Consider the following 70,854-nt stretch of genomic DNA (forward strand, 5'->3'; position numbering starts at 1 on the left):
CTTCCTTTTTTCCCCTTTTTCCTCCAGGCAGCTCTATTTGCCTGTAAGCACTGGCTCTTCCCAAGGACACACATCAACAATGATTCCTAAAACACAATTTAACTTTTTCCTACCTCCTGCTTTCTTCCTGAATTGTCATCTTCCTCAATTTCATACAGTCCACCTTTTTCAACAGCACAACTTTATGTTATCAGGTAGCTATTTTGCCTATCGCATCACTGTTTGCTTACTTACAATTGGAATTCAAGGTATGAATAAGAGCCAACCACACCATGGAAACCAACGTCTCTATGAGCTTTTCTGAATCCATACAGTCTGCACTGGCAGCAGAAGTAACAAGCAGTTGCAAGGAATGCAGCCGATCCCAGCCTCTCTCATTTTGCTGCGCTGATTAAATCTGAACAGCAAGTTCTTTTCCCTACATGCTGTTATCAGCAGCTCCCTTTTTGGCAACAGGCAAAAGAGCTCCCTTTTGGCAAGGGGCACACAAGCCAGAGGTCCATCTGTTTATACACAATTCAGTTGCAGGCCAGCCTCACTGTATCAGATTATCAGATAAAAGCAGTAAAATACTTACATTAATACAGTTTGTTGAAACAATCATTAGATAAATCTTCCATACAGATAAGAACAAACCAGAAGAACCTATCAAATCTTTCACTCTTAGTAACACAGCTAAGAAGTTTTTTCCACCACGATTAAATATTTTCTGTGACTGCAGATCTTGAAGAATCCTTTGTATCTCATAGTATTTGGTCTAACCTTAAGCAGGAAATGCTGTCATTTGGAGTTCAGCACTCCCACAGCAACAGCAGAAATACAATTGGAGTGTGCATGCATACAGGTCTATATAGACATACACAAATTTTTTTGCTTTTGGGTTTGTTTTTTTGTGTGAGTTTTGGTCTCACACAAATTAAACTGATTTAACTCAGTTTTCCTAAGTGTGCATCTATACATATTGTGGAGTCATTTTTGGATAACAGTTGATCTTAATGTGCTACTTTAACAACCTTTGAGTGGGCAGCCATTTGTAACTTGCTTCTTGCTCAATTTCCACAGAAGAGTTTTATTTCCCAAATCTCTTGGGAGTTTTTGTAGTGAGTTTTGGTCTCACGCTGTAATCAAAGGTTGGCAGAAGGTTTCTCATAAAGACCTTTGACAGAGAAGCTGCAATAATTTGCACCCAAGTACACAAAAATAAGTGGAAAAAACCCCTTGAAATTCAAGTAGCATTGGACTTAGAGTATGAGAAATCCACCACTTGCAACAAGCTTAGTAGTTCATTGAAGAGAGTTAAAGCAGTTTTGTATTCTCTCATAACTCCAGGCCAATAAAAATTGAGAGCGAGTGCTGGACTTGCAGCAAGATACCTGGAAGCACACACGTTCCACAAGGCACCACTGGTGCTCTACTTAGAGAAAAGAGCACAAAAAGGCTGGCTCCACTTTTTTTTTTTTCTTTCCCAATCTGTTACAAAGTCAAATGAAATTAAGCACGATGTAACAGCATTCATCTGAAGCGGCTCAGATTCCTTCAGTATTTGTTACCCATCTGCTGGAAATGACCATGGAGCAACATGGAGCTGAAGCTAGCACTCTATTTTAAAAGCAATTTTCACATGCTGTTTCTGCAATACAAGGCTAACGAGCATAACTGAAATAGAAACCAGCATCGTATCAAAAATATTCTACAGAAATTTCAGCTTTTTCCCCAGAGAAAACACATTCTATTCTGTACCAAACTCGTCCACTTAAAAATAGATACTAAGTCAGTTACTTCTGGTTTATGTATTGATTTAACTCAGTTTTCCTAAGTGTGCATCTATACATGTTCTGGAGTCATTTTTGGATAACAGTTGATCTTAACGTGCTACTTTAACAACCTTTGCATGGGCAGCCATTTGTAACTTGCTTCTTGCTCAATTTCCACACAAGAGTTTTATTTCCCAAACTTCTTGGCCCTCACTTTGCCCTGTGCTGCTGACACACCAATGATGAACTGCTGATGTAATGAAGTAGGCAAAGGTAACTAAAGTTATTTTGATAGACACTAATTATATTTGACCAGCTTAAAATCCAGTGATCAAAGAATCCTTTGAGGAGAGGAAAGATGAGAGGAAAAACAAAAAGCTTACCTGTTCTCCAAGTTTATCCAAGTTGTCCAAGAAATATTTTACGGATTCCCCCTAGAAATGAAAGCAAACAATTCCTTAGCAAGTGGCTCACTCCATCTCCATGGCTGATACTCTCAAGTCCAGTTAATCTAAATCTAAACTGAACTGTTGTAAGCTTTCTTTCCTTACTATCTTTTTCCCCCCTAAATCAGCAATCCTAAGAACACAACTGAAGTTTTATTTAGGCCAGTTAATATTTAAGCTTCAAAAGCACAGTCAGCCACATTTAGGGGAAAATCCTTTCCAATTTTAGGATTGCTAGATAAATCCTACAGTGTTATCCACAGGAACAAGCAAGGAAACAACCACGCCTTCAGTATGAAAAGATGCATTCAATTCTCCCAGTCCTTTGAAGGTTCTGGGCACATGCATTCAGATGCAAGGGCTGAGCACTGGAGGCAGATGAATTTATAGCTGTACTGCCATAGGATCCACTCGTGTGCTGCCCCTGAGCACAACAAACAGTGAGCAGAGGGGGAGAAACAGAGGAAGCATTTTACTAGACAGGCTTTCCTGTCAAAGATCAAGTTGGAGAAGAACTCCTTAGTCAGGGATTAATACATTGAGTCTGTGCTGCAATGACGTGCGATGCTGCATCTACTGTATGGGCAACCTTCCAATTCAAGCTATCACTATCACAGTAACAACACTTCTTAACTGCTCCACTAACACAAAATTGAAGATCCTTTCTGTAACTACAGTCAGCATCCCAGGACTCTGGGGGGGCACTAGAACCTAGGAAGGAACCCCTCTCACAAGGACGCTGCTGGACCCAGAATTACTCAGTGTACCAATAGAGCTCACTGAAAAGGAAAGTACCACCATAGGACTCCCAGCATCACAACAGAAACACAACATGCTTCCCTCTGACAGCTCTTGATTACCAAGCTGTAACATAAATTACTTTATTACAAATACACAAAGAAAAGCATCTGTGTTCCCATCTGATGATGGGAGAACAGGAATTCTGACTGCATTTTCTTGAAGAGAAAACCACAAAGCATCCAAGACTGGAACAGCTACATCCAAGCCAGACAAGTGAATCAGGACAGCAGTTACACAGCAGTAGTGATGACTTCTCACTTGAATTGGGCTCGATAAATTTTTCTAGGAATTACATCAAATCTCAGTGTGAAGCTGTGTCCCCAAAGCAGCAGCACCACAGTAGGGTAAAGAAACAGAGCAATAAAGGGTTCCAGCAGATACATGTGCAAGGTTAGTAGATCCTATAAGTCACTTAATAGAAGTAGATGCTGCACCTTTAATTGGGCAATTTGAACATCAACTTCTAATTAGGCAAGAGTGAAACTTCAGTTGAAACATGCTTTGTGCTTGACACACCTGCAGAACAGAGTCCAGCACAGATCTACCACTGTACCTGTTCTGTCAGTGGGGACAAAGTACGGCAGTGACACCACTCTAAAGCCTGCTGGTGCACAGCACCAAGTGCCTGCAGTAACTGCAGGAAGTACTGTATTATATTTTTCAGCATTTCAGAGATCTGTTCTAAACACAGCCCTCCAAGGAACGTGTAGGTGGAAGAGCATTCTTATTTTGCAGGCAGTAAAAACACAACTGCTGTACACAAACCTACCAGGAATACTTCAGCCTCAAACTTCCCAAACAGGAGTAACAGGAACAGAACTCAGCCTTCCAAGAGCTAAACCCACGGCCTTTAGCTGAATGGTATGGCAAAATAAAGTCAGACTCAATTGCTCGTTTAGGTTCTAGCAGGAGCTGAGAGCCTTCCTCCCCCACAGGGTTATTTAAAAAAATAAAAAAAACTGGCTAGACATCAGATTCATTAAGAGGAGATATTTATTCTAGAATACCTGGGCCTCAGGAGCTGTAGGTATATGTGTGTGTGCATATATGTATTTTAATGCCAGCTCTTTTATACACTACTTATGGCAGCGCTTGTTCCCTGAAGCATTAACTCCACAGTTCAGGAATGCATGACTTACTGCCTCTCCTTCAAATCCTGCGGCTTACTGCAGACCCGGCAGCTCACGCACACAAGCAAACCACAGCCTTCAGAGGTCATCAAACAGCACCAGAGGCAGCTTCCCAAGGAGGGGATTTCCAGAAAGCACAAATGCAAAACGCATCGTCCTGCAGCGCTGGTAATGCTCTACAGTCACATGTCCAGGAACAGCAATGTAATGCAGAGAAAGTTGCTTAGGTTTTTAGGCTGCCATGCAACAAAAGTCAGTGGCAGATAAATATCAAGGTGGCCGTACTGAAATTCAAGTAATTAATCTATAGAAGTAATCAGATGTAAGAACAGTGAAAGTTAAAAAGCAGAGATGTACTGAGCTTCCCTCCTCATTGCTGTTGGATCAGTCACCAGGCTCCTTCCTCATGAAAATCTTTTCAGACAACCAATAAGGCACCATTCTGAGCAACTGCCAATGGGACTCACCCCTGTAGTGTCTTTAAGCCATTCACTCATTGGCTTTTATTTGGATGTCACCGAGAATTTCCAATGTCTCCAAATACAACCCGTTTTTTCCTTCATATTCCAGACACCCCTCTAGATCATACAGCTACAAGCCAGAAAACTAACTCATACAAAGCCACTCCGACTTTGACTTTCTCCTAGTAGCAGGAAAAGCACCACTAATTTCAGATACCTCTGAACAGCAAACTATCATGATTACCAGATTGTTATCAGAGTGCAGTACTGCAGAACTGAGGAGTTTTAACACATTTAAAATAAGCTTCAAAAAGCAGCATCGCAAAGCACCCAAGCAAGACTGACGCCTTGGGAAGGTGCCAGTCTCTATTTTTTACAGTAATGGAGAGCAATCCATAGAAAGGAGAAAACAAAACAAACCGATGGAAAGACTTCATCCCATAAATTGCTAAAGCCGAGTAAGAAGATGATCTGTCTGCAGTCTTGTCTGACAACAGGTCCAAAGACGCCTTTCACATCAGGCTGTTTCCTGCTACCAGACACAGAACTAGATCTCGCACTGTAAACTGATGGCAGTGGCTCTATTTAAACAGTCGGACTCAACAAACATCCATCACGTTCTAAAGTTTTCTCTCAGACAAACTGTAAACTACCTGCTTACCTGAGATGACTAGAAAAAAGAAGCTGGGTTTCCCCATGCTGCCCCAGCTGGCCATGCCCCACCTGTCCCACATGGCTGCTGCAGCCGCTCATCCGTGCTAACACTGCCAGCTGTGAAACAGAGGCCATCAATGACCGACCAACAGCAGCTTGGGAAACTGCAGGATTTCTCTGTTAAAAAAGGCAACTTTTCCATTACATTGCTGTTGTCTTCCAGCCCTCATTCTGTGAGCATGTATCACGGAAAGTCCAGCTGAAGATCTAGTTAAAGCACGGTGATGCAGCGAGCTCACATCAGTTGCCTCATGCTCCAACAGAGATCCCTGAACAAGTCACAGAGCCAGGAATAACACATCTCTGATGCTATTTTAATGGTTAAGGAGATGTCACAATGCTCTCATCAGAAAGACCAGAGAGGAGGGGGAAAAAGGAAAAAGAGTACACCACACATACTGGGTTTGATACCAATTACATAAAAATGAGGTTACAATCAATTGCTGTCAGGTAACATCAGCACGTTCACAAGTGAGCTTGTTACATAGTACAGCATGGTTCTGCTTGTACTCTGTGAAGGTCCCAGGTGTTGGTTTTTATGTTTGTTTGTTTTTAAATGCAAGTACAACTTTCAAAGCGATTTCTGCAGCTCAGCAGTTCTGCACAGCAAACCTGTGAAGTGTGTGAAAGGCCCCCAATGACCTCACTTGGTGCTGCTCAGTTCCTTCTGCTCAGCCTGCAGCGCGGCCCTGAAGGCACCAACACAAGCACTGAAGTCAAACACAGGCCTCAGCACATTTCTTGCACTCACATTGACAAGCAGCAGCTTTACCCAACAGCCACTGCAGTCAGCACAGCAAAAATGAATGGCCTACATCAGCTGTAAAGATCCTCCAGCGTTAGATGACTGTGCTCTTACACCTTTCATACAGGACTAAAGCAACATATTCGAATCTCAGATTTGAAGCAATCTCTTTCACTGCTTGTAGAAGATGCCCTTTTGACTTCAAACAAGGCGTATGCGTTTCAGCTGCAGCCCTTCAGCCTCCTTCTGATTCAGAAAAGCATGTAAACCACAGGAAGTTGACTGTTAAATAACTTTACTCATAATTGTCAAGTATTCCATTTTCAGAAAGGTTTGATTCAGAACAGCTTGTGTGCCTCCTGGAGCCTCGTGATCCCTATGCTGAAGTCAAGCCAAGTCATTTTATTATGAACACAGGAGTAATTCACAAAGCACAACTAAATCATATTCTTATCGAGATGTCCGATGTTAGAACAACAGCTTCCCTCACAAAACTGCAATCCTGCTTATGTCAGTACGATAAAGGACCTCAAGCTCTGTGCAATGCACTCTTTCTGCAGCAGTGATTTACCTATAGGACACCAGTGCATTTTATCTTCTGCTCTAATCCAGAAGACCAGAAGATTAAGGATCTTTCATAACAAAACACGGTACAGAGACAGATTACTGTCTAATACATTACCAGTGAGTACCTACAACAAAGCAGCCACAAATATTTTGTGGGAAAGAAAACTACATGAAATGCACAGCAGATGAACATATCTTTTAAACTCAGGAAGTGACATCAACTTACTCGGTTTCCATGAAAACAGTATCAGCCATCACATATGATTTACTGATACCTTAAGATAGCTAAATGAATTGTAGCTTCTTTAGGGGAACACAGATGCTATAATTCTTCTTAAAGCTATAAATTAAAAAAAGGCCTGAGAATCTGAAAGAGTAAATCAGGTATTTAATGAGAACAGGAGATACAGCTTGGTAACTAGAGCAGGATGATAGCAAACACCAATCATTCTCTCTTCCTGACCCAACTTGAATTTCTGGGAAAAGAGAAACCAACATTTCCCCATCTATTAAAAACAAACAAACAGAAACCCAAACAACCAAAAAAACCACGCTTTTTTAAAGCTTAGTGTAAAAGAAGAACAGGTAACTACAATGTTTTTGGGTTGCTATGCGTATGCCTAAGTTGACGTAGAGAGCAAGCTGCCTAAAGCAGGGAAATGCAGCCTGAAGAAGGAAAGATGTAGGAGGAACCAGTGTGTTAAATAAGATTCTGCATCTTACCACACCCATACAATCAAGTAATCAAGTACTTACAGCTTCTGCTATTACAGGCTTAATACAGATAAAATCATATCTGAAGATTTTTACAAATAATCCAGCCAAAAGAACCCCTAACCTTTACTTTTTTGATCTCCCTCTGCCCCAGCCGACCCAAAGGAATTCTGACTACAGCTCAGTGGTGCTGCTGATGACCCACCACAAGTCTTCTGAAATTTCAGTGGTAAGCACAGGAGCAATCCTCAGAGGGGTCTGAGTGAAGCCAATGACATTTCCTAGTGAGACGAGCAGGTGGGAGCAGCACAGCTCACCCTTCACCCCAACCCCCGAGCCTCAAAATGCTGCAATAAAGAGTCAGATGATCAAGATGACATTTATGCCATTAACACACCTACCCCTAATTAAGGTACCCATCTCCAATCTCTAATTATTCTGATAGAACAGTGAAAGCTGAGCCAAGCCCTACATCCAGACATGAAGTCTGCTCCATTTCTTTCACTAGCCTCAGAGTGAGGAACACTCCTGGGCCCTTCTCACCTTTGATGTTTCTACAGATTCACGTCTCTCCTTGTTCACTCCTCTTGGGCCTTTTAAATGGGGGTTCCTCTTCCAAACACATCTCAGTTAAGAGAAAAGGATGGAAATTCTGGACACTTATATGTGTAACTTGATTATTCTGATCAGAAAAAAAACCTCAGACACCCACCTTACTTCACAGTGACTTCAGTTACTTGCTTGGTATCTGCTATGCCTGGGGAAAATTATTTATTTCCCTATTGCCATTCATCTGCTCTAACTATAATAACTTTATGTATTGCCTTCTGTTTAAAGAGAAACGTTACTGGCAGTGTCTCGGGAGTTTACAACAAGAATATCCAATAATTCCTTTTTAATAAAGCACTTTGAGAAAAGTTCAATGTAAGCAACTGTCCATTCACTTACTGAACCGAAAGCCTCGACTAACACAGAAAACAGCTCCCCAGCAGAAATACATTTCCTTTAACTACGGACAGCGTTATGATAAAACCAGCACGAACTGACACCAGAGCAAACCACCCCATTTATGCCCACAGAAGCACTATCACACCTTTGTGGCACAAACAGATCCAACATCTGATCCATTTATACTCATTTGTTCCTAAGAAGTGATGGCAAACTGCTTTAAAGCAGTGTTAAAAGAACAGTCTTGGGAGGGCTGAAGCGCAGCCCTTATGTTATGATCAGACCTTTAAGGATCTATCTTCTTTCTCTCCAGTACAACCATTTGAATAGTCAGCTTAAGTCTGTTCTGCCTGTTTTCACGATAAAATTTAAGTACACTGGAATTAGCGACAGGTTTTTGCAAAAGTGCAGAGCCTCAGATACAGAGCACATCTGCTTTCACAGGGGTACAAAACAATGCCTTCCTCCACCAATGCACGTCACAAATGCGTCACAGCTCGTCCTACCTCTGCTCAGCACCATCCTATTTCCTCTTTTCAGCACTTCCTGCGTGCAGCTCACATTGTATTTGACTTTTCTTCAGAGCAAGGAGAAACGCATCACGCAGCGCACAGGTGAGACCTCATTCGGGCACATAACTGAGGATCTGGCCTCAAACAAGAAAGGTTTAGGTCCTGATTCATACAAAGTAATCCTCTGTAAAACCTTTTGGTAGTAGAGCAGAATTTGGAACAGCTGGGTGCAATTTGGTGGAGGGCGCTCAATAGCACGAAGCTAAAAATGAATCAAGAAAGGGAGGAGTCCCACTGAGTTCATTGCATGCCTGACGTTTTTATCTCATACAACAGCACTAACAGCAAAAGGTGAAGGAGTTTAAGAAGGGTTTTTAACCCAATTATATCCCTTTAATCTATTATTCCCTATTTACCAAGTAATCCAATTAAACCATAATTCTCAAACTGGTTAAGAAATGGAGGTAGACAGAGCACGTCAACCTGAGCACACGCACTGCAGACAATGGCAGCACCTGGGGGTGCTGGAAACCCTGCTGGAAACCCGGGGATGCCTGCATGGCTGCTGTGTCCCACAGGAAGGAGCAGAACGCCAGGCCATGAGCACTCAGTCTAGAACACAGTATTCCAAACAAGGCTCTAACATCTGTTTTCTTCTTGCACTGAACGTGCTTTTGAATCATCCTTCAAAGCGCTTCGTTGACTTAAACCTCCGATTTCATCTGTTAGCTAGGTATCCCTCCCATCTCCTGATGAAGTGATTTAATTGCCAGCTTCCTCATAAAATTTGCTTAAAGATATGAAAATACACTACAGCTTTTAGGCTAGAACAGAGATGGCTTTCCATTAAAGCCTACAAAACTACAGTTTCTTCCATGCACGTCGCTCAGTTATGACATTTCCAAGTAATCCTGAAAGCCTACTTGGAAAGCAAGATGTGCCATATTCCATTAGCAGCTGAGAATTTTAAGAAATGGAACAATTTTGAGCTGTATGAAGTGATATTCTGTTTGTACAACTTAAGAGCAAAACCCAAGAGCCTGCTGAAAAGCTTTCCCACAGCTGAAAGCCCAAGCAAAACACAGCATTTACACTGGCATGCCACGCATCCCTAGGACTGCTCTCAACGATGCAGAGATCTCTCCTGCAGCCTCCTGCAGAGATCAGAGCCAAGTTAGCAAACACCACAAACAGAATTTAGGACACAACAACTGCAAAAGCAATACATCGAACAAATACACTCAGGTTTGCCAGAACCTGAAGTCAATCCACGACTGCAATTTAGGATATACTGTTCAGAAGATCAAGTACAAAAGACCATTCAAAGACCATTTTCACTTGCTCCCTCAGCATTTACAACCAACACTTGTCTTCCAGAACGTTTCCTTTAGGAAAGGCACTCAATATTTTGCAAATATTTTTCAGAGTTTCATTGATGAAATGATCTTTCAAGTCAAAACACACAGGGACCTAGCAAGAAGCCATATGAAAACAGACACTGATGGAGATGAAACAGCCACCTCCCAACGCCTATTTACACTCTGGGAAGCATCTATGTAAACTTTAGATGTTTTGCACACAAAATAGACTGGAACAAGACTGTAAACATTTGTTCCTCTTCCAGTGCGCTGACCCACTGGCTCCATGACTTCATGTGTTTGCAACTCAAACTGCATTTAATCTAACACTGAAGCAGCAGTGAGTCTACAAATCCAATATCCATCATTTAGAGATTTGCTTGCTTCCAAGTTGTATAAGACTGGCAAAGGCTCCAAAAAAATGAGAAGTATTTGGCACGTGGGAACACATCAGCACTAAAACTGGTCATGTTGAACTTTAAAATGCTTGAAAATTCCATTATTGCACATTCAGTAAACCAAATCATAACATCTTAAAAGCAGAACCCTAAACTAGATACTGATGCATGCACTGAAGTATCCCTAGGATTCAGTTTTATAACACACATTTGGTTTCTATTTCAGCCTCGTGAGAAATCCAGGCAACCAAATGCTTTTCAGTCCTTCCTCTGCCTCCATTAGCAGAATCCATTTCAATTAAGTTCTGATATTTTTGTTTGCAAACAGCACTAAACCAAGCATTAGAACTAAGCATTAGTACCGTACTAGTGTATCAGAGCTTGTAGCAAGATATTTGATGAGATTTAGTGATAAATTTACTACCTTTTTGAAAGACCTACAAGTACCATTAGATGAATGTTAATTTAAGATGCAGTAAAAGTTGTGTCTAAAGCACTCAAGACAGTAGAGTCTCGGAAACTTCCTAAATAGAAGCAATATCCAAACATTTCACATCACTTGTAGAATTCCACACTAGAAGATAACCTTCTAAAAGAACTACATAACTGTTGTACACACTTCTGCAGAGATGCTCCGGATTACAGAAGTACCTGCATGCTGTATTCCCTTTCCTGCAACATCCCTGTCCTCTTTATTCAGTCACCACTGGTGACCAAACACCACAGCACAGCCGGTGAGAAGTGCTTCCAGCTGTCTGCTGAGCCCCCAATCCAGCAGGTTGCTTAAAGCCATTTCTCTGGCATCATCGAACAAAGAAGGAAGATACAGAAACTCACCTCTAACAAAAAAAGGATGCAGGATCTTTTCAGTTCCCTGGTTAAACGAAACAAAAGGTGCATATACTACAGTAGCCAGTATAGTTACTCTATGTAACTATGTGTGTTTTCTAATGTATTAAGGTCAGCTGCACTTTTGTTTTCTCACATTTTCTTAAGCAACTTCCTCAGCTACCACAAGTTAAAGTTTCCTACCATTTTGCTGCTTCTGCATAAGAGTTACAGCATGAGCAGGGCACATTTAAGCAGCACTCATCACAAATTGAAACTCATACCAATAAAGACAGCCTACGCACACATCCAAATACAACCAGAGTATGTGAATATGTGCTCAGCAACAGCAGACTGGAACCAGGCTGAAATTGAGGGAATAGCAGCATGAGACAGTGCTGCCCCTGGCACTACACCTTAATCCTAAAAGATCCCACGTTCACATATGAGAAAGCTCACTCTATTCTTTGCCTCAAGTGTAAAAATGAATTTAATGTATATAAATGGAACATCACTGCTGCTTCCACACGTTATGCCAGCACGGAGATTCGCAGACTGCTGTGAATACTGGGATTTTGCAGCACAGATTTGCCTTATACAAAGTAACTTCCAAATGGACAAAGTCGGAGCCACTGCCACATCGAAATCGTGTGAAGTAACAGTGCTACAGGTACTGACATGCAGGTTAGTAACTGGGAAGGAAATTGGCTCCTAGCCTGTGTTTGTACCAAGGTCTCATATTAAACTGTAGGCAGCAGAAGCACCAAAAACACATCTAACACTTTCGCACAGATTTCAAAGAATCTGCAGAGAAAAAGGTTCACCCACTTAAATCTCTTCATCTGAACTCTTGGTTGGAAGTCAACCATCTGACGCTGCCATCTGATGTAGGCACTGACATAACACATCCACATCAAGACAGCCTCCACTGAAACAATCCCAATCCAGTCACATCTGTACACAGAAATAATGTACAAGATATATACACCCTCATTTGGAGTGGTTGTAAAAAGGAGCCACTCATACAGCCACTGGCTGCACCAAATACATCAGCAGTACGCCACACAGCAACCACATCCACCACTCAACTTTGCCAGTGGAGACAAAGCCCATACCAAAATTACTTTCAAACTTGAAAAAAAAAAAAAAAATCAAACTATTGTGAATAACAAAAAATGTACTTCCTAGGTGTTCAGAACAATACATGACACAGATGTCCATCACTGTATCTGTAAAACCAGGCCACCTTATGCTACGAAGCCAGCAGGCAATACATGGCCACTGCTCTTCAGATATTCCGAACCTTCCTGCTGAACCGCCGGCAGGCAGACAAGGTAGAATGGCAGAAGAATCCAGAAGCAGCCTTTCGAGGCACAGGAAATCAAAGAGATTGAAACAGAAATCCTAATCTGAATTTGGAAAAGGATGAAAGTTGGCATTTTGTGTAAAATTAGTATTAAGAGTTCATTCAAAGGTAATTCAGCTCGGTCACAATATTATGATCAATCCCCATTACCCAAAGCACCCGTAGACATGTCGGGAGGGTTTTCAGCCAAAAAAAATAAGCCTCCTTAATGTTTGGCTCTAGTGTTAATCTCTGTACAAAACCTTATTAATATAGATCCACCTAATCTTGTCACCGGAACAGGAAAAACAGCAGAACAACAGAGACTCCCAGTCTTCTCTGAGGATTTGTATAGAAATGAGTTTTGAGGAAATTTGTGTTAGCAACAAGCTTTGATAAATCCTTTTAATGCAAAGTAAGGACAGAAGACGGCAAGTAGCTCTAACCTTTCCAATGGTTTTAAGGAGTCGTGCTCACTGTACACATGCTATCTTGTCATGTGCTGTTTAGCAGACCTATGGATCAGGGAAAAAGGGGAAAAACAATTCATATTTCAACACTGACAAAGCAGCAGCAGTTTGTTATTTTTATCTACAAAAATTCAAGCAACATGCAGTGTAATCACCATGTTTTATTCACACTAACTGAACTAAGTCAATGCATGTTTATAGAAACCCTGTGTGACTGGATCACAAGAAGATACTCACACAGAAGCACAGAATTGCTCAGGTTGGAAAAGACCTTAAAGATCTTTGAGCCAACCACAACCTAACTATGCTACCAATTCTGACAACCCTCCATGAGTCCATATAACTTTCTGACAGTCTGTGCACTGAAGCTTGCCCTCCAGTTCAGGGAGGCTGCAGAGGATGAATAGTGAGAGGAGTACTGGCACATTCCAGAGGGTACAAGCTGTTGAAAGCCTTCTGAAATTCAGTGTCACAAGTGTAGAAAACACTTCTGATGAGGTGTGGGCAAGATGCTCTGTCTTTTTCCAGGTTCAGAGTTGCTGAAGCACTGAGTTCTGAACTGCCTCTAAGACACGACTTCCTCTTTCTTGCATGTGGATGCATCTGCTTTGTCACGCAGCCCAGTCTACCCTCAAAGCATTGGCCTCCTCAGGATCACTACTCTATACGTGTATTTCAAAGATATGTTGCCTTTGGACCTGAAAGAACATAAATTTTGCTAGTACTTTGCAAAGGCCATCTGAGGACTGATTCTCTCCCTAAGAGCTAATTTAATGTTCTCTTGCATACAATAGCCCCATCAATATTCAGAGGCAGAAGCTAGAAAAGCTCCAAAAGAAGATGAAATACAATCTTTCAGAAAGCTGTACAACACTCTCCATAAGCACCACTCTGCATGACAAAAAAATACTATAGAGAAGCTGCAGCAAAAAGAACTTCACTCTGAACACACCTTTTCCTGTCTTCTATAATCTGATCGAGCACTTGCAGGCATGTCACAAAAGTAAACAGGACCCAGAGGTAAACACATACCCATCGTCTTTATGTGCCAGCCGTGTCTGCAGCTCTGGGTGAACGCTGACAGAATGAAATGTCATCACTGCCTCCTCACACTGAAGGGTCACGGCATTAAAAAAACATCTGTGTAATGTGCAAGTAGGGCAAGAAGCACACACCTGAAGATCAACAAACACCGGTAACAAACGTTGAAACCCACCCAAAAGGTATCTTTACCAAGAAGAAACCTTTAGCACGTTCAAAGCTCATCACGCAGATGAGGAACCCAGCTCTCATCCCACTTTTCCACTCTCAGAGAGAAGCAGACTGTTTCAGAAGCAGCACTTGCACAGGAGTGCTCTCCTCAGTTACTGGATGCACAGCACCAGGACGAGATGCTTTCTCAGCTGCCAGTGCCTGAAAGCAAAACTCAATGAGAGCAGCAAACCTTTACAACTACGGAACGAAGGATCCCACGGGTATAAACATAAAAGCAAGGAAGTCTCTACTTAAGCACTCAGACATCCCTCACAATCTGTTAAAAATACCTCTGCTTCCCTCCTCCTCCAAGTAAAGCAATACAAACTTCACTCCAGCGCTCAAGCAGCAGCTTTCCAACCGAATGGAAAACCAGCCTGCTTTTGTATTTAAACAAACCACTGGTCTGTGAGTCACACAATTAAGAGAAGGTAGATTTATCCAAGTCACTTCAGGAGATTATATTTACTGGAAATCAACTTGTAATGGGAAACCCAAAGTGTGAATGAGATGACAAAGCATTGGAGGGAACAGACTAACTCCATAGCTAATCCATGCTTGCTGTCAGACACGAGGCCAAAGGAGGAAAGCTCCATAGACAAAGCTTGTGGATGACCAAAACCCCAAGAGCAAATTACAGGGACTATGCTATGGAGCCAAAGTAACCTGTAGCTAACCGTGTTAGAACCTAAGTGGTTTTGGTCTGTAATAAAATTTGAGGGATTATAATATTAACCATCAGAGAACTACTGAAGTAGCACATACTGCACTGTAAGCTGTCATTAGTTCTTTTCAGTTTTAAAGCATTACACAAGGATGAACTAATGAATTTTCTTAAGTACTGCTGTGTTATTGGCCAGAAGGCCCCTATTTTTATACAGAGGGAACTAAAAGATATTAACTATCCTCATGACCACTTAAATTAACAAAATGAGGAAGGACACCAGTGAACTAGGCTTGGAAATGCTGATTTCTAACTCTATTAAAATACAACCGCATTCCCCCCACACTGCTATAAAAAGACGACGCTGTTTCTTTAGGCTCCCAGCATCATTTGGTGCTACAAATGAAAGATGGAGAAAAACAAGACAAACAGCTCAATGACCTCTCACGATATACAGCCATCTTCAAATTTTAACTACACACGTGCGTAAGCCTTTCATCTTAATCTCTCTTGTTCTACACTTATCTGCTCAGGCTATAAATGGCATCCAGAACCACACTCCTGCATCCTTCCCCTCAATTTCCATGCAAATGTTTGTTTTGCTCCTTATTCATCATTGCTCTGTTCTTCATTTGCTCACTTCTGCCTTCACCTTACTCCCACCATAAGCAGTACTTTCCCTGCATCCCTGTCTGTGCCACTATAATACCAGCTATGTTTTTCAGTGCAGTCCCAAACTCAGCACAGCCTCAAACTCGCTCATCACTCTGAAGTTAGAGCACACACAGACAAATAACACTCCTTTCTAATTCCTCTAGTGCTGATTTCTCGTTACGTTTTCTCATTACATCTCATTTTTTGCTACATGCAGGTGAACTGCACGCAGAACAGTATTTTTTTCTTTTATTTTCTTTTAAGCTGCAACACAATTTTCAGTTTTTAAGCCTTATTTGAAGAGTCAGTACTCAATACAACCGAGCCACCTGCACGTGCCCTCCAGCTCCCCCTGCCCTCCCTCAGGTACACCCCCAGCTCCCACCTTAGCTATCTATCTTCATTCCACACCACAGCACACGTCTGGACTCCCTGACCACACTCCTACAAAGCCTGCCAGTGGCTATGTCAGAAGTACACATTGCTTTCAGGAGTTCTTTGTCACTCTGTTGACCATGTGTACCTGTCGTAACTTAATGCTGAAATGTACCAGGGTAAAATTGAGACTTGATATTTGGGTATGCTGCTTGCAATCCATGCAATGACATCATTCAGCTTCTTTTTTTCCATGTTTGTATCATGTGATAAAGAAATCCTTTCAAAATCTCAGCACAACTTAGGGAATAAAGCAGTGTAAGTATAAATAAAGCAGTTACCTGATCTGCAAAACCTATCAGTAGGGCAGCACTCAACTGTGAATAGCACATTAAGAAATACTTTAAATTCTGCCTAAAGCCCAAATGGTAACATGTGTTTTTTGCAGAGCCCATTACACAGCTTTAGGAATCTCCAAAACAAAACTTTCTTTCCCCCCCCCCCCCCTTCACAGATTCAGTAGAAAACGTTTTCAGCTCCTACTCAAAGTGAAACTCTGCACATGGTTCAGTTATGGAAAGAACCTACTTGTCAGAAACCCAAGGTGGCAGAAGTACAAGAAGGAAAAGGGAGCTACTTAGCCTCAAGTTATTAAGCGTATCTAATAAGAGATGAAACGTTTTTACTCAATGGATTTTAGAACAGATCACTCCAGCATAGCAATTACGACAACAAGGAGTCACATTTGCAGCAGAGCAATTATGAGGAGAAGTCACATTTGCAGCAGATAAAAATCTTGAATGCAGTTGTGCAATTACCGCTTTGTGATAATTTCCAATGCAAAATGTAAGATGCAACAGGCCTCATTAAAAACACACTGAAATAGCACAAACGGGTCGGGCAGGCGATAAGCAAGTCGGGCACCTCTCTGAGACATTCCAGGATCTGGGCAATACATATTTATAAAGAATATTTATACAACCTATTTAAGCCAGCCTGTGATTATACAATCGTTCATAATAGCTCAACAGGAGACATCATCAGCCATTGTTCAGATTCACATTAAGACAAAGGTTATTTTTAAGACATAAAAGCACAAAGCCAGTTAGCTTTAAGAGACCAACAAGAACAGATTTAATCTATTTTAAGGTTGTCAAACCCCGCCCTCACCCCTAAACAAGCCTATGCCACTGGCATTTACTACACAAGCCTACAAAACAATAAACAGCAAACTAAGTCTTCATTTCCTCTTGCATTATCAGCATGGAAACGGAACGAAGGGGCTTTAGCTGTCACAGTTAATGTTTCAGCTCGAGAATCAAGGCAATCCTTTTTCCTTTCCAATCCCACTACTGAACTATATATTCCAGCCTTAGCTGAGGACTTCCATCTAACAAAAACCTCATTACATGAGAATTAACATAGACATCCGAAATTAAACAGGAAGTATACAGAGGGAATGTTTGCTAGATTGCTCAAATTGGAATCGAGAAGGGAGTGGTTTTTAAATTCTTCTCATTAACCCATGCATATCTTTTCTTAAAGATCATTGCAAGTCGTCCCTCCAAACGATGGTTGGTTTTTTTTTAAAGTAGGAAAACGTAAAAATAATAATTTGTTACAAACACTATGCAGTGCCAAGCTTTGTTGCTGAACATAAAAGGTAATTGATACGTCGGCTTTCTCACATGTTAAAGGAGGACAATTATATCAGGTGCTCCATGTAAATCTTCATTTTGAAAGAAAAAAGGAGGAAAAAAATGGAGCTAAATGCATGAGTTTAGAGTAACACAACAACAGACTAGCATCCAAAATGCTGAGCATCCATAAGGAGGTCACTTAGCAGAAAGCGTTTCACCAAAAAGCGACACAGGAACCAGGCAGCCCGCACACCCCAGACTCACAGCACTGAAAAACAAAGCTTACCAACTGGAATTCTCTGCGCCTGTCGTACGCATGCTGGATCCCACTGTCTGCCCACAGAGCTCTTATGGCAGGGAGGTACTGTAAAAAAACTGCTGTCTCCACCATTCCTTGCACCACCGTGACTGAGCGGGTATCGAAAGCCATCATGGTATCTCCGTTAGTCTGGTTAACAGGATCTCCCCAGGGGATATGAAGTTTCTCTCTGGCATCCACAAGGACTCTCACACCTTTAACAACATGAAAGAGCGCTGCAATTAGAATTTGTCTGCACCTATTATCTTTCTAGCCTGTAACTCTGCAGAGTCCAACAATACGCTTACTCTGCACAATCAAAGCTCAGTAAGACTCTGAAGCCAGGAGAAAATCAGAACGGTTCAGAAATATTGAATTAAAATGGTAGTAACAAAACTCAGCCGCTATCAGGAAAACACAGCCTTGAGAAACAGGGTAATATCTGAAATACAACACTTCCAAAAGTGCCATCTTTAAACCACTAAATCCCCAATCTATGGTATTATGTAAATATATTTCACATATATTTATACTTTCCACTGATCTCCTGAATCATTTTACAGCTGTTATATTTACTTGGCAGGAACACAAACAAATGAAGTATATTTAAAAGTTTATTTCAGAATACGTTAAACCACTTGATGGCTTAATTTTAAGGCTCCCCAGTGCCCACAGGGAGCACATCTTACTACTTTGTTACAGTGTTGTACTGAATTGTAGAGGGTTGACAGTCTTTAACATCTTCACGATGCGCAGACTAAACACAGTAAACACACAGAGCTTTCTGAACTGTGTGGTTTTACTGCTTAAGAGCAGCTGGAATTGCATTTACATGAAGACTTTCCCACACTTACTATAATTAAAAAAAAAAGTAAATAACCTCTAGGAGAAACTGAGCGTCTTGGAACTGTCTCACATAGATCTTAAAGGAAAAAAAAAAAAGAAATAAAATTGTGTTGATACCAATCACATAAACAAAGGGAAATAAATTCTAGTATCATGTTTGCTGGTGGCAAAGAAATAAAATCTGGTAAGAAACGAGCAACTGTAAAGGCACAGAGAAAGATGATGTGTACTAACAGAGGGATAATGACCCCCCCATGGCAGCGGGGTGAAACCTTTTGAGATCCTTTTCAACCCTGGCCACTCTATAATTTATCAGTACCAAAGTATCCTTCCAAAATCCATTCTCTTTCTGTCACTGCTGTATCTGTCAAAGCCATGTTGCAGCAGCAGACCCGCACTTGCTCTGTGTATACTTTTACAGTACGAATCACCCGGCTTTATTAACAGACTATCACCTCAACATTTCTGCTCGTGATTTCTACTTCCTCACTACGTTTTTCAGCCTTCATGTGAAGTACTGTTATAAAACAGCTTCTTAAGAACAGCTGGAATCCCTGAGCCCCATTTAGAAAGGCTAACGTCTGCCCACAATTCAGCCTCAAGAAACACACTGAAGACGGTACCAAAGCGTTACAGAACCTAAACTCGGAACGGGACGGGTGAGAAGGCAGGGCCGACAACGCGCGGCCGGCTGACAGCGGTGAGGAGAGGCGCCCAGCCCGGCTGCGGCCGCTCGGAGCGCGCAGCTCTGCCCGCCGCTGTCAGCCCGCCGCCGCCGCTCCTCGCACGGAAGCAGAACGCGCGCCGAGCTTCCTGCCCGGCACGGGGCACGGCCCGGATTCAGGTGCGGCTCTTCCCCACCCAGCACCCCGCGTCCCGACCCCGCCGGCAGGAGGAAGGCCGCCGATGAGGACCTCGAGCGGGACGGAGGCTGAGGACCCCCGCCCGGCCCCCAGCCCCAGGCCCCGCCGCCCTCAGGCCGCCCCCGGCCGACGCACCCTTGATAACGTTGCTGTAGATGGTGGCCCGGAACTCCTCGCGGGCCGCCCGGTCCCAGTCCTGCCCGTGGATGATCCGCATCTGCTTGAGGAAGGTAGACTTGCCGCTCTCGCCCGCTCCCAGCAGCAGGATCTTGACGAGGCGCTTCACGTAGGTTTTCTCCCGGTTGAGGCACTTATCGATCTCCTTAGACTTGCGCTGCTGTTCGGCCTCGCCGCTGGTCAGCAGGCAGCCGGGGAAGCAGCCCGACAGCACGGAGCGCGACGGCAGGAAGTCCGCCATCTTAGCGAGCACTGCCAGCGAGGGGAGCGGCCGCCCGGCCCGGCCCGCACCAGCCCGCTCTCTGCCCGCGCATGCGCATCCGCCGCCCCACCCTCGGCGTAGGACGTGCCCTCGCGCCTCGCACGCGCGTTCACGTGACCGCCTGCGTCACGTGACGGTTCCAGCGCGCTCGGGAGCGTCACGTGTCCGCGAGTCGCGCCCGCTCTGGGCAGGAGTCCCGCGCGGCAGCGGCTCCTGACAGGAAATGGCGGGGGGCGGCAGGTTTCGTTGATGTGGACGAAGTGACTCTGAAGGAAAACGAAGCCTGGGCTGGCTGGGTTGGGCAACAGCATCTTTACCGCGGTCTGGCACGGTGCTGGGAAGCTGGCTGGGGGAGGTCAGCTCTCGGTCAGAAGAGCAGGATGGAGCTTTGCCAGCTCAGCGGTTTTTGTTCTCGGTACGAGAAGCGAACGGTTTTGTGAAAACGCTCAGAACGGTTTGGCACGCATTTCCTCTTCGGTGCTCTGAGAGCTTTCCAGTAGTGCTGCGCTGTGGCACAGACTGAGCAAACCACAGAGCATACGCCTCACAGTGATAAAAAGCGAGCGGGGTGTTTATTTACCAACATTAAATGAGCAAATCCAGCGTTCTGATGTGTTTTGTAGTGAAGTCTTCCTGAAATTTGGCTGCTCTTTGTGGGGTGGGCAGAGCAAGTGATGCCAGTGAGGTGGAAGTTGTAACTGCTTTCCTTCAAAATGTTTGATGTTCTTGATAAGGGAAAATGAACGTTTGTTGCATCCCAGTGAGGGAGACAGTTAAAGCTGAGGGCAAAGCATAGAGACCATACAGGTTGTCTTCTTTTTGGAAGAGAGCTAATGCCCACTAGGGAAGCATAACAAAAAGAGATGTAATTAGCCATAGAAACAGGTTAAAAGTCAAAGCTGTGCAGCAGAAAAGATAGCTGACAGTCAAGGTTGTGCACGGATATCATAGTGAGTCTTTGCCTTCCGTGCCAGCAGAGAAATGCACATAAAACCTGTGCTGCAACAACAGTGAGGGAAAGAATAAAGAAAGAAGCTATTTACTGATGTCTCCGCATGGTAATATCACCTTCATCCAGAATATCCCTCACAAGAGGTATTTGCTGCTTCAGGACAGAGAAGTATCTCCTAGAGCTACCTGCACTTTGTTTCAAGGCTACTTCCATCTCCTGTTGGCTCTCCTTGGCAGTCTTAGTTTTGCCCTTTTCCTTCCTCATTTTCCTCCTTTCACTTCACTTTTCCCCATCCGCTTGCCCGCCCGGTTACTTTGCTCAAGCCCCTCCCTGCAGCTGCCCCTGCAGCCATCACTATCAGCTGCTTCCTGCTGCCCCTCCCTGTGCAGGTCCCTGTCTCAAATTTGTCACCCAATTTTCCGATACTTGTATTTCCAGCTATTCAAGTCACCAAGTTGCAGGGTCACCCTTGGCCTCCTCCCAGCACTGTCCTCTCCTCTCACTCCCAACAGCTGCCAAGCTTTCCAAAGCTTCTTAGGTGCACCATTCCCCTCCCTTGGCAAAGCAGCATGGCCCTCAGCTGCAGCAAGAGGAGGGTATTCCTGCCCCAAGGATGATGGATTTGCCTCAGTACTGCATCAGCTGTGAGCCCGGCTGTGTTCTCTCTCCCCAGCAGCAGCCTGGTTTCATCTCTGAGGCATGGGGCATGGAGTATTTCTCTGTTTCCCTTTTTTCCTTCTTCTCTGCCACTTCTTTGCCACTCCCTGGAAAGTTCAGCAGTGATGGGAGACCAGTGCTTGCTGTCTGTTCCTGCTCACTACTGTTTTTTGGCAGTTAAGGATCCCTCTTGTTTTCAGTGCTTGTGCTCTACCAGCTGGGACAGTGGACTCCGGAAACAGTGCTTCCACTGTTGCCTTACTGGGAGACCTGAGATTAAGTCATGTCTCTGTCTGTGCCAAGTTTATGCTATTTTCTGATAAACTACTTTGAAATCTTCCTGGAAGGAACTGCGTACTGAAATTCAGCCTGAGCTTGACATTCAGAGTGCCATTCATTTACGTTGATTCATTGATTCTTTTACCTACCTCTTCCTTCCCCTCGCTGCTGTCCCCAGTTTCCTCAGATAGAAACGTAGTCACCACATGTCTTTTGTGTTGCATGATTCAACTTCTGATGTGTGAAGAAGGGGCAACCACTTAGGAAATGTGATCTTCAAAAAAGGGGGGATTCCACTTGCAGTGCTTTCCACAACAGAAAGTAACAAGAATTGTTGCCTTCACAGTGAACCTGTCTGGTGAGAACAAGCATTACTGAAAGGGACTTCACAAGGACATCAGTCCGTAACAGGGGGAGCTGGAAATAAGCAGGAAGACAGGGAGTGTGCATGGCTTCTGCTGGCACTCTTCTGCTCTGCCCTGTTGCACAAGCTTTTTGGACTGACAAATTCACCTATAAGTCTGCCAGATTGTATCAGGGATGGAAAAAGTCTGTTTGCTCTCCACAGGTGAGGGTTTTGTCATTGGAAGCTCAGGACTGTCTGCGCTTTGTGAACTTGTATAATCTGATTGAAGTGCCTCGTGCTTCACATGGCAAAGCTGCCATCACACATTAACTGCTGGTGCAATTCACCTGGGCAGCAGGTGAAACACGGTTCATCTCTGATCTCTCTTTGGTGGTTTGCGTCATTTCTAAATAGTATCACTGTTGAGCTTATGTTTGACGTTTTTATAACAATGACGTGAAACAGATTTATAATACACAGAGAAACGCTCTCACATTTTATTTTAGCTTCTCAGAGAAGACTAGAAACTGAAAAAAAATCCAAACCTGAGCTGTGAGGGAGGTGTTAGGGTGGAACAGCAGGGTTTAAAATTACCAGGAGTGTTGGAGCTCAGCAAGGTTAGAGCTCACACCACAGCCTGAGCGCTTTCAAAGCTATTTCTCCTGGCTCTCCTGCAAGGAAATTTTGTTTTTCTGAATTCACTTATAGACCACGTTTTCTCTCCTAAATGAGACACCTGTATGGCTCAGGGGAATGTTTAAAGTGAGCCTTGTGGTGTGAAATGGCCATTTTTGCTCCTCTAACTGTCTGGGGCACTTGTGGTTGGTGGTGACTGATCCTGTTTTTAGGCCAGTGTCTGCATGTCATCTGGAGAACTTCTGGATCCTTCTACAACACAGCAGGGGCAATGCCAACAGCCAGTTAGAGAAACCTTTTGCAATTTACTGTGATTTTTTTCAGTTTGCTTACAAAGCCAAGACATTGAACTGCATCTTTTTTCAGGGCCTTCTTCCCTGATATCATGTCCAAAAGAGTTACTTACATTATCTCTCTTTCTCAGAAATGGAATCACTTGTCTTACTTAACACCTTCAAAATGCTTGCATGTTTTCATTGTTATTTCCCTTACCTCATCTCACCCCACTTTTAATTCCCTCTCTCCTGCTGTTTGCCTACAGAACAGTCTGTGCTACTACAGTTTGTCACCTTGGCAGTATCAGAGGGCCACCAGGATCTGAGCTTGTTTTGAAAAACCAAACAGCAACACAACACTGGAACTATGAGCACTGCAAATGCATGAAGAACTTCTCCTTCTGGCAGTCAGCTGATGCCATGAAGCATGAGGTGTGATAACTTTGGTATTAATGGAATGACAGGTTACTCATTGTCATTATGCTAGCTAGCAGCACAGAGCAGAGAACGGTGGAAAAGCCTTTGGAAAGTAAGAAGTGTCTGCGATTCACAGGCTGCTGTGACTCACAGGGGGATTTCACATGGGAATGACTGAAAGCAGACACAGAAGAAAGGCCTTCCAAAGCACTGACTTGTTCAGATAGTATGAAAGAGCAGAGATAAAGATAAAACCCTTCCATGAGGGCAGCAGAGCAACTGGGAAAGCAGCCCATGCCCTCAGGGTGTTATATGAATGGAAAAGAACTTGGCTCTGTATTCAGAGCCAATGTGCTTTCCTCCAGCGCAGGGATTGTAATGTCAGAGCAGTAGCACTGGCTGTGCTGGGGAAGGCAGTGCCTCAAGAAGCAGAAAAGCACGTGCATGGGACGTGCGGACGCTCCAATGCATGACTTCAAAACAGCAGTGCTGCATGTGAACGTGTGGGCTATCAGTGTGCCTGGATGATCTCTGTGCGTGTCTGTGGATGTGTGACAACACCGGCCATGCTGGGCAGGTGAGTGAGGACCGCCTCTCCTCCTGGCTCTGTTGTCTGGCCGCACCTTGGCAGCAGGAGGAAATCCCACCACTGAAGAAATCAGAGACACGAAGCTCTTGGTTTTTAGTGCTGCCAGTCAGGTTTCTGTTCCCCCACCCACTGGCACGAGGCAGCTCTGTCGTGAGGAAGCACGCTGTAACCCTGTGCTGTTCCTCTGGTCACCGTTAGTCATAATTTCCCCGCATGACAAATCCGTTGAGTTCCCCAAACCGCCCTGCTGGCTGACAGGCAGCGGCGTTGCAGTTACAGGTGCAGCTGCCCGAATGCCGCCCTCCTCTCGCGTTGCTCCATGCCAGCAGCTGGACGCTGGGAGCGTTTTGGGAAGACTCTTCTCTTCTCCCCGGGGCTGAGCAGTGTTGGGGAGCTCTGCCAGCTGCCCTCCCAAACACCAGCGCACACTGTACGAGGACAGCTTCCTATGGGCGCTGCCACCCACCCGCAGCTCCCGCTCTCTCAGCCCCGCCCGGCTCTCACTGGCGCCCCGAGGCGGGAGCCGCCCCGCGCCTGCATGTAAATGTGAGTGGAACGGCGGGTGCTGATTGGCTGCGGCGCACAGCGGCGGTGCCACCCTCGGCGAGGACAGGAGCCGGTGGCGGGGGGTTGCAGCCAGGTGCGCTGCTGGAGCTGCCGCTCTGCCCGTTCGCTCTCCGCGCTTTCCGCCCATCGGCAGCACCATGACCGTCGCACGGCTGGACCAGGGGCAGCGCTACCGGCCGCGGATGGCCTTCCTGAAAAAGGTGAGGGCTGAGGAGCTCCGGGTGACAGGCAGCGCCGCTCTGGGCGTCAGCAGCGGGGGCACTGATCGCACCCTGCCTGATGGCGCTCCGGGTAGCAGTCCCCGCGTCCATATGAGCCGTCCGAGCATCCTGCTGGGCGCTGCTCCCCGGAGCCCCCCGGCAGCGTGCTGCCCGCCGGGGAGAGCATCGTCCCCAGGGCTGTGCCGTGTGGCCACGTGGAGCGCCCGGCACCGGGGCTTCGGCTGGTGGCTGAGAAGCAGCTTGTGCAGAAGTCACGGAGACAAGAAAGCTGTAATTTGGAAGTTATTTATATTATCATTATTAGCTTAGCTGAATTACTCGGGCGGTTTTCTTCCCTCTCTTGTCTTTTCCCCTAAATCCCTGCAACCCAGTCGTTCCCTGGGGGAAAACTCCGTGCCATGGCCGAGGCTGTATCTTCCGCTGCGTTCCCAGCCGCTCCGCTGCTGTCTGCTTTATGAGCGTGTGTCATGGCCAGCTCTTGCTTCCTGCCTCCTTCCACATTTTCAGAGACGAGCGTCTTTGTGACCACAAACAGTTGAAAGAGTGGGAAGATGCATGCCTACGCTTTTGGATGTGATGCGTAATGTTGCATTCAGTGTTGGGTTGGTTTTTTATTTTTCTTCCTTGTAGCATTCATTCAAAAGTGTAACTGGGTTTTAGCTCAACCAATATCTGCAGAGATTTTTAAAAGCAGAGTGTTAAGCTGGCTGTTCTTCCACCCACCTCTCCTGCCTGTGGCTTATCTTGCTGAGTGGAATTAGCTGAATTTCCAGTGACAGCCAGCCAGTTGCTATTTGAGTCAGCTCTCCTGCAATGCCTACGGCCTACAGAGACACGAAGGTTCCAGGGATACAAGTGAGGAAATCAGGGGCTATTCAGTGCTCAGGTGTGAGCCTGGCAGTGCTTTTCACAAGGAAGGAAGCAGGAATTATACATTTGTGTCTTTCAAGGTACACTTGGCAGGGAAACCCAGCAGAGGAAATACACAGGGCCACATTCTGCACTAAGTATACTTTGTGGGGTTTCATGCAGAGGTGTAGGGGAGAGGCTGCATGCTTTGAGAAAACAGCCTCCCACAGCTGTGCTTCAGCTGCTCCGTGGGTGTTAGCAGACTTTGCAAAGTGCTCTGAGCTCCTCAGGTGGGAAGATCTTTTAAAATACAGCACTGCTTATGGAGCACGCACAGTTTGCTCTGCAAGAGGCAGGGGGGTTGAGTAGTTACAGTGCTTTGGGAGCGGCACTGTGAAAGGACACCCCTGGATGGTCCACAAGCAGGCTTTGGCTCTTCTCTCTGCTTTTTCAGTCCTTGGGGAAGCCATGGACAGAGCCTCAGCTGTTACACTGCAGCGTGTACATGGTGATGGTCACATCCCCTGATATACTGAGTCCTTCAGTGTCTTCCTGGAGGGGAGCTGAAGATGCTTGGCGCGCATCCAGCGAGCGCTTTGGAGGCTTAGAGCCTCGAGGAGCTAAAATCGTAGAGAGAAGCTTTGTTAATTGCTTAAGTCTGTGCTTAGGCTTTGCCATGGGCTGATACGTCTGCTGTAGCCATGGGTTTGTGCTGCCCCAGCAGTGAGGATCTGGCCTCGCAGGGTGGCAGGCAGCAAGGCACACAGCAGCATGGGCTGTGCTCCCAGTGCCTGGTGGGCTCTGTGTTTTCCTCTGCTGTGCTACATGAGCTGCATCATGACTCAGACCTCGTGGGCTGGGCTGATGGATGCCGCTTGCCTTTTTCTCTGCCTCTCCCTTATTCAGTTCCTCGATGTCCAGGCAGGCAGAGATGAACCGGATTCACAGCACTGGTTGGGGTTTCCCAGCCCAGCTCCATCTTGGCTTGAACTCTCCCATCTGATACTATTCAGTTGCTGCTTGTCTTTCCAGATGTTTTTAAAGATGTCTTAGTGCTGGAATTGTGTCGTGGCTGGAAGGGGCTTCTCTGTAGGCTCCTGCTCTCCATTTAAATGAGGTTCAGAACGTTGCCAGAGTTGAGCTGTCAGCCTCTTGGCTTCTTTGATGCCATGTGTTTTGTCCCATGGATGAGTTAGTCTGAGTGCACAGGCAGGGGCTGTGCTGGCAAAGGGCAGGTGATTCCCTTCCTCATTCCCTATGCTGTCTCCTAGGTACAAGAAGTTCATCACCAAGGCATCTCAGAGGGTTGGGGCCCTTCCCATCTAGAAGTGGAAATGCCAGTGCTGTTTGAGTGAAGTGCTGCACGCAGTGTGAAATGCTGTGAGCATCCCTGGTGAGAAGCTGTATGTGCAGCTAGGCAGGGCTGTCTTTTGGTTTGGTTTTGTTTCCTTGTGGGTTTAATTTGGAATGGAGATGGTGGTCCAGTGAGAAAAGACAATGCATGGCACAAGAGACGGCTGCAGCTCCTTTTCCCCATTTGTGGATTTACTTCTCTTTGATGTTGGATTGCTTTGCTGTGGTGGGGTGGGAAAATCTTCCTCCTCTTCTCAGTCTCGCTTAAGGAAAAGCAGGGAGTTTTAGCTGGTTAACAAATGACTCATGTCTTTTTTTTTTTTTTCTTTTTTCCCCTCATCATCTATGAATGTGCAAAGCAGGACTGATAATTGCAGACCTAGAAAACTGGTTGCGTTCATCTTTTGAGCCCAGAGTAGCAGTGAAATACTGCATTGCTATCTGGGAAGTCAGAATGGAGAGGGATGATCTTTAGTAGGCAGTGAGTGGGACTATAACTGCGCAAGCATTCCTGCTGGAGAAGGCAGCAGATGTTTAACTATAGCACCAGGAGTGGGCACTGCACGAAGCTGGAGCCTGCTGGGAAAATGTGTCTGACATCATGAATGGAGATGCCTGTGCCTTCATGAGCGGGCTGAACTCCTCCCTTTAGCATTTTGCTGTATGTTCAGACCCTGCACCCAGCACACCCTGACCCTGGTGGGTGCCCAGAGGATAAAGCCAGGAGAAACAGGCATGGGAAGTGTGACCAGGCAGCTCACCGAGCTGCCACCTGTCCCCACTGCTCCTTCCCATGAGAAAGCCTTCACCAGGGTTGTGTTGCCCCAGCAGTCACTGGTTGTCTGCCAGCGTCCCCAAAATACAGTGATCCTTTTTCTTATGGTTCATGAATGTAAGAGGTTTGCTTGTCACTTAACTGCCCCTTTGACTTGCAGTTAGGAGACAGTTTTCCTGTTGTATTTGTTTTTGGGGTGAAAGCACTTCTGTGCAGAGATTCCTGTTGATCTGATGGGAGACCTCAGTGGGGTTCGTGGTTTTCTGTGGCTCTGTGCTAGAGGTGAGCTCACCCCATTGCCTGGCTCCGTTAGCAGTTTTCCTGCTGATGTTTACCTCTGCACATCTCCACCCATCATCAAAGGCAGGAAGTGGCTTCTAGCTGTACAAAATTAAAGCCAGACAATGCTGCTCTGGCTGAAAGTGTGACAAAATGCGTGAAAGCCCTTAGCAAAGCAAGCAAATGTTCTTGCTGTATTTTAAGCAGCCCTTCTGGCCTCCCGCTGGCTGGCTCCTGCCTCCAGCAACCTGCCATAAAGCAGAGTGTTCCCTTGGGAGGAGAGGAACAGGCAGGCAGAGTATTGATCAGCAAAGTGCCTGGTTTGCAGCCAGAGCAGCAGGCACCCCCCAGCAGCAGCTCCCTGGCTCCTCTTGCTTGTTTCTTTTTGGTATACATTATTTTTCCATTGATAAGAGGGAGCCCAAAACAGAATGAATGCAACGGCAGTCAGGAGCTCTTTGCTCGTTAGTGAAGAACATGCTGTGCTGGGAGGTGTGGGGGGGCTTCCAGGCCAGTTCCACACTCTTGGCTGCTAAAGACCTGTCTGGAACTCACTGAGGAGGGGAAGGCAGCCCTGAGGTGCTCCAGCCATGCAGACTGGGGCAGAGGATGCTGTGCTCTACTGCAAGCAACAAGTGCAGAGTCCAGTGGTGATGGGCACTGCTGTCTCTGCATCCCAATATCCCTTGGAGTAAGGGAATGCTGAACCTGGCAGAGATGGTGCTATTGCTGCAGGGGGCAGAGTGCTGGATAAGGGCACTCTTGTGTCCTTTGGCCCCATCTCTGGTGCCACAGCCCAGGGTTCAGTTAAAATATCACACACACACACACACACAGAAAAAGAATATCATGTTCCATTGTTTTGGGCCTGGTTTTGCTGTCTCAAAGTATTTATATACAAGTGTTTGTGTGAATTTTTACCAGATTTTTCTGTTTTAGTATTAATTTGACACTGGCTTAAAGGACAGCTGAAAATTCATTTTTGCTGTTAAGCCTAGATTGCATCCTGTCACTATGGGCTTAAATCCTCACTGAATTTGGCAAGACTCAGGGCCAAAGTCACTGTGGTGCCTGTGAAAACAATGCCCTTCATTGTGCATAAGTGTCATCAAGTCACACTTGTTAAATCCACAAATCCTAGTTAAAAGGCTACAGCTTCTCCTGAAATGGATGTGCAGAGAGACTAAATTGGTCTTGTTGGACCAGTTCTGATTTAATGTCTCTGGAAGCAGAAGCAAACATCAGAGCATCTCACAGTGCCAAAGCTCTCATAGCCCTCAGCTGAGCATCACATGGAAGGAGGAGGTGAGCATGTCCCAGGCCCACCCATCCTGAGCATACTGCGACACTCTTGCACTTTTAGGATGCTGTTATCAGGAAGTCAAGGGTAAGAGAAGGATGTAAATGTAACATGTGAACGCTGGTCTCTGTTATAATCGATCCTTTGCTTGCTTCAGAGGCTTGGTTCAACGTGGCTGTACTTTCTCAAAGGATGGGCCCTTCTCATCTCCCTGGTTTTTGCACCTCTTGCTCAGCCCTGCAGCGAAGCAGTGTGCTTTTCCTGCTGCGCTCCTGAAGTCCTGTCTGGTTATTATCTGCAGACCAGAAACAGAACCTTTGCTGTTTGGTCACCAGCCAAAATACTGCCTTTTTTTTTTTTTTTTTTTTTTCTTTTTTTCCTTGGTGAATGATACAGTATCTGTGAGTCTGTGCACAGCTGGGCTATTTGTGCAATAAAAGCAACTTTCCACGCTTTGCAGATTGAAGCGCTTATAATGGAGATGCAGAATCCAGACACGGGCATCAAGACACAGACCCAGAGGGTGATGATCACAAACATCCCACATGCCGTGGCAGGTAAGAACTTCTCCAAGGGAAGAGTTGTGGCCAAATTCGGCAAAGGAAAGCTGTGTGAAGACCCCCTGCCTATCCCCAGGTTATTGCTGCATGGATGCCTGAAGAGGCTGTGGATTCCCCGTCCCTGGAGGTGTTCAAGGCCAGGTTGGATGGAGTCCTGGGATATCCAACCTAGCACTTGATCCAGTGATTGGCAACCCTGCTTGTGGTGGGGAGTTGGAGCTTGATGATCCTTGAGGTCCCTTCCAACCCAAGCTATTTTATGATGGAGCCCATGCTCCTGATAAACATTTGTTGTATATCCTTTGGGGCATGCCTGTTCCCTTTATCTCAGTCTCACTTGTCTCATTTTATTCCTAGCTCTTGGAATAAGAGACAAAGATTTCTAATCATGCACTACAGCTCTCTCATGTGAGTTTCACTCAACTTCTTGTGCTTTTTCTTGGAGTAGAGGTGAGAAGGTGTTCTGGGCTCCAGACCCATTGTGTTCCTGGTGTTGCTGGATCATAAATAAGGATAAATATTAGATTGTGATTACAAGAGGCACAGTGGAATCAAAATGACATATCCTGCATCAGAAATGAACAACAAACAATTAGTCTTCCTTTTAACGTTTTCTGATAGTAATTGTTCTTTTCCTGCAGGTTGAAGAAAAAATATATATATATATTCAGCCCACTTCTCTACCTTTAAATGACAGCTTTGCCTCCTTCAAGCAGGCTGGAGGAGAAGCAGATGCGTAGCTGGACTTAATGTGTCATGTGTAGCATTACAGGCAGCTCTTATCACAGCCCTTCTTTATGACTGCTCGCTCCTTGCCCAGGGCAGCAGAATGCACTATCAGTAGCTCTGCTGCCTGTTCTCCAAGCCTCCACAGCAGCACTTGTGAGGGATCCTCTGCTATAAATATTCACACGTACTTGTACCAGTATTTTCTCCTGCTTCATTTTTTCTGCAGCACTTTGAAATTCAGAACCAAAACTCCTGCTGAGACCCGTGAGCTTGCTCTGGGCGACTCAGGAAGAAGTTTAGCCCCAAAAAATTAATTCATCCTGACTGTATTTGTGGAGCCCTGCAGGCCCTGCGTATTTCTTGCCTCCCTTTTTTTTTTTTTCCTTTGGTACAGAAGAGGAGGCATGCAGATTAAGCCATTTGCCCATGGTTCCAGTCAGAGTCAGTGTAAGGAGATGTCTGAAGCTTGTTCTGAGGAGCACCTCAGTGTGTTATGGCGCATCCTGCTCCTGCCTTACAAAGCAGCCATGAATGAAATTTGGTGGACTGTTTTGCATCTGCAAAAGATCTGGCCTTGGCTCTGCTAGTTCTTATTAAATGTTAAGGCAGTGCTGTAGGAAAGTTGCCCCGTTGCTGTAGATGGTGTGCCAACTGGACTAAGTGCTTCTCCTGATGCCTGCCCAATAGAAAACACCACTTCCTAAAAGTCTGTGGCTAGATAATGTGGAGGGAAGATGCCCGTTGGTGCTTGTTGTCTTTACATGCTGTCTGCTTTATTCTGGTTCCTTAACCAGAATTGTTACGAGTTTCTTCCTGCATAAACTGTCACCACCTTCTGATGGCCATGTGAGTTACAGTTGTGTGGCAGTCATCACACTCCAAACTGCGATATATTTAGGGCTGCAAAAATTGCATATTTACTGATTGGTTTCTGGGTATTGCTTGAGAAATTAATTAATTTTTAATGATGGAATGGGAAAGACAGTAGAACAGATCAATCTGTGGACACACATTCACTGCAAAGAACTTTGCTGTTTGCTTGCAGGGAGTGAATTAGGTAAATTCTGTATTAGTAAAATGGCTTACATCAGAAAAGGCAAAGAAACATCCATGCTAAACGTGTACCTGTGGGAGATAATACAGAGAGAACTGTCTAAAAATGATTGATGAGATAATCCTTTAATTTCGTCTATTTCAGGAAGCAGGCAGTAGGATAAGAGCTCTGAGCCCTTATTAGAAAGTTAAGTCATCACTGCAATGTCAAGAAAGGTTAGCATCACAATCTACAATCCTAGGGGACTTTGGGGAGAAGAGACCAGTAACTGATCAGGGGTTGAGTGCATTTCTGCTTGGCCCTATTGAAGCAGAAGGAGATTCTGCCTCCCAGAATGTGAAAATAAAACCACTGGAGATCTGTGCTGACTTTGGGTATGACTGACCACATCCCAAGAGAAGAACTGGGAGAGCTGCAGTGTTTGCAAATGAAGAGAACTCATTTTCCTTTAATATATCCTGTTATCACTGCAACCTGGATCTGAGACTCAGACATCCCTTCTGCTCTGAAGGTCGCATTCCATAAAGCACCAGAGCAGAGTAGTCACTGGGCTCTAACTCAAACTGAGACAGAACCATGCTCTGTGAATCTGGAGATACTATGCAGTGAAACTTCCAAGACAAGATAGTGCAGAACAAGGGACGCTTACTCTTCCTTGGGGGTATAAGCTGTTGTATTGCTTAAGTCCTTTCTAAGCCATTGATTAGGGTTTAAATGTTGCTTAGGCCACGTGGGTCTTCTGCACACACGTAGCGTGTCATCCTGAGCTCATTGCTGCCCTGTGCTCCCACTCCCACAAACTGGCTCCTGCTTGGTCAGAAGAAAGCCAGAGTGACAGCATGGCCAGTGAGATGTTGTGCATTTTATCTGTGTGCTCTCAAATGTGTCATGCAAGAGAAACATTTGCAAGGAGGAATCTGCAGTTGCTGAGCTCCCAGGCTGTGTTAGGGGTGAGGACTGGAAAGCTATCATTTTGACCCACAAATTGTACACTTCTGGTTTCAAGTGCCCAGTATTTTCTTTGCTTTGCAGGTAATGATATATTTCAGTGGATTCTCCAGCGTTTACAGATCACTAATGAAGGTGGGTAGAAATGTAAGGTAATGATGCCTTTCCGGATTAGGGTTGTAAGACTTTAAGATCTCCATAGACAAATCTCCTGGATGAATCCTCTCCTGACTAGCAGCTCACTGCTAAATTCCAGTGCAGTGTTGCCATGCAATCAAAACTTCTACCTTCCCTATTTTCAGAGGCATTGCACCTGGGGGACCTGTTTGTCAAATATGGCTACATCTACCCTCTTCAGGAGCCAAAGAATCTCACCCTCAGGACAGATGGCAGCCTGTACAGGTTTCAAGTGAGTTGCACTTTGTCTAATGCCACTGTGAGGGAGTTCAACACAAGTTTTGAATACAGGCACCTAGGGCAATTCCCCAGGAGTTGGAGCCGTGAGTCCCTGCTGTGCAGCCATGCTGATCATCCAGTGTAGAGGAGGAAAAGGGATCCACAGAGCAGCTTGATGCTGATTCACCCAGTCAGATGTCATTCCTGTGTATCAGAGCACAGATTACAGTCAAACTATGATATTCCTCTAAGTTTTAGTTACTGCTCCAGCTCAACTAAAATAGCTGAGAGTTCTTCCAGATATGTTTCCTTCCAGGTTTGTCATAGCAAATGGAATATTTGCTATGTTTGATGTATATATCAAACATGGTTGACTGTAGAATGATCTGGGGAGAATGAATAACAGATACACACAAACCCACAGTGATAATGAGATTTTTTTCAAGGTTCTCAGTTGGAGAATTTCTGCTGTGATGGGAAATTAGCCTGCTCTCATTAGTACTTTAAATGAGAAAGTACTAATGAGCCGTATCATGCTCCAGCATCTCAGTCTAAATGTTCATGTGGCAGGGAAAGCTAGGACACACTGACTGTAGAGCAGAAGTGGATTTGAAATTGTCAGTCTGACTTAAATTCTCATAATGTAGCTGGCCTGCACCACTGTGCGTACTGAGACACTGCTGAGGAGCTGAGGTCTGGGTATGGCAGAGAAAAGCTGTTCTTTGCTTCCAGTCGGGCAGTGCTGTGTGCCACTTGGCATGAGCTCACGGCTGCTCTGCACTAACAAAAGACTTGTTCTCCTGCAGACCCCGTATTTCTGGCCCGCACAAAGCTGGCCTGCTGATGACACCGACTATGGTAAGTGATAGCTTTGTATTTAGGAGAGGTAATTCTGGTACAAGTGTTTGTGTAGGCAGTCCTGCATTGTGCTTGCTCTTTGTCTTTTCTTGCTGCCTTTCTGCATGGTGTGACCAGCCCTTGTGCTTATTTTATCTCGTGAATGACTCTGAGTGATGCTGAGCTGAGGGAATGCTCTGGATGCGTGCACCTCATGTGCCTTTGATGTAAGGGCTTATCCTTCTCTTACATTCCAACCAGAGATGTAGGACTGGAAAGTGTCTAAAATACTCTGCTGGGTTGGGAAGACTTTAAACGCAAGGTTGGGTTTCCCTGAGTAGTTAAGTATATTCCTGGATGTGAGCCCAAAATTGTCTTCTGTAGGTTTGGATCAAGCCCTGCATTCAGAGATGATTCTTTCTTTACATAATGTGCACTGACTGCCAATATCTCTTGACACCTCTTCCCTTCACTCTTTTGCTGCCGTTGTAATGCCTTTTATCATAGGGCTGGTCATGAACCTTGGGCTGATCAGCTTAATTACTCCTTTAGGCTGTGCAGTTCGCAGATGGGTTTGTTTATACCAAGGTTGTCCTCTGTGGTTTTTATCTACATTATGCTGTAGATCTGAAAAAGAGCACATTCTACACGGGAATGTTTTTAATAGAAGTTGAAACAAAACATTGGCCTGCTTTTGGAAAACGTGGAGGACGAGCTCTGACAACCTCAGTATCTTAAAGATTTGGCTCAACATACTGTGGCCCATGAAATCCTGGCCGAGTTCCCAAAGGAGGAGCAGCTGCTGGTGGAAGGCACACAGCACCAGTTGCACGTGGCTGCTCCCACCCATACCATGGTTTGTGTGGTACTGATGGCAAAGCACAAAGTTTGTTTCTCTTTGGTGAGCTTTTGTGAGCCTGGAGCTCATGCTCAGAAGGATTCTGTAATGAAGAGTCCTGTATTTGCAGTGTAGGCAATTTATTAATTATTCTTGGAGTTGTTTGCCTAAGTAGAACTGACTGCTTACTTGTTTCTTCCTCCACAGCAATTTACCTAGCAAAGAAGAACATCAAGAGGAAAGGGATTTTAGAAGAGTATGAAAAGGTGAGGAGGTTCTGTACTTGTTCCATGGCAAGCTCCTTATTTGCTAGAGCTTAAGCCCTCTGTTGCTATGAATGAAGCGTACCAAAAAGTCACCTCTTTTCAATGAGGTGTTACTCCAGTGGTATCAAAAGCCAAAACTGTGGAAGTGAAAACTTGGCTGGTGCAGAAAAATACTCTGAAGTCAGTGATAATTTTAGCAGGAGTAATTGCTTTCCTTGCTGTGGTATTTTTAAACTGTTGCAATTCATATAATTACATTCAGAACAATCCAGATTTCTTGGCTCAGTTAGAGCTGAGCTATGGAGAGTCAAGAAAACCCTAGCATGGGAGTGCCTTGTCCAGAATATTCACACTAACTGCTTTTTTATTTTTATTCCAGGAACATTACAACATGCTCAATAAAAAAATAAACTACAAGTGGGATTTTGTTATTATGCAGGCCAAAGAGCAGTATAAGTGAGTTGACTTGCATTCTGTTATTTGCATCAGAGGGGTGGGTATGAGAAAGCAGAGCTTCACTGTCCTGCTACACAGTTAAATTACAGTTTAAAGCATAAGCTGCAGTTTTAAAATAACTTGCAAGGACCCCTTGAAATTGTGAGACAAACCTGCCTTTCATATCAGGCTGCAGGTTTTTCCGTTTAACGTGGGAACTTTGTTCAGTTTGCACTTCACACGTGAAGGATTGCAACTGTTTTCAAATGAGTGGACATCGGACTTGCAGAGTCTCACTCTCTCCTTCTGCATCTGTGTTTCTCTCCCTGCCTGTCCTTTGACCACCAATAATGTGAAATCGGTGGTTTGTCAGAGTGAGAGCAGGGGTGGGGGTGGGTGACTCAAAGGCATGCCTCTTTGTGAGTGGCTTTTGCTACGGGAGGCTTAGGTTTTGCATTTGATGAGATTGAGGTTTCCCTGCAGAAGCTAAGGCCTGATGCTGCAGCATGCAAGCCCTCATGAGCTATAGCTTCTTTTAGCTCAGGCATCAGAGATGGCCATGTGTCATTATGGGTCAGCCTGCTGGACGTAGGAGCTGTTACTGGTCTGGTTTGATTATTGTTTGCCCAAATCTCACAGCAGAACTTCAGTCCTGGAATCAAGAAGTGGTAAGAGTTCCCAGCAGAGACTTCTGGAGAAAACTGAAGTGCTTTCTTAGGTACCCAGACAAAATGGCTTGATGTGGGGGGCTGAATCCCTTAAATTCCCATGAAAATCAGTGAATTGAGATGGGGTTCCTCCTTTGAAGATAAGGTATTTCCTAGTTCTCTGGATTCCTTCTACTTTTTTTCACCTTCTGCTTCAACAAGCACCACCTCTACTGTTCTGCAGCCATTTCTGTCCTCACTGGGATGGTAGCCAAGTTGTCAGAATACAGCTCATCTGATAACCGTCTCATTAAGCACAAGACTGTTGTGCTTGTAAATTGAGGTCAGACTTAGGCTTAGAGGTTCCAAATGCAGTTTTAAAGGTGGGTACTGAGGCACTATCTGAAGAAGCAGATGAAATGCTTCTGGGGCTGTTTGGGGCTGCTGCAGCTGGTGGTGCAGGCAGCCAGCACCCACTAGCCACTACTTATGGCCGCAGCAGATGGCCTGTTGGGAATGCTCCCGTGTCCATGGTCAGAGCTGATGTGTACCCAGGACGTGTCTGGGAGAAAAATTACTTGGTTCGAGCCTAAATCATGCTAGTCCCTCTTCTATTTAATTGTGGAGGTGATTGAAATGTAGTGCCTGGGAACTGGTGCTGTTTCCACGTTGTTTCTGTGAGAAATGCTGAACTGAGATATGGGTCAGAATGTGTATGGGCAGGACCTCTGTGTAGCGGCCCTTACATACTGCCTGGTAGTGTCTGAGATGAGTAAACATCAGGCAGCAAGACTGACTGCAAGGAGAGGGTTGTTAGCATGGGACTCTGTGAAAGGGCTGTCCGTCGGCTCAAAAGAGGATGTGTCTGCTCCCAGCTGAGCTCAGGAAGATGATGATTTCTCAAAAGCTAGAAGCAGGGAGGAGTAGCAGTCACGTGTGACCATGTGAACTGTGTGATCTGCAGCCCAGAATTGTCTGGGATAAGATGTGGTCAGGAGCCTGCATCAGAGCTTTGGCAGGCAGACTGGAACCCAGTGGGGTGGGGAGGCTGGAGATGTGTCCACTTTGTCATCCTACTGGTTTTTGAAGAAGAAATCATGATTTCTGCCAGTAGAGTGAAATCCTTTTCTTGGCTTTGCAGGGCAGGAAAGGAGCGGAAGAAGGCGGACAGGTACGCTCTGGATTGCCAGGAGAGAGCCTACTGGCTTGTGAACAGAACTCCTGTAAGTTGCAGATGATAGTGTGTGGCTTTTGTGTCTCAGCAGGGCCCTTCCTTAGAGCCCCTGGGATAAGTCCCTGCCCTGTTGGGGATCAGCTGTGGGCATGAGCCTGGGTGTGCATCCCGTTGCTTCACCACAGGGAACGCTTGAAAAGGGTGAAAAAGGGCCACAGGGTTGAGGAATCAACTGACTCAGTGACAGTCCTGGAGAAGAGGCTTGAAGGGATGTTGTACATACAGAAGACGGAACATCCCACAGCTCTCCCAGCCACAGCCAGACTGGGGTGCAAAAGAAAGCCCTGCATCCACACCACCTTCACTGTGATGGTTTTCAAAGCTGCAGGGGAGGGAGGTTCAGCTGCAGCAGCCATGTGGAGAGTAGTGCATTCCCAGGGAGGGTGTCATGCGTGGCAGTGCCAGGCCAAGCTGTGCTGCTCACAGCCTGAGATGTGCTCCCTGCCCTCCAGTCAAAAGCGTTCATCTCATGCACTGGGTAAGGTCACAGTGGAGAGCAACGAGTGACAGCCCTCAGGCTTTGGGAATTCCCTCATGTGTTAGTATGTCCAACAGACTTTAAAACAAATGAGTGGCAAAGCTTTTGATGTTTCCTGTTCATAACAGCCCGGCATGCTGGATGTCCTAGAGTATGGAATAGACCGTGTAACAGATCCCAATGAAGATAAGGTAAACCAGGTGAGGAAGCATTTCTTCACATCTGTTGAATCTGTCTGGGAGGATCCAGGCAGTGTTGCTGGCACTGTGGTGTTTTTGGAGAATGCAGGCAGAGCAAGTCAGCTCAGCCATGAGAGCCAAGAGGCCAGAAGCTGAAGCTGTCTCATTGTCCACAGGGTGTGGAGCCCTCAAAATAGCTTTGGCAGCTTCTTTTGGCTTTGTCAAAAAAGTACTTTGTCAACTTTCTTGCCACATCCATTAGTGAGAGTGTATAGCTACAGGAGATGCTTTCTCTGCTGGTGAAGCTGAATGAAGCAATCTTCTATCTGCAAATGCTTGTAGCTGCCTTCTTGTTAGTGCTGAATGAGCTCAGTATGAGTTTGAGCAGTAAGAAGAATCAGAGGATAGATCCAGTTTTAAAATACGTAGAACAGAATACCTCCAGAAAGGTAATATGTGGTGAGAGGCGAAGTTGCTGTGATGGACAGAGGCACAAAATGTTCTCTAAGAATGCATATTGTGGTGCTAGACCATAAACAGAACTAATGAACTGAGACTGTGGAGGCTGTAACTGGGTGGGACTGGTTTGGAGTTCACAGTAAGATGAAAGCTGTGGGTGAGGAGCTGAAGCCTGTCTTCTCTTCCATCAGTCCTTTAAAGGGAGCCTGCATTTGTGCTCATTTGAAAGTGAAGGCAAAGTGTGGCTCAGCAATGAAGTGCAAATGTTACTGCCATCACACTCACTGTATTCCCACAACTTCTCATTTTTATAACAGCCTTTAAACATCTCAACGGGCAGAGGCAGGATAATTGCTTTGGCCAACTCTGTTCTGTTACCATAGATACTGAAAATGAGCAAAATGTAGGCTTGGGGTTGTTTTTTTTTTTCATGCCATAACTAGCAGCTGCTGAGAGCAGGAGAGGAGGAAAGAGAAAGGGGGAAAAAAGCAGTAAGCCAACATCTCGCCCACAGTTTTACAGCTGACACGGAAGGAGATTTTCAGTTTGCAAACAGTCTGAAAGCCTGTAGCTCTCTGCCAGCTGTTTGGTAACAGAGAAGTGAGCTGAGGGATCTCAGTTCAGCTCACACCCTGGGCACAGGAGGAACAGACAGTTCCCCATCTCGTAAGGGACTGAGCTAAAGGACACCAACTTCGGGGTGATTCACTGCCTTTCTGCTTCAAACTGATCTCTGAGCTGCCTGTCCTCTCTGTAGCTTGAGCTTGAGAGGAAGAGTTGTTCTCGTTCTTCCTTTTGGTTTTGGAAGAGCAATTGGCAGTACACGAAGCAGCCAAAGGCTGACATACATCCATCGTTGGAATTGCAGCTTTTTTTTTTTTTTCTTCAAGCAGAAAAGCACCTGTGGCTCAACAGCCACAGCTGGAAGGATGGCCCAAGGTCTCTGAATGCAGAGACTGGGCCGTGCTTTGTTGGACATGCCTTACCCCTGCTAAAGGCAGCATGGGTTCTATCTATTGATGTTTTCTGTGAGCCTAGCCCCTCTGGTTCTGACAGAGGTGAAAGAATGGAAGCAGAAAATAAGTGCATGAATCCAGCACCCATTTATTTGATTTGTGACTCTGTTCCCTCTCAGTCTTGTTTGGCAATACTGGCCAATTAGTTTACTTTTATCTTGACAGCTGAGTAATTCAGCTGATAATTCATTTCTGACATCAGAATGAGTTCTTTGAAGCTGATATTGGCACACACATCTCTTTTCAATGGCCTCAGACCCTTTGGTGGGCGGCTCCCTCCCTAATTGATAGATAAACAGGTGCTCAGCCAAACGCTGCACAATTTGAAGGGACTTTTATCACTGACCCGTGGGCATACTGCTACAATGAGTTAGGAGCTATAGTTGGACAGGGAGTAAGGCAGCAGTAGCTGGCCATTGATCAGCTAATTAAGGGCTGCTTTAGCCTTTTGTTACCCAGGTCTCGGGCTCATGATCAAGCATCACTGCTTAGTGAGTTACCAAGCAACTGCAGAGCGCGCTGTCTCCTCTGCAGTTACTGCTTCTGCATCCTTCTGTAAGCAGAAAGCCTTTCTAAATGGTGCTTAGGTGGGCCAGAATCGCCGTGCTAGATCTGGGGACTTCTGAGTGAAATACTCTCTGTTGCATGCAGCAATGAGCTATGTGCAACAGTTCTTGCAGTCTTTTTGTTGTAGGACTTTAATTTTTTTCTTAGGCCTCTGTCCGTTGGCTGCCTGATAAACACACAACTTCCGCTGCAACCCTCACTCTTTTTGAAACAACAGGATCAGAAGCAAATAAACAAGATAGAGGAAACCCAGCTATTTGAAGGAAACCAGACATCTGGACATCTAAAAATCTGATTTCCAGCTGTGGGGGTGGAAACATGAATGCAGCAGAGGTGCATGCTTGGATGTCTTGTGTTAGATGCAGACAGGATTGGCCTCTGGAGTGCATTCTCATGGTGTTTATCTGTATGGTGGATGGAGGGCACTCCCAGCATTCAGGAGAGGCAAACTGCAAGGCGCTTTTGCAGTGACCAGGTCTAAAAATGAACTCTGGATAACCATGGTCTGTGCTCGTTCTTTGCTCCAAGCTCTGGCTGGGCGTACGCACAAAAGCTGTTGCCCAGCTGTTCCTGGCCTCTGTAGATGCTGGATAGTGGCCAGACAGGCAAAAACACAGTCACCATAGTCTCCACAGTGTGGTCAGAAAGACCCACACTGGGAGCAGACGAGGTCTGTCCAGTTGGAAGAAAAGAAAAAAAAAGCAGGAGAAATCCCAGCTTTTGTAGGAGCTCTTGGCTTCAGCCACGTGGATCAGCTCTGGGCTCAGAGCCTGGGCTGGCTCCCAGCTCTGCCTCAATGGTTGCTTTGAGCAAGGGGTGACAAGGCCATACAGGGGTTGAGGTGCTGCTGTTCCTCTCAGGGAGGAGCACGTGTAGCACTCAACCTGAGACAGAATGAGGTTTTATCACTAATTGCCATTTTGATTTGAAGCCTGAAGGGCTGCAGAGCTTATCCACAGTAATTGCAACAAGTCACTCGTTAAGAGCATTGCAAAATTAATCTCATTATAAGAAATGACTCTTTTGTTCCAAATGTTATTTCCAGTCAAATGATGGAGGGTGGATGGGTGCTGTGGTGTGCTTTGGCATTGCTGTCAGTAGCTGGAGATCAGGATGGGGAAACTGGTGCAGACCACTGGCAGTGTTCAAAAGGACACAGAATATTCAGGGTTTCTTGTAGCAGCAGTAAAGCTATAAACACTGGTGATAGGAGAAAGGATGGGATATTTGGGAGGAAGGGAAATGATGTGCAGCTCTGGGGTGAAACAGCTGAGATCCTTCCCAGTTACAGATCTGGAAAGGGCTGAGCACAGCCAGCACCTGTAACCCTCAGCAGGCTGGGCTGATGGATACTATGCTCAGAGCTGGGCTGGTTTGATTCCTCTCCAGTTCAGTGTTGGCCTTCTTGTGCCATAGCCCCCTTTCTGTGCAATCCCTTCCCCTTGTGGTACCCCACCGAAGCCCCCAGGTTTCCCAGGACCTGTGCAGAGAGCTGACCTGCCTGCTTAGGCTGTGACAGGATCCTCAGAATAGGATGCACTTTCAAAATAATTTGTTTGCAGATGTGGCAGATTTTTTAATTTACATACACAACTTCTCTACAGTAAGGACAGTTTAATTTATTTTTTTACTCCATGTAATATTTAACTTACTGAGTTCCTCTTCTCTTTCCCAGCAGCTGTTTGTCTTGTGTGTGTGTGGTGTGCTGCCTGCCTCGCTAAGATCCCTCTAGAAGACTAATACAACTTTACCATGTGAGCTGCCTTCAAGCTGTTATGCCAGCATCCACCTTCTCTTCACCCCAGTGCACTGCACCTGGTCAAGGAACCCACCTGACAAAACAGAAGACGACATCAGAGTCCTTTTAAAATCATCTAGGAATTTTAACCTGTTAATTTTCCTTAAGTAAAAGCCCTGGCCACTCTTCAGTTTCATCAAATGGAACAGTTCAGCTGGCACGCTGTAAACCTAATGGGGCCTGATTTGTATCTCAGGTTCCCTAAGGAGATAGTGAACTGCTATTGTGCAGGAATTAGGTTGCCTGAAACAGAATCAAAGTTTTCTGATGCGGGCATTTCTAGGTCAGTAAATGAAGCTAGATTCTCTGTGCAAGCAGGTGACTTTTTTCTGCCTTCCATTTCTACAATGTATATGGAATAGTATTAACACTGTAAAAAAAAGAAGGGAAGCAGTGATGCCTACGTGAAAGTTTGCCATCAGGGGTATGGCCAAGAGCCAGGGAGGGTGAAAAGCTGATACTCAGTGTTTATCTTCAAATATTCATAAGATGTCCCAGGAACCTTTGCATCAGCAAGGGAAGCTGCACAACCCTGTGGCCAATGATCCTATTGTCTGGCAGCTTTGTACTCCTGCTGCCTTGTCAGCCCTCAACCCCTCACATGCAGTTCCTTGTGTGCAGTCAGCAGGGCATCTCTGCTGGTGCAACTAGTGTTTGCTGTCCTGTTTGTCCCAGCTGAGATTATCCATCATTCAGAGTTGGTCATGGTATTTCCAGCAACAAAAGCTTCCTCCCATTGCAATGCCAACACAGTCAGGATTCCTGTTAGTACTACACCAGCCAGGCTGGGTTTGTGTTAAGATCACTGCTGTACAGATTGGCTGATCTGCTTCTACTTCTGAGATGGTGAGTGTGCCCTCTTAAAAACAACCAGGTTACAACAAGATGTACACATTTTTCTTCCAATTACAGTTTATTCCTTCTGAGTAGGGCTGCTGATCGTGGTTAAAATACAAAATCAGGTCTGTATCAGTGCCTCTCCAAAAACAGCCTGGGAGAGTATCCTGCCTTCCCCAGAACAGGGGCACAGGGGCAGCGCTCTGCAGGTTCTTTGGTGAGAGGAGAGAAGCAGGCTGTGTTGCTTGTGTTGTTTGGCAGCAGATGTTCTATTCCTGATGGCTGACAGACACTGTGCTTCCACAAGGCACTCTGCAGGCCACTGTCTGCTGCAGGGTTAATTAGATAGGATAATTCTGGTCTGCAGATTATCTGTGTGGCTCTTGTTAGCTAGAACAGGAAACACAGAACTGAAAGCTTGCAAAAGCCTTTAAAGGCTTGCTGGGAGCATCTCTGATTTAGCCTGTCTTTCCCTTTTCTTCTTCGAGTTTACTTCACAAAGTAAGTGTGCTTCAAAGAAAGATGTGTGCATAAACACCCTGCAGTTAATTTCTTGCCTTCAATTGCTTGCTCATTTGTGGATGACATGTAACATAGTCTGAGTTACTCAAATCACAAGGTAAGCACCCTTTGCACAGCAGATACATCTTCTGAGGCTTTTAATTGTGGTGTTTATATTTTGCAATGTGTTGGTTCCTGTCTCCTTTACCTAATACTGAATGATCTAATCTGTGTCTCATAAATGAATCTATTTTAGCTCCATTAGAATGCCCCTTTAATTGAAGGCATACAGGCAGGCTGTGATGGAAGAAGCAGTGCTAACAGTAAATACAGCTAATGGAACAATTTACGGTGTGTGGATGCTCTTAGCTTTGATGGTACCCTGATTAGCTGCGCTGCTGTGTTTGATTTTACTCGTAATGAGAATTAATTGGAGAGCACTGCACGACAGCAGCAGTGCAATGATGTTTTCATGTCTCAAAGAGGATGAGTGAAAGCACCCACCCCAATTTCTTTATTTTTGTTTCTTTATTTTGCAGAAAAAAACAATGGATGTTTATAGGAGAGAGGTAACTGGTCATTCCTTGATTTCTACTTGTCCAACGTGTGTGTATTACTTTTATCACTGTTACTTGAGGGATCAGAGCCCCCTTTGCAGGGGATGGTCTGTGTTAAGAATGCTTTGGTTTGGCTGGCAGAGTCTCTGCCCCACAGAGCTTTTGGTCGGTGTGATTTCAGCACATTTCCTCCCGCTGCAGCAGGCAGGCAGCAGCTCTCGTAGTGATGTGAGGAAACACTGAAGGCTTAGCAAGGGCAGACACTGGGGCTAAAATCCAGCAGATCAAAATTAGTGGTGGGGAAATCACAGGAGATGCATCCAATGGCGCCAGTGTAGAGACAGCCAAGGATCAATGATAATTACATGCTAAATCATCCGGAGTATTTCTAGGTGCCAAGAATGGTAGCTACTATGCAGTTCTTTTATAGCATGGAGGCTGTTTTTGCATTACTTTCACGCTAAAAAACGCTTGGCTGGTATTTTCAGCGAGCTCAGTGAAAATGGCCATTTTTCCCTGACAGTTTAGGGATGTTGTGGTTCCTTGGACATCCAATAAAGCGCTGGGAGGAGGAGCTCTTAGTTGTAGGTACTGCAGGTATTACCCCCCTCCTGCCTGGGAGAGGGCATGCTTGCTGTTCAGATGGAGTTGGCCTGGTCTACGTATCTCATTTCTCCTAACCATGGGCATGTCTGATCCCTTTCAGATTATGTACTATCAGCAGGCCATCATGAAATCCAGAGTGAAATCTTCTGTCTCCCTCGGAGGGTAAGTCCCAATTTCCTTCTGTCCACACATTAATTAGTCTTTGGTGCTCATCTGTTAGCGAGATGATGAAGCTGTCTGTTCTTGCAGCTGGTGACTCAGTCTGGGGAATGGCTACGGTGGCCACATGGCCTGTTTGTACGTTGGTGGCTGGGCTGTGTGCTCCTGTGCTAGAAGGCACAAAGCAGAGGAGGTGGCAGAGTCCTCATCTTCAGGGAAAGTAAGCAGCTAAGGGGGGCTTTGCTATAAACATCTGCAGAGCAGTGTCAGCCTCTCAGTCAAGATTCCCTTTGAAATCAAGAGATATTCAGGCTGGGCAGTGGCTGTTGGATCAGCACGGCTCTGCAGTTTGGAAGAGTTTCTCACCTGAAGTCCTGTGTTGGCAGCTCCCACGCCACCAGTCCACATTGCATACGTGTTATTGCCATCCAGCAGCTCCTCTCAAATCCAAGATAAACGTGGAGCTTGGGCCTGTTCCCTCATAGAAAGACAGTCATGGATGAATGAAATAGGCTGGGAGATCTAGGAAGTTGTACCACAACTTGCGAACCACAGCTTGTAAGGCACAAGCAGTTTTGCTCCTTTGTCTGTCACATACACCCAGGTCACGTAAAACTCTCCTTGCCTCAATTGTGAACTGTGAGGTGGAGCTGGGGACACCTGTCTATCTTCCAGGAATTTGGGGTACTTAAAATAAAGTTACACATTGGTACTAGTCATATAAAGGAGTATGGCCAATATTTGGAGCAAAAAACACTTTGGAAAGTTGGATTTCCATCTTCAGCTGTGGGATTGGCTCCAAATCAAATTATTGTTGACAAGGATAAGATCAGTAACTTGATAGTATGCATGCAGCAGAGCACCACATTGATTTAGGAGGAGCTGCAAAGCATTAATCATTAAAAGAACAGAACGATGTTACCTGAGTTGACAGGTTTAGATTTGCAGCTTAATTAGAATGTATGGAGTGGAGAGAATTATGTAGGTGCTGAATGCCTTGGCATTTCCAGTGAAAAGATAGGATCAAGCACTTCTGTGCCAAACCTGTGCTATACTTCGTGCAGAAGCATTGTATAATCACAGGATCTATGCCAGGGTGCCTGTTAGCAACAGGCCCTTGGACAGTGCACTCCCTGCTTTGAGCACATAAAAGCAGTTGTGCCCGGAGGGAATTTTAAACACAGAAACCAGATAATTTTTTTCAAGAATGAAAAAGGGAGGAGAGAATTAAAATTCCAGGACATTAGTGAAATGGGTTGTAATTACAAGTCTCACCAACTCAGAAGTTAGAAGGGTTTGTCTGGTTCCTGCTAGGATAGGGAGATTTTTGCATTGTGCTGAGCCCTCACTCTCATGTATGGGAATGGGCTTTATAGCATGTCAGTGGAGAGAGAAGTCAGGAGGTGCCTTGAGCACTGCCTTACCTCTTCCAGAGCTTGCTAACATCTCTTGCACCTTGTGGGGAAGCTGCAGAGGATCCAATCTGAGCAAACGCAGTGCTTGCTTTCCTTTTCTCTGCAATGTGTGGCACAAAACAGCATGGGGGCAGGTATTTCTCTATCTGACCTATTGGCTGCAGGAGACAGCTGTCTTTTGGGGGCTTAGTCCCACTTCCTTGAAGTGAAGAGGCGAAAGGAGGTGATGAAGGAGCCTTGGATTTCCCAGAAGTTGACCTGACGAAACCAGTGCTTTGAATGATGCTTGGGAGATTTCTGTTTGTGAAGCACAAAAGATTAACTGTGCTACTGAATCAGTTTTTGTAGTTAGGCAGGGGCCACATTCCAGATCTCCATGGTAAGGCAGCTGCTCTGAGTGTACCCACAGTCTGCACATTCGTTTGGTTGTAATGGGACTGATTGCAATTCTGTTGCAAGTTATGATTTTGATTTTGTTGAATTTACTTGCAGGCTTGTGAAGTACTCTGAGCAGTTTCTCTCCAATGATCCTATCCTGTCTGGATGTCTCCCTAGCAACCCCTGGATAACAGATGACCCTGATTTCTGGGATCTCAATGCAAAGCTGTACGTAGCTTTTTTGCCAGCTTGTGGTTTACAGTGACCTTTATGCTGATAGAAATCAGAAAGGGGAACTGCTGATCTCATCACGATATCCAGTCTGTGATCATGAGCAGGGCAACAATTCCCCTTCTGGCATGGCTGAAGTGGGGAATATCCATGCTGAACCTTCCTTAACATGGTGGAAATTCCTAAAATGTTGGGAGTACGCACCTAGAAGCTGCTCAATTGTCCAAATCCTCTCTTGAATTACCTCAGTTTTCCTAGCAAAAGAGTAGAATATGACAAGTTATGCTCAGGTGTAGCACTTGATTTAGGATTAACCTTGCTAATATAGCTCCTGAGAATGGTGTAGCAATTTGGCGTTCACCTGCTTGGCTTCTTAGTAGGGAGTTTGCACTGAGGACATGTACTGATGGTCCATCCCTTCTCTGAGGTCTCCCTTGGTTCCTATTCAGATAGCATTTGCTAATTATGTATTAGCAACTCTGGGATTGAAGCATACAGCATATTAGTGGTTCTCATTTGAGACCAGCAATCCTGTTACAGTGATAATACCCCATTAAGGCAGCCCCAGAAGATACCTTCACAGAATGGAAGCTTTGAGCAGCGATATCCTCCTCCAGGATGGGACTGAGTCAGACCTCCAGCAAAGCTGGGCCAGTGCTGTGAGAGCAGAACAAGTCCAAGACAAATCCTCATCCCATTGTGTACCAAGTTGTTTAATTACCGCTTCCTTAGCGGGCTGACTTGAGGAGCTCATTACAGCATTCTGGAAAACAGAAAGCACCGAGTCTCCTGACATTCCAACATTTTGGTTTTCATTAATCTGCCATTTAGATGGGCCTCATGAAACTGGCAGTACTGTTTGTATTCAACCTTTGCAGGGTGGAAATCCCCACCAGGATGCGTGTGGAGCGATGGGCTTTTAATTTCAGCGAGCTGATACGGGACCCAAAAGGTCGGCAGAACTTCCAGCTCTTCCTGAAGAAGGAGTTCAGCGGTGCGTTCCTTGTCTCTCTTTCCTTGGGGCGCACAGCTGAGCCTGGGCACCAGGAGAGATCCGAGCCTTTGCAACGCCGTGCGCTGTCACGGTGATGAAGCCATGAAGCGGAGCCGCTGTGCAGCCAGTGCGTGCAGCGCCACCTAGTGGCACGGGGCGCACAGTGCAGCTGCGCAGGCCGCTCGTGTGAGGGCACTGCTGCCACGGGCTGAATTCACGTGCTCCTGCGGGTCTGTCACTGGGCAGGGGGGCAGTGGGAAGCTGCGTCCTCCTTCAGCCTGCAGGAGATTTTTAGGGTGGCTGTAAGAATTAGAGAGATTCTGAATTGGGACGGTGTTGTATGGAATCAAACAAATTCAGTTTAGGAGTTCATAAATGGGATTTCCTTGGTCTCGCTCTGTACTCAACGAATCCTTCTTGTGCAGGAGAGAACCTGAGTTTCTGGGAAGCCTGTGAGGATCTCAAATATGGAGACCAGTCCAAGGTCAAAGAAAAAGCAGAAGAGATTTACAAGTGAGTGTGATGATCTTACGTTCTTACACTCTCCACGTGAGTCTCGTATCCTCCCTGACACGTTGCCATTCCCCTTGTGATTTATTCCTACAGGCTTTGCCCGTGTAGGAATGGAGATTGTGAAGGTGAAAGCTTAAAAATTGTTGCATGGCTGCTTTTCCCCTCTGCTCTCCAGTATAATGTTTAAGAGAAATCTTAGCTTGTAGTTTAAATACCAGAATAGCAAATGTCTTGGGGTTGCCACAAGGTGAGTGGAGAGACCCTTTGTGCTTCCAGAGGCCTAAAATTTGCTTTATATTGTGTGTTACATTGCAAGAGGAAGTGACTGAATGTCACAGCTCACTTTGCTGGAGAGAAGATTAATTGCTCGAGATCATTTACAGCAAATTGTAGTGGGAAGTTGAAGGGACTTTTCCTTTCGTCCACAGACAGAGGAATCTGGGGGAATTCACTTGTTAATGACGCTGTTGATCCACCTCTCCTCGTAGGCTGTTCCTCGCTCCAGGAGCTAGGCGCTGGATTAACATCGATGGCACAACAATGGGCATCACGGTGAAAGGCCTCAAGCACCCTCATCGCTATGTTTTAGATGCTGCTCAGACCCACATTTACATGCTGATGAAAAAGGTTCGTTATTTGTTTCCAAGCCTCAGGGGGATTCCAGGTCTCGGGGCCTTTCCATGTCTTTGACTGTTACCAGCTGTCGCTGTCGAGTGGCCTCTGTTTGAAAATCCCTCAGATTTGCTGATTTAAGCAAGCACTGGGTCAGCTCTTTGTATTTTGCTGCTGCTTTTTCCCCCAAGGTGGCTGAAGTTAGGTGTCTGCTATGAGTCTTGCTTTCTAAATATTCCCTTGGTCAAACTGCACTCAGCAAGGAGGAGTGCTGTTGGCCAAATCAGCAGCTAATGCAAATGGACAATGAAAGAAAAAGTTGATTATAAGCCAGCTGCTGAAATGTTTGGCTTCTGAAACATACATTCTTCACCCTGCAATGACTGTGGGACCCCTGGATTGTACCTGGGAAGCTTTACTAGGAGATGAAAATTCTTGGGAATTTTACAAGATGAAAGGGTATTGGTTTAAGTACCACATTTGCCTGAAAATGCAAAGTCACTTGGGCTGCTGGGTGAGGTACCCAGTTCCCAGCCTCCTTGGCTCCCGAGCAGATATATTTGGCGGTGATTTTAATAAGCTCATAACTACCAGCTTCCCTTTTTTCTCCTAGTAGGACTCCTATGGCCGCTATTTGAAGTCTCCAGTATACAAGGAAATGCTGGCCAAGGCTGTTGTGCCACAAGAAACTGTCAAAAAAAGGCAAGTGAAACTAAACACAGTTGTGGGCTTTGCTTTTCTTGTAGCAAGGGTTGAAAAAGCCTGAGTTACAGCAAAATTACTATAATTTAGATATTTGCTTAATTAAATACATTTTTTCACTGAGAAGATGCCCTTCTTTGAGATTCATTATGCTGTTTATTTGTGAGCCCTTTGGAAATGCCTCATGTGCAATCAGAATCTGCTTGATGATAACTCAGCTGCCTTGCCTGTTGGGTCTTTTCAGAAATGCTGTGATTGTTGCATTAATCATGGCATTTCTCTTGGAAGGAGAGAGCACTGTGTACTGGGCATGAGAACTCTCAGCCATGAAACACTGGCTGCCAGAGGAGATGCAGAGCTGCTGCAGGATCCTCCATGGATTCTGCTCTGCTCTGCCTGAACAAAGTTAGTTGCACCCTGCACAGTGAAGGTGAAAGGCATCTTACCTGTGGGTGATACAAGGTAGGCAGCCTGAGAAGGGGAAGGCTTGAAATGGCTTTTTTCTGACCAAGGTGGGAGTTGCACAGCAAATGCAGGCAATCTGAACTGCAGTAGCTTCTTAAAACAAAATGTGCACTGTCAAAGCCGGACCGGGTGATGTGCTTTTCTCTCTGTTCCTCTTCCACTCGTCAGCCTCGCAAACAAAAAGAGGAATAATGGACTTTCACACTATTGTTTCTTCTAACGCCCAAGTCAGTGGAAAGGAAAAAAAAACAACAAAACACCAAACCAACAAACCCTCGTGTTTGGGGCTGGGTTAGTTTTTCCCTGAGCCACACAAAGTCCCTGGCAGATGCTGGATTACCCCTGGTGGTTACCATCATATCTTTCAGCACCTGTTCTGGATACACAACACACAGACAGCATCCTGTATAAACCAGAGAGCTGCTACCCCAGAAGTGGTTTAACGTTTGTTTTCACTGCTGCTGGTCACGATTCTGCTGAAACAGACAGCAGGTGCCCTTTTGGGAACCACCTATACTGGTGTCAGTTTGATGGCCGTTGTTTGGATTCATGCTGAAAGTTAGTTATCACAGAATCACAGAACTGTAGGGGTTGGAAGGGACCTCTAGAAATCAAATCCAACCTCCTTGCTTAAGCAGTATGGAACTTCTTGTGCTCCAGTTTCTGCCTGTTGCCCTTTCTGTCGCCGTGTGCCACCATTGACTGGACGCCCTCACTTCAGATATTTATAAACAGCTTTCAGATCACCTCTCAGCCTTTCCTTCTCCAGACTGCAGAGTCAGAAGTCTCTCAGCTTTTCCTTGTACAGAATATGCTCCAGGCCCTTTCAGATGCTTAAAACAAGAAGAGTAATGTTCTAGACATCTTCTGGCTTTGGTTTCTCTCATTAAGACCAGGAACAAATCTGCCTTTACTCTTTTAGTAGTTCTGCTGCTATATGACAGAATCACCAAGCCCTGCTTTAAACCACTTAGTCTGTGTTTGCACTTCCTGTATGCTTCTTTATCTACACTGCCCTCCTCATTAAATGATCTCATGGAATATTCACTGGCTTCTCTTTGGGAGAGATTTTAAGAGACAAAAGTGCTTAAGAGGAAAGTCGGCCAAAATACTAAGGTGCACCTCTGTATTGAATGTATGAGGTGCCTTTCTTTTGCCTGGTCAGGTAGCAGCAGGCACTGTGACAAGTGCCTTTCTCCCCATGCATAGCCTCAGAGCCCAAGGGAGGTTTTCTGATTGGTGACTCTGCTCTATCTGGGGTCATCCAGCTATGCAGAGTTTCTACCTCTCAGTAACATTCTGTTTCTTTCTCCTTCTGCCCAGTTCCAATTTCCCATTTGGACGCCGTCATCTCCGCTCCAGCCCCAGCCCCATCATCCTGAGGCAGCAGGAAGAAGAAGCCAAAGCCAAAGAAGCTGCTGCCACCGTGGACATCACACAGGTCATGAGCAAGCTGGATCGGAGGAGCCAGCTCAAGCAGGAACCTCCTAAGTAGGCTCTGAGCCCTGCAGGGCACAGCACAGGGAAAATACAAGCTGAGGACAGTGTTGAGCTTCGTTTCCCTTTCCTGAAGGTGTCAGTGCTGCTTTAGGTTTCCCAGGCCAGCTCTGCCAGCAGCCTGCTTCCTGCATGTTGCCATGGCTTCTGCAGCAGCAGATGTCACTTCCCAGGCACATGAGGCATGGGGATGCTCCTGGAGCCAGGCTGCTGGCTGTGCTGGATTCACAGCATGAGGCCAGAAATCCCTCTGTGCACACCATGATGGGGGATGCTTCTGGCTGCCCCAAGCCCCAGGAGTCTGGGCAGCCTGTGTGCCTCTCCCTGTCTTCTGCTCCTCCAGCAGCTGGGATGGCACAAGGTAGAGTGAAGCTGTGCTGTTTCAGTCCTTTGGTTTCATACTGGCCTTCTTTGGAGCAGCAGTTGAGGACTCTCCAGGGAGCAGAGCAAGGCACCCTACCTCAGAATGTGTCCATGCTGATGTCCATCCTCTGAGCAGGATGTGCACCCTCCTGTGGTGTGCGTCCACTGAGAGCAGTGGTCACATAAATTCTCCATCTGCTCTAAGGCACTTCAAGTATCCTGCACCTCCAAATCAGTGCAGAGGGCCTGCAGGCAGAAGAGCAGGATAGGCTTCTTGTGAGAACAGTGCAAGGAGCGTTTCTGAAGGTTTGGGTGTCCCTTTGAATTTTAATGACAATCCCAAGTCCCCCTGGTACACTGGAGATGAGTGGAAAGCTCTGCTCTCTCTCTGTTACCCTGCACTCAGTGAGCCAGGTGTGCAGGCTTAGAGCTGTCTCTCACAGGAGCTTGCAGGAGTGCTTGAGAGATGCTGCCATATCTTTGTGTCTCTTTTATCAAGTCCTTTCTGCCTCTTGTCTTGTCTTTTTCCTGCTATTCTATTTTCTGTAAAATAAAAAATAAAAAAATAACAGGAGGTAGTTCCAGTTGTCACTGGTTTGTAGCCCAGAGGCAAAGAAGAGCCAGGGCAGAGGTGTTAAGAGCTGATTTCAAGTTTAAGAGGTGATTTTTGTTCTTTGTTTTTTTTTTTCCAATTTCTACTGTCTCTTTTGCTCCTTCAAATAGGAAATCTAACCAACTATGTTAGCACTAAAGAGCTTGGGGAGATTCCAGACTTTTCTGGGAAACCCCAGGCTGTTTGGGTTAGGCTGATGACTATCAGAACTGGGAAGATTCCTGCAAAGCTCAGTAAAGGCAGTGGGGTGGGGGTGGGGAGGCAGAAAATCTTGTTTGTTAGAAGCTAGGGGAAGCAGAGGAACTGCATGGGAAGAGCTAAGTACAGGAAACTTCTTAACTCCTCTTGCTATCCTGAATCCATTTTTACAACTGGAATGAAATTGCAGAAAACCAAAAGTAGAGAAACGTGGGTGTGAGGGGGGACTCAGGTGCATATGGACCAGCTGCTCACTGAGAGGGGGACAGCCAGGCCTTAGGCCCAGGCAGCTTTGAACAGAATTCTTGCTTCCCGTGTGCATCAGGTGCAGAATCAGGGCTACATGTTCTGATGTGGTGTCCTTGCAGAACCAGCTTCCTTTGTTTTGCAGCTGAGCTATGGGAGATCTTCATGACCTTGTTAACCTAATGGGGATATAATGTTTTTAGAGGAATTGAAATCAAGTTGCATGAGTCTTTTGCTCTGATGTCAAGGCCTGCTTGCTAAATCTCTGTTCAAGTTCCCAAAGGAATCAATGGTAAATTTTGCAGTACCATAAAGGGGGAGCAGACTCAGATGTAAATGCTTAAAACCACAAGGCTTGTTCACACGAGGTACTGAGCACCATCAGCTTACCTTGACAGGAGAGCACTGAAGAGCTTGGCAGGGTTGGTTTGAAGCTGTTAGGGTGTGATGAGCTCTACGCTCTTCAGAGCTTGTGTAACATGGAGCACTGAACGTGTTGGGATTGCCAGTAGTAGTAGCATATAGAAGATCAAGTCAGGATATAAATAATAAATAACAAATCTGTGTGTTCCAGTCAGTCCCTCTGATTCTACTTCTGTTTTGTTTGTAGCTGTGCTTTTTATGTTACCTCTCTCCGTTCCTTTCTCTGATTTTATTTTTTTAACATCTCAGCTTTACCTTGCTGTCCCACTGGCAAGAGTTAATGCTGCTGCTGGCTTAATGCTGCTCTGGAGTCCCCATGCTTGTGAAACTCCAGTCCCACACTTGCAGGTAGAAGCTGGCTCTGTTCTGCTTCTAGGTTGAGTAAGCTGGCGTGACGCAGTGTGCCATTCCTTGGTCCCTTGCTGCTCAGTCCCTAAAGAGGAAGGTTGCATGGTATAAAGTGTGACTGTGGTACAAACTGAACTTCGCTTTATGTCAGCCAAGAAATTGTTTCCATTGGAAATCAGAGCAGTAGGCTGTTTGTTTCTTGCCCGTCGCTTTCATGCATTCATTTATCTAATAAAAATAAATGTAGAAAATGAAAAAAAACCAACCAAACAAAAACTGTTCATCCTTCTCTGTCTCAGTGTGTTCATCCTTCATCCTTCACTGCCATCTCTTTGCCATGTGTTTTCTGTATGTACTCCTGCTCTCAGTACTTCTGTCTGAAGCCTTGAGCTGCATTTCATCCTGCTGGCAGCGAGGCCCTGGTAGCTGGGTGAGGGACCCTGGTTTGCAGCATGTGCTCTGTGGATTAATCTCTCCTATTCATCCTGAGGGCTTTGGTAACTGAGCCTGAGCCATTGCAGCATCAGCTGGAGATATGGGGCTTCAGTCTGAGATGTAACACCGTCTGCTGTTACATCAGTGACAGGGGCTTGAGCTCGCTGCCCTATTTGCTGGGCACCCAGCAGCTCGTGCCGTTGTGCCGTTCATAGCCACGTGCTCAGGATGGCAGGCACTGTGTGGACAAACTGATGTCTCCTACAGCAGCGTCAGCGTGGTGCAGCAGCCCCACTGAGGCCTGCAGTAACGAGCCTGGTGCATTCCATGTGCAAACGGCTCCTCCATCCGCAAGAACCAACTCTGCTCTCCTGCAGGAGCTGTGGGACCAGCAGGCAGTGATGAGGCCCCATCCTCACACCTGGGGACACAACCAGCCCTGACCAAACCTCTCCTTTTCCTCCCCACAGCCGCACCTTGCCTCCCCAGCCCCTCATCCGGCCCATCATTGGCCCCAGCAGGCAGCCCCACAGCACTGCCCCACAGCACTGCCTGCCCCCCACCATCAGCACGGCGCTGGAGAGCAGCGAGCTGCAGCAGGAGCCCAGCAGGGCCGGGCACAGCCGTGTTCTCTCAGCTGCAGGGAAGGCGAGAGCCATGGCGCCCAGCAGGCCTCACATGGCTGCATTCTCCTTCGGCCGCTTGCTGAAGAGGGGCTGCCTCAACACAGCCATCTCGGCCGCGCTGTTGCCAAGATGCCCAGTGTCCCATGGGAAGCTGCAGCCACTGGGCGGGAAGGAGCAGCAGCTGCCTCGGAGCAGCATGGCGGTCAGCAGGTAGGAGCCGTGGCTGAGATGGCGGCCGCCCAGCGCTCTGCTGAAGGCAGCTCTCGGCGTTGCTCCTCATGCTTGCTGCCTGTGTGCAGTGTTTCCTCCGATGGCCGGGAGGTGCTGGCGGTTCTGCTGCACTCGTGTCTCCTGGCGATGGTGTAAAGCTCACAGGTCTTCCAATCCCTGAGTTTTGAAGGCCACTTGTGTGTTTGTGTCAGTGCTGGTTCTCGAGCTCTGCTTCAGGAGCAGTTTAATGATCCAAAAGTCGGAGGAGACCCAAAAGTAGCGAGGAAACAGAAATCCTGAGAGAGAACCTGGAAAAGTTTGTTGTTTGGAGTGGGACGCTGTGAAAATGGGGATTTTGGGGCAATCTGTCACTGCTGTGACCCATTGCTGCCCTCGTCCCATGGTAAATTAACGTGCTCTCAACCTCCACATTAATGTATGTGCATTTTATAACCAGCCGTGCTGCAGGCAGAGAGGATGAGTCCATACTGTAAAGTCACAACCTGAGGGCTCTTTATCTGCCAGGCTGTGCTGCACAGCAGTTCTGTTTCTGAGGAATCAGACTGCACCTTTTCTGCAGTTTTCTTCATCTTCCATTGATGTGGGCTTGTGCCCAGGGGTTTTGCTTTGGGGTTTGGGGGTTGGACAGTAGGAAACTCAAAGCCAGACTCCGTGCTGCGTGCTCACTGCCTCAGAGAGCACATCAGAAAATGCCTTGTGCGTGATGAGTCTTCATTTCACAACACAGCTTCTTCCAAATGGAAATGGACATTCCCCTGGAGAGCCGAATCTGCCCCATGGACTCTGAAGGAGAGGATGGGCAGCAGCAGGACCCATAAGGAATCTGCAAAGGAGGTCATCTGCCCATGGGAGAGCCCCACGGAACAGCAGGGCTGGGTAACCAGCAGCCAACTGAAGCAGATGGGATATTGCCTGTTCACAAATGCTGCTCACCGAGATGATGAGCTCAGCCACGTGTGGTTCAGTACCTGAGCCGTGCTGCTGAAGAAGTGCATTAGAGCTGACCTTCAGCATCAAGGAAGCTCAAACTACCACAGCTGTGAATAATGGGCCCTGATACATCCATGTGTTGGTAATTCAAGAATTCGAAGCATTTCTGGATTTCTTCCTTCCTATCTTTGGCATGTTCAGGTCCCTCCATTACAAACTTCTTGATAAATGAACCTCCTTTCTTGCCTTATAGCAGATGGAGAATTTATGCCCGTATATCCTAGAAAACGGTCTTATCTGAATTACTTTCTTGGCCATGAGGTGTCAGCACTCTGTACACAGCACAGCTGGAGCAGAGCTTGCAGGCATTTTTCAGAGCGGGACTAAGACTTCAAGCACCAAGTTCATTAAGAGCCAGCTAATAGTTGGGACAAAAAGAAAACAACGCTAAACCTTTCCAGGGAAGCCGTAGAATGGTATCATTTCTTAATCAAAACCAAAAAGAATCCCAAAGAGCAAACAAGGGCAGCAAACGCTCCCGAGCACTTCTCTATGAACTCCACTTTACCTTCTGTGACTTCTCAGTGCCAGGATGGGTCCTGAAATCACAAAGAGGACAGAACTCCTGCAGCACCTGAGGAGGGCAGCAGCAAGTCTGCGTTGGCATTTTGAGCCTCTCCAAGCTCAGACTGAGGCATTGCCACCATTTAAATCTGTGTTGTTCTCAGGAGCGTTAGAACACTGCTTTCTATACCTTATGCCAGTGTTCCAAGACGTATTTCAAGATGCTTCTTTGTGGAGGGGTTTCCCAGATGTGTGTGGTGTGGGCCATTACTCTGTGAATTGCCACGTGGCCTTTGACTTTCAGTGCTGCTATTTCATACTTCTGATTGTAAATGGAGCTTTACCTATGTGGCTGACGTTGTCCATCATGCAGACTTCTGCTGTAGGATGTAAAGTCTCTCTTCCATCATGCTCAGTGGTCCCCACCCCATGACAGGAGGTAAAGCTGCTGATCAGTACATTGTATGGGGCTGACTTTGCAGAGCTTAGATTCGTGGAACCATAGAATGGAATCATAGAATCGTTCAGGTTGGAAAAGACCGCCAAGATCTCCAAGTCCAACCTCAACCCATCCCACTGGGACCACTGACCTCGTCCCTCAGTGCCACATCTCCATGGCTCTGAAACACCTCCGGGGAACAGGGATTCCCCCACCTCCCTGGGCACCAGTCTGTGTGCAGAAAGCACAGCCTGTTTGAGTGATGTGCCAGGCTGTGAGCACCATCCTACATTTGGATGCTCCAAAATCTATAGCATCGTTCTCATATTCAGAGTTCTCCCAGTCTCAGGGCAGCTGGGGAAAAACAACAGACTGTGACATCTCCATTGCCACAGAATCTCCCAGAGGAGCAGAACCCTGCAGTACCCAAAGCAGAGGTTCAGCAGAAGGCTGCTGCCTGCACTGTCCCTGTTTGTGCTGCGCAGTCTCTAGAGGTGACCACCCATCCCCAGTGCGAGTAAAATGTGATGTCTTCTGTGGCTGTTTTTGTTAAAAGTGTTTCTCAGCTGCTCCTGAGTTCTGACTCGTATATATTTTTCCCCTGCATGGTTGATCTCAGGTGATCTGCACTACTTTCCTTCCTAATGGACCCCAGGCACCCACTGCCTGTGGGTTGGAAACCAGAGCTCCAGAAGCTCCATGTCCCCACTGCCATTCAGTGCTCACACGGTGACATCTGAGGTTCACAGCCCCGTTGGAGGCTGGGCACGTTGGACTCAGAGCGCTTTCAGCTCCAGCAGTTCAGATCCCCTCGCTGTGCAGCCCACTTAAAGCCGCCTGGAGTCACCTGGAAGAATTAGCTCAGTGCAGCAACTTACACATCCAGAGTATTCCGGTAATGCGAGGGATGTGTAAGGTTAATGACTGGAAAAAGGGATCGCTCCCTGTGGGCAGTTTCTCAGAAAACTCCCTGCTGTTTGGCTGAGAGAAGAAAGGAGTCTGCAGCGGCGGCGAGGATCCCAGTGCCCTGCTCACTGCCTGCTGTACAGGGGGCACACGGCACAGCGCTGGGGGAGCTCTGTGTCTGAGCTGCCGTGCTGCCATCGGGCTCCAGGTATGGTTTGAATGCATGGGGAAGGGTGAAGGACGGCGCTTAATGAATGCTCTGCTCCCAGGTGGAGGTTCTGTGCCGTGTGCCAGTTCCAGCTCCTCCAGCCTCCTTTGTTCAGCCTGCCCCACAGGCACTGGGGTTTGTTGCGATCATGTTTGTACTTTCCTTTGTCCTCTCTTGGCTACAAGGGACGATTCTGGGGTTCCCCACATCCCGGGCTGCATCCCAGAAACCTCAGGGGGACTCTGTTGGGATGGGATGGGAGCAGCAGGCAGTGCTGGCAGCTCTGCCACTTGCAGGGCTGCTCCTCAATGGGCACACAGCGCTGGTGTGACCCGAAGGCTGGAGTGTGGGACGTGGCATCCCCATGGAGCTGAGCCCCTGTTAAAATGCCCAAATTAAAAACTGTTCTCCAGGTGATGGATGTCTCTCAAATCTTCCCCCAAACCTAACATTTCCCTCTCTTCTTCCCAGCTGGGGACACAAACACCAAAAGCATCAAGCACCTCTTTTATTTTTTTCCCTCAAGTCTCTGACTCTGCGTTGCTCAAACCTCATTAATTTAAAAATGGAACAAAGAATGCTCAGCATCCCACAGGATCAGGCCTCGGGAGCAGGAAGCACCGGTTGGCTCAGGAGAAAACTGGTTCCCATGGGATTCGTGGGGAGGTTTTGGCAGGCTGTGCAGTGGGATGGCTCTGTAAGCAGGCTTGTCCTGCCCAAAATGCTGCTGTGGGGAACAGCTGGCCCAGAGCATCACTGCATCCCCTGCTGAGATGGGAACCTAGCAGTGTAACAGTTCTGTGGCTGGAAGTCACCTCTGCAGCATGGCATCCAGCTCAGGCCCTGGAATAGGATCAGTTCAGGGCATCCTCACCCCTACCTCTGAATGTCTGAGTATCTGAATGCTGATAAATACATTATTAGTCAGCTTTTTTGGGGGAGCTTCAGGGATGCAAGAGGAAATCCAGGCAGTGGGGGAGTTTTCCCCTTGCCTCCAGGGATTTGTTTTATGCATTTTGCACTACGGCTGGCCTGGAAGCAGAGGTGAGCACCTCATAGGATCCCTTTTGCACTGCAGGTTCCCAGATCTCTTCTACACCACACCAAAGAGGAAAAGATAAGCTATTGCAAGTCAGTTTACCTTTTAAAATTCATGTTGCCATAGCAGCTTAGCACACTGTCTCAAGTCCTCTTTCTTGGGAAACTTTGATCACCATGAAAACAGAATTATGTTGTTCTCCAACATGTTCTACATATAAATATACCAAAGTTCCCATAGTTCATGCTTCAGCATCTCTGCAAAGACCTCTTTTATTGCTCCCTCACAGCATTTCCAGGCCAGAGGACAGCACTGGGCTCCACAGCAGTGCGAAGCCATGCCCCCAGTGCTCATCTATCAGCTGAGCTTTTGCTTCCAGCAGTTTCCAGCACACACTGGTACAACACAGCACTGAGCCCAGCTGCTGATCCTTCCCCATGGATGGCAGCAAAACCCCCCTCCCTTGGCTCTGTTCTTTGCCCACCAGCTCCATCCCTTCTGTGGAGTGGGGTCATCATCACAAGGGGACACCTGAATTTATTCTCAGCATCCTCCTTGCTGGAGCAGCTCTTGCTCCTACACCTTCCCTCTGTTGCACTGTGCTGGGAGCAATGGGAGGAGTTTTCATAAGCACCATCACTTCCAACCCTGCTTGGAGCAATCCTTTCGCTTTCATTACGTGTCCCATTTTCTGGTTGCATTCATGCTAGCAATACTGGAAGTGAGCAAAGAAAAAGAAAAAAATTAGGCTGGACAAGGATAAATTTGCAACAACAACCATTGCAGTCAATGGGTTAAACAGCACATTAACCCAAGCTACCATCCTGCTGCTGTTGTTTGCATCAATCCATCTCCCCACACCAGGTAAGACCCTTCCAGGCCAGGACTGCGAGAGGGCAGTGGGATTTCTATTAGTGTGCACAGCCAGACTTCTTCTCATCAGCTTTTTCTTTTTTTTCTTCTTTTTCCCAATCAACTGAAGGGAAAAAAAAAAATAATAATAATAAAAAAGGAGAAGAAAAAATTGGGGTAAAAGTTGAAGAACACTTTAATTTATAAGAAAAAGAACTAAATAATTGATGTAGTCATGGTGCCAAAGGTAATTTCTGCTGCTCCCTCTATCTCACAAAGACATTTAGCATTGATTGAGATCAAAGTATCAAAAACCCCTGCTGCTGAGCTGAAAGGCAAAACTTTCGGCTGCCTTTCTCCGCTCTAATAATATCGTCTTTATGTAGTTAATAAACTGCACACTTCAGTCAAACTATATCATTACAGAAGACTTAGGGAGCTAATAATTTAAAAGCAAAGAATTGCCTCTGTTCTTCGCTTTGAACTAAACAACATTCTGTTGAATGAAGGGGACATCAAAGCTTTGTTACTATTACCAATGTGGCTGGAGCATAGGGCCGCACAGAGTGTGTACTTCAGTCATCAAGAGAAAAAAAAAAGAAAGATTAAAGAAATTGGCTTATCAACCCACAGGCAGAACCAGGTGTTTTCTTTTCTGCTGTGCAAGCATCAGGTGGTTTGCTTATCAATGAGTTTTCTTGTTAAATAAACGTACATGACTTAGGCTGGTCCCTCCCATCCCGGCTGTGGCCCTTTTGTTTTCTTTGCAAAACATGGGATGGTGGCTGTTTGTTGGCCAACCAGGCCTTCTCGCAGGGGCTGCCTCCGATTGCTGCCCCACTTTGCTCCCCGTGTGCCGTGGGGCAGCAACACAAAGTCCATGGCCGCCAACAGGGCCTGGTCCAGCCCCAGCCTCTTCCCCTTATATGTTGCTCCGTTGCTCATTTCTGAAAGCGTTGTCATAAGAATGAGAATCAGCATGGAATCCTGGAATGGCCTGGGTTGAAGAGGACCTCAAAGGTCATCTAGTTTCAACCCCAGTGCCATGGGCAGGGTTGCCAATGCCCAGAGCCACATCCAGCCTGGCCTTGAATGCCCTTAGGGATGGGGTGCACGGAACAGTGGATTTTCTTTGGCCTTTCCATATATCTGACTAAGTGCAGAGGGTTTTCCCTGGGGCAATAGGAGGGTGAAAGTGTATTCCAAGGGAACTTTCCATGATGCCAACTTGGACCTTCCAGTCCCTTAGGCTGGCGATGCTCAAATATGAGTCTGTGATGTGAACTCTGCGTTCTTCTGTTGGTGGCTGATGGGGTCAGCACCTGAGAACAGGGCCTCTCACCCCTCCTGCTCACACCTCACAGCCCTGATGCTCCCCTGGGTGTTCCAGGCAGATCTCAGAGCCGACAGTTTGGTGGGGGCTCTATTATGGGATGCTTCTACTTCTTAAATGCTGCTTTTCATTTGCATCAAAACCTCTCCTTGCTTCTTGGCGGTCTGGATCTTATCCCCTATTAAAGACTGGAATTTAAAGAAGCAGAAAATAATGGCTTATTTCAAAGTAACAATTCAACTGCTTTTTGAAGCGGTGTCCTTATTCAAAACCACTTAAATTTATACATATTTCCAAGTCTTTATTATCCTCAGAGGCTGAACCAATTTGGATCTTGATTTCTGCATCAGAAAGTCGAGATGTGAGCAGACGGGACATTAACCATAGGTAACTAATGGCTTCCTGAGAACTATTGCTTCCATTGCTCCTTAAAATACTTTGCAAAGCCTATTAAGGTGGGGAGAAACTTCATATCAAACAGGCTTCTGCGAAGGGACAATCTTCTGCTTTTGGTCCTGTGGAATAGCGGGCTGGAGCTTGTGCCAGAGCACACGTACAGGCGTGTGCATGTGCTGTTGGGCTGCACTCTTCGCAATGGAAGCAGCCTCACTGTGCACTGAGGACAATCTTTTAGCCCTGCTGCAGTTGCCTTTCATTTCAGTAGGACTGACACCTTTCCCTGCAAAGTGGAAGAGGTTCTTCCAGCAGGTACACTTGTGGTTGACCTCCATCTAATGACCAGAAGAATGTAAACCGCATTTTAAACATAGAGCAGTTTGCCCATCAACTGCTTGCCTTCTGCAGAAGCAGTGGTGAAGACAACCTCATGGGTCATCTCTCAGACAGCCTGAGCCAAAGGACCCCTGGCGTGCTCTGCTCAATGCATATGGACTGTCTCTAATGGGATCTGGCACAACACCCACAATTTGCACGCAGAAATTAATGCTGAGTGGGAATTTCAGACAACCCGTAGAGCAAAGCATCCAACACAGTTTCTGGAGAATAGTGTCTGTCCACCTGTCTGTTTATCTGTCTACCTGCAGGCAGATTCGTTCACAGAACGATAATTTCTGCAGCCTTTAGAAGTACTCCCACATCCACGCAGCTCTGTGAGCCAGCACGGTGCTGAGAAAGGCTTTCCAGTTGGGCAGGGATGCAGAGCTAAAGGCTCTTGAGCCAACCTGCGCAAGATCTGGCAATACAAAGAAAAGAAAGTGACTCTGATGGGAGTGCAAGGCAGAGTGAGGCTGTCTTTAGCCTTTACCAAAACCACTGTCAGTGCTTTTGCCTTTTCACAGCACAGCTCTTCGCAAAGCTAATTGGGTTAGTGCCTTGCAGGGGGTTTTCAGTGTCTGCAGGAGATGGGCTGCTGCAAACACCTTCCCCTTCAAGGCGCACAGCGTTGCCTTTTTCACACCACAGCTCTCTCCCTGGCTTCTGTTCTCGAAAAGCAAAAGTCCCAGGCTGTTCTTCAGTATCAGCCATTACAGCATTTCAGTTCTTTCCTCCCAGCCATTTTCAAATGTTCAACTTAAAAGGAAGATGTTTCATTTTAGGCCAAATTCCCCCCTCCTCTTCCTTTCCCCTCTCTTCTCCTTCCCCCCTCCTGCCTTTCTCTGGAAGAAGAACAAAGTCATTCAAATCAGGAAGCTGAGGAACTCCATGTACACTTTCCACTGGGACCTCAATCCCTACTGGTTTGGCTTGATTTGATTGAAGTGTAATTTAATCCTTCACCATTTGTCATAATGTCATTTATGTATAAAAACAACACCGCATCCAAATGTCAGATGAGCAGCGAGGAGCTCTCTGGGAGGCACAGAGCCCAGTGGGGTGGGCTGTGTGCTGGGGATGGAGGGGCCACGTCCCCATTGGGTCATTGCTGCTGGGACGGAGGGTCTGCACTCACAGATGGGGTGATGGTGAGCACATCCATGCACGTGCTGGTGAAAATACCACGGGAACAGTGCAGTGGTGGTGATAGCATTGGGCTGTTGCCCTCCACTGCCTGCAGGAGTGTGGTAGGGCTGCACTCTGTAGCTCAAACCGTTGAGTGGAAACCACTGAAGAGGAAGGGAAAGAAAGGGAAGGGCACTGCAATCAGGATTCCCTTCCATCATGTCTGGGCTTCTTCCATCCCCTTCTCAGTGACCTCTCTATTTTTGGGGTTCGCCTCCAAACATTCACACCTGCCAGCAGCCCAGCACAAGGGGAACAGAGAGGCATTGGGAAAGCTCTCAACCAGAAGCCCTAAGGATTATCTTCAGCTCGGTGTCTCGCTGAGGCAAGGTTGGTTCCCTGCATGGCACTCAGAAGAGCTGACCTCTGTGTACATTACCCACAGACTCCCATCCCCCTGCCACCATCCCCTCCCAGGGACTGGGATGCTGTGAGCTGCCCAGGGGAACAGGGGCTTCTTGGAGGCACTGAGCAGCAGAAGTACTGAGGAGAGTGCAAGGACCCCCACCTCCCCACCACCCTGCTCTGTCCCCTCTGTCTAATAGCAGTGCAGAGTATCTACGCCCAACACTTGTCAAAAATTAAAGCAGAACCTTCCTTCAAATGCTCCATCTGTGCTTCGCTGCCAGAAGAGCGATTCTTCCTCCCCCAGAAAATTTGCATTTAAAATTCCAAATATGCACTTTTCTCAGACGAAAGAATGTGTGTTCCTGCTTTCAAGTCGGGCTCTCCATGACCCCTAAGTTTTAATATTTTCAGCAAAGTGTCATTTGACAATTCAAATACAGTCAGAAGCACAGGAAAGTAAATGTCCTTTAAGATAAGCGCGCATTATATTGAGAGCTGGTGATGAGAAGATTTCACCTACAGCAAGAGACTTCACAGCAATATGTGTGACTCTCTGCATATTAAAAAGTGCTTTGGTGAAATATTGGTATTTCCAGATTTCAGCTTCACCGGTGCTAATATATTCCCTCTGTTTAATTCATAGGGAACTGTGTGGAGAGATTTCACTGTTTGGCTTCGGCTTTTCAATTAAAAAGCAATCCGTGCTCGAACGCAGCTTGCAGCAGATCGCAGCAGCAAAGGACCCCCAGGTCCGGATGGATGGAACCACGTTGCCCACCTCTGCGTTGAGCTGCAGTTGGGGCTGGGCCCTGTTCCTCAGCTCTGGGTGCCCTGTGCTCTGCCCTGGGTCCCCAGTTTCCTTGCATCCCTTTGGCTTCATGGCTAGCACGGGGCTCGCTAAGATTCTGCACACCCATCCCTCCGAGCGCCGCTCAACACACAGATCTTGTCACAATAATTAATAGACCTCCCTGCAGCCCCCGGTAATCCATCCCAGGGCTGCACAGCACCGGCTCTGTTTTACTTAGGTACATGTGAGCCTCTGAGCTGCCCCAAACAGAGCCTTTTTCATGGGGCTGATTCATTCAACACCTTATAAGGGCTGCGGGCGCAGGGAGGGGGCACGTTTACACAGATGCTAGTGTCTCAGGACGTGCTAGCAGGTGTCTCCTAACTTTACGCAGACCACCCTCACACTAAAGGGACTCTTTTGCTTTGAGCCTGTTTGAGTTACAGGGCTTTGGTCTTCCAGTTCCTGCTCAGCAGACGATTTATGGCGTTGCTCATTGATAACGGCCCTGGGAGCAGAGGGACGGCTGTCGGCCCCCAGTGTGGGGTTCAGAGCGGCCCCTGATAGCTGAAGTTCCCCAAACATGCCATTCCAGCAGCTTTCTAGGGCAAGGAAAACAACAGCAGCCCGGGGGCTGAGGGGTTTTTGGCTGTTTGTTTGTTTATTTAAAAAGGGGGGTGGGGAGGAAGAGCTAATGATAGGTTTAAGCAAACAGTTTCCTCTGAATTTGGCCGTTTTCTCTCGCTGAGGTCATATGACAGCTGAGATTACATGATTAGAGGCATTTTTAAGGCATTCCTTCAGCCTCAAGAGGAGAGGAGAGCAAATATTTGGGGATTGCGCTGTGCGGCTCACGAGCACACATCTGAGCAGCTCTCCTGTGCAGGGCGACAGTGGAGGGCAGTGCGTCTCTGGGGGGGGGATGAAGCTGAGGAAGAGCAGGAGGCCCCAGGCTGTGCCCAGGTATGGGACAGGCTGCTGCCCAGCTGAGGTCATTTCTTGCTGTTCTCTCAAACCTCTCCACCTTTCTGCATTCAGATCGGTGAAGGCACCACTGCTGGGTGCTGTGCTCCATCCGTGCCAACACACAGGCACTGCATCCCCTTGCCACAGCAGAGCAAACCTGGTCTGCTTCCATTCTACTTAAGCATCAATGGTGAGAAAGTGTTCCCTGTGCAACTGTCGTGCCTGGAAACCCCACCCCAAAGAGGTGGTCTCTGCCTCAACTCTCTGCTGCTTCATGCCCACCATGTTGTTCATCACTGCTGCCACTGCTCCTTGTCACCCCATAGCCCTCATTCATTCCTTTGCTCTAGGAGAAAGAAATCAGCCTGGAAGCATCTGGAAACAAAGATTAGTTCTCTTTCACATCGGTGTGAATGCAGGATGGCAATTAGGATTTCAGCTGATGGTCCTGAGGTTCTGGATGCACTAAAACACCATTCAGTACAAAGTGGAGAGTGCACTGTTGCAGGTTGCACACCAGCTACTACCAGTTAAAGAACGGATATGTAACTGGTGCAACAAGGGACAGCCACAACATTCATCTTCATCCCCTGCTCTACCAGTTCCCACTGGAAAGGGGGGAGGTCTGCTGCCCAAGGGCATTGGCTGTATTTATTCTTGGCTGTATGATAACTTCATGCTTCAGCCTTCATCCTTCAGTTCCCAGTTTTGCTCCTACAGCTGTAGAGGCACTCATCAGCCACACTGACCACACTTGGGTCAATTACCAGACCAGTGTCACCCAGTGCCACATGCGAAGGGTCCCAGGCAGCTGGAAGATGTCTCCCACACCCAGCTCCCTGCCTCACACCTGCTCTTCTGTGTTGCAAGGGTGAACCTGGACAGACACGATAAAAAACAAATGAGTTTGTTGTGCATTCGGAATTAAACAGTGCTTTAATAGCAGAATCCTTTTTTAAAGTTAGCAGTTAAGAGCAAGCAGTACTTGAGGCAATCCAGGCATCTGCTGCAGGGACTTTCCCTCGTAATTAGTTAATGAGCTTGATGTACTTTTCCCATCTAATTAAGATGCCATTTTTTCAGGGCGGTAAAGTTTTGAGCCCTATTGGAGGTGGGTTCCTGCCTGACCCCAGTCTGTGTATCCTGCAAGCTGGTAGCCACCTCTTCTGAAGGGAACGGATCTAGACCAATCCCTGCTTGTTTCTATGAAGAGCTCCCTGGAGCTGGGGGAGGCTGTGCCACCAGTCCCCCATCCCCTCCTCGTATGTTCCGCCCCACATGCAGTGTTTGCACCCAACCCACCTGGCTGCCTCTTCAAACTGAACAGGGGTGAATGGCTGCACTGGGATTTCTGTTGGCCTCCTTCCCCAGCTGACCCCATTTCCATACGCTCACCTCAACATAGCTGGCCTCCAAAGCCTGGATGTGTTTCCTCCCAGCTTGCCATCGTGCTGATTGGATTTGAATATGAAAAGCATGACTCAGTGCAAGTTCAGACTTTGGCTAAAAGTGCAGGATGTGAAAAGGTGCTGGATTTTTTCAGTCTCTCATAAAGTCTTTTTTTCCTCATCTCCTTTTGTGGTGGCCTTGAAAGGCTCTGATATAATGATCTCACACACAGCACTGCATTTCTCCTCCCGTTATGTAGAGATTTCCCAGCTAATTTCACAATAAACTTCATTAAACTGCCATCCTCTGCCACGTGCTCTGGAGGATCTCACTGCCACATGGTACATGTGGCTGCTGCTTGCATATCTGCCTTGAATAAACGCAGATGGCCTTCGTCTCCTGCAGCCTTTTGGCAAAGCTCAGTGAGCTCATTCCTTGTCCTGCAGGATAAGGCCCCACAGCCACCCAGATCCCCTCCAGTGAGCAGTCTTTACCCCCACCCCATGATCCAGCCTTGTCTCTGCAGCCCTTGAGCTCCAGTTTGAGCTCCTCTGGTTTGGGGAATGGAACTGCTGGAGTTTTGGGACAACCAGAGTAGCCCATTGCACAGCAATCCTCCTTGTGCCCCTCATTTGGAGGAGTAAGGTTGCAAAACGCTCCCTTCTCCCCACAGAAGCTTCAGAATAAAGGGAGAAGGAAAAGAAAAGGGGAGCACACATGGATTTAGGACAGTCACCACCACAAGCCACTGCCTTCTCCAACCCTTCTCTTATGTTTTCCGGAATCCCCCAGCCCAAGACCTCATGCACAGCCCAGTGCTGTCAGCAGTGTTCTTCCCATTGTTTTCAGCTGGCCATAAATCCCAGTCCCTGAAGGTGAACCCCCAGCCACATCCCCTGCCCTGGCGCCAGGCACGACCCGTGCCCTCTGGGGTAGCACTTTCTGGCATGAGACCCCACCTACATGACAAGGACAAAGGGGACAGTGGGTCATGCAGCACATTTTTATGGTCACATCGCTTCCTCATGCCCAGCCAGGAGAAGATTAATCAGGGATGAGGGCAGAAAGAGAGAACAAGCAGAACAAACCACACAAGGAGGCAGTCCAGCTGTAAGCCGTACCATCTTGTGGGTGCCTCCTATGAGCACACAACACAGGGTTGAACAGCGAGGAGATTCTCCCAGCCGAGCAGCACAAGGATGAGCTCAAAGCAACACTTCTGCTGCCGCCTTCCATTTGTTGTTCATGAAAAGGCACTGCTCTGTGTTTCAAGATGTCTGCATACCTACCCTCCCGTTCAGCTTTATGCGGATTAATTGCTGCTTTCCATTCCTTCTGCCATGTTTTGCTCTAACTCCCTGTTTGAACAAAAAACTAGAATTACAAAACCCAGCTGAAGCTTAATTGGAAACACCAAGTTCCATCTGGCCTCAAATAAATTACAGTCAAAGTTGCCATTTTAAAGAACAGTTGTTGTTGTTGTTGTTGTTTTCTAATGCCAAACTATAAATCAGCTCAATTTGAGTTCAAACCAGCTCCAAATTAGGACCAGGTTCACTTGCAAAATTTGGGCAAAACACTGAACTTGAAACAAGCCAGGCAAGCATGGGGCTGTGCACTGAGCATTATCCCAGAGCTGCATGGCTAATGCTTGGAGCTGATTTGGGCCAGGTGGGGCTGTGGGGGGATGCCTTTGTCTTAGCAGGGGGGACACAGCTCAGGTGGCTGCACCAAACACAGCTGTCCTCGTTCCACCCTGACGATGCTGCTGGCCCTGCTCAGCCCTCCCTTAGCTGCCCTTAGCAGTGCTTATAGCACTGCCCAGCTCCTGCACTGGGGAGTAGGGGACTGTGGGCACCCTATCTCTGTCCTGCATGGTGCTGGAGTGGTCTCGCACCAGCACAGCTTGCTCTGGTGAGCGTCTGCTGTAGAGCTGAAGGACAGTGGGACCAGGAGAACCTGATGCTCAAGTTGTGCAGGTAAGCAGAGTGCAGTGTGTGTATATGGAAGTGTGCAGCAGAGGTCCTGGCAGAGGTGAGTGTGTGTGTCCAGGAGAGCCTGGTCCTTACAGTGACATAATGTCTTACTTATTCCTAAAATAAGTTGGTCTGAGACTTATGTTTGTTTTTTTCTTTTAAATCTGTTGTTTAATGCTAACTTTTGGTCCTGGAAGCGATGCGTGCCTGTGTTTTGTATCCTCCTCGGGATTTACTCCCCAGCCAGGTTTGGGTGCTGGGCTGGCACCACCACTATGTGCTGTAGTGACATTCTGAGTGCAGGGAGAGCATGGCCCTGAGACACCAGGTGCATTCTACAGCTCTGTCCTGCCTCTCTGCAGCAGAGTGGCTGTTGAGGGGCTGTAAATATCACAGGAGAGATCCTGGGATGGATTTGTTAGGGGAATAAGAAGCGAGATTACTCAGTGACACAGCAATGAGAGCCTCTCTGAACACACTGGTGACTGGTGGAGTTAATTGTTGCGTAGAGCATGCGTAAATTGTCTGAGCAGAAGCTGCTGCCCTTGGGAGGGTGAATTTTTTGGTATTTAAGGCTGCACAACTCTGAGGCACAAACACTCAGCTGATCCTACTTCCTTTTTGGCTGACTCTGTGCCTTCTGGAGTTGAGCATCCTCCTGTGAAGTGTAAATGATGAGTGACTTCTGATGATCAAAGGGCCTTGATAGACACATTTCAGCTACCTAGTTGATACCCAGACAGCGTTTCCTATCAGCGCCCGCATCCAAATGGATATTTCCAGGGCACTTACTACATTAATTCTCTTCAGGCAAGCAGGTTGATGAGATCCTCTCTTTTCCAGGCCCTGTTCCTGCCATGTGTGTAGGTGCAGGTGGCCCTGCTGCTGTGGCGCTGCCCCTGGGGCTCAGTGTGCTCTGGGCAGGAGTGGGAACGAGTGCTTGGGAAAGCATTAATGCTGCATCATGGTACTGTGGGTGCAGAAAGAGAAATACTCGTATGTGTGCACGCAATTGCTGTATCTATTCCAATTTTTTTTAATATTTTACTTATGTATATGCAGACACTTTATAAAGGGACAATTAATGCCAGTGTTCTCCTTGCTTTATTAAGGGAGGACAGTTTGTGGCACGTGGGGGAACGCGTTGCTCTCCTCCCTTTCTGCTGCTTCCTATTGCCTTTAGCCAGAGGGGGGAAAAAAAAATAAAACAACAACAAAAGGCAAAGCTGTGTGTGCAGCTGCTGGAGGGAGTTGCTGCAGAGCAGGCGCTCCCTGCACAAAAAGCAGCAATGCTGAAAGTGGTTCTCCTGCATCATCTTCAGAGGTGAGGGTGATGAGGTGGGGCTGCGTCCTGCAACCTCACCTTCCAAAGGGAGGAGAAACCCATCATGCTTTTGAAGGAAGCACTGCATGGCCGGCAGTGGCTCCAAGATCCTGCAGGAGTTGTGGGGCTTTGATCTCCCTCACCTCATCTGTGCATCGCTCGTGATTTTCCCAACATTGCACTCCTTTGCGTAAAAACTCACCTTTGTGTTGCTACACACAGTGACTGAATAACGATAATAACAGTAAAACTCCAAGGAAGTCTCCCTGTGGCAACAAGTAATTGACCCAGGAATTCTCACTACGAGGAATTATTCCTGTTTTATTTTATTTTATTTTTAATAACCACACAGCATTGGAGATCCGTGCGTCCGTCAGGGGATGCACCACCATTGTTCTCGGCAGCCCCGATGCTTTGCCTTCACCCTTTGAGTTTTCTCAAAGGATTGAGATTATTTGGTTCCTTTGAAGAACAAAGGAGGAGGAATTTTTTTTAGATGACTGGCTATTTTGATCTGCAAGGTCTGCGCACAGTGTGAGGGAACAAACATCACTAAATCATTAAGGGGAAAAGGAAGGGTATGCATAATGGAAAGGAGGAACACAAAAGCCACTGCTCAGTGGTGGGATGGGCGCTGGGTGCGGTGCCTCTCCAGCCCTGGTTTCTCTGAAACTTGGCAGGGTTGCTTTCTGATGTTGTCAGGTTATGTTTCTTAATTATA

The 70,854-nt window shown here is 46.6% G+C and overlaps 2 protein-coding genes across 4 annotated transcripts in view; one reads left to right on the top strand and one right to left on the bottom strand.

Annotated features, from left to right (window-relative positions):
- The window catches only part of GNA13 (G protein subunit alpha 13), a 27,714-nt gene extending 7,463 nt beyond the window's left edge, over positions 1-20,251 (bottom strand). The window contains exons 1-3 of the mRNA XM_042865224.1: positions 19,921-20,251; positions 18,065-18,291; positions 2,138-2,188 (exon numbers count right to left, since the gene is read on the bottom strand). Of these exons, the coding sequence (XP_042721158.1) occupies positions 2,138-2,188; positions 18,065-18,291; positions 19,921-20,203 (561 nt within the window). The 5' untranslated portion in view covers positions 20,204-20,251. The remainder of the gene's footprint in view (positions 1-2,137; positions 2,189-18,064; positions 18,292-19,920) is intronic.
- A 4,737-nt stretch (positions 20,252-24,988) lies between these two features.
- RGS9 (regulator of G protein signaling 9) lies at positions 24,989-54,078 on the top strand. 3 transcript variants are annotated; one of them, XM_042865184.1, is made up of 17 exons: positions 24,989-25,142; positions 30,180-30,276; positions 33,095-33,145; positions 33,313-33,419; positions 34,213-34,264; positions 35,289-35,347; positions 35,727-35,803; positions 37,571-37,652; positions 38,270-38,332; positions 44,038-44,067; positions 44,762-44,823; positions 46,728-46,841; positions 47,723-47,838; positions 48,264-48,351; positions 48,840-48,978; positions 49,580-49,665; positions 51,454-54,078. In XM_042865184.1, exons 1-17 carry the CDS (start codon positions 25,080-25,082, stop codon positions 51,623-51,625), a joined length of 1,458 nt encoding a protein of 485 aa, XP_042721118.1. In that variant the 5' UTR covers positions 24,989-25,079; the 3' UTR covers positions 51,626-54,078. The 3 variants fall into 3 exon arrangements, with proteins under 3 accessions (XP_042721118.1, XP_042721119.1, XP_042721120.1); XM_042865185.1 differs by having other exon boundaries at positions 49,580-49,664; positions 51,451-51,597; XM_042865186.1 differs by lacking the exon at positions 24,989-25,142 and having other exon boundaries at positions 30,184-30,276; positions 34,197-34,264.
- The last annotated feature ends 16,776 nt before the right edge of the window (positions 54,079-70,854 follow it).

Source organism: Lagopus leucura, unplaced genomic scaffold (assembly GCF_019238085.1).
Source record: "Lagopus leucura isolate 7727_CA_CO unplaced genomic scaffold, USGS_WTPT01 Super-Scaffold_797, whole genome shotgun sequence".
NCBI classification, from domain to species: Eukaryota; Metazoa; Chordata; class Aves; order Galliformes; family Phasianidae; genus Lagopus; species Lagopus leucura.

Excerpts from the sequence above, each read along its gene's own strand:
- RGS9 (XM_042865184.1), top strand. The coding sequence starts at position 25,080 with ATGACCGTCGCACGGCTGGACCAGGGGCAGCGCTACCGGCCGCGGATG. Across the intron at positions 30,277-33,094 it reads CATCCCACATGCCGTGGCAG|GTAATGATATATTTCAGTGG; the intron begins GTAAGAACTTCT and ends TTTGCTTTGCAG. Across the intron at positions 46,842-47,722 it reads TGGGATCTCAATGCAAAGCT|GGTGGAAATCCCCACCAGGA; the intron begins GTACGTAGCTTT and ends CAACCTTTGCAG.